Raw genomic sequence first — 72,089 nt, forward strand, 5'->3', positions numbered from 1 at the left:
TCTAACCCAAATAAGCACCTCTTGGGTGGGTTAGTTCTTTTGGATGGGTTAGATGCATCTAACCAACTCTAACCCTTCTGTTTAGATATTTTGGATTAGTTCGGTCCAATCTAACCAACTCTAACTCTAACTCATGGATCTAAACAGGGCCAAAATTGTGTTGATTTATTTCCACCCAATCACATAATATATTTTCGCTTCTCTTTTTCTTCTTTTCCGATGAAGCAGCCCCCTCCTCTGTGGGAGGTCGTCCAAGCCTTGGTCTGACATCCGAGCCTACTTGACACACGGGGAAGCCGGTCCAGACCACCTGTTGGCCATGCCAGGACAACCCCTCTAAACATGTGACCAAAATCCATCAAACTAGCCCTAATATGCGAGAGTCTAAATGATGAATGTAAGGTAATAGATATATCTCCTCGAGTAAAATGCAAGCATGGTCCTAATTATTTCCTAAAAAGTGTTGATTGGGTCCTAATTTTTTTCAAAGTACATACCTAAGTTCTAAATCTTTCCAAGTTGTTCATCCGAGGTCCTAATCCCATCTGCCCCTCGCTGACTAGCTTGCGTGCCGCTTTGACGAGGGTCGCGTCGACATGAGGGCCTAGGCGGGATAACGATCAGCCACGAATATTTGCAGAATAACCCTCTAACCCTAATTCCCTTTCATTCGTGGTATGTTCTTCTTCCCCACCCCTCTCTGGCGAAAACATGGGCGATTTTAGAGGAAAGACACAACCCAAGCCCGAGAAGGGCTCGAGCATTGCCCGACTTTGAATTAACAAAGCCATTAACCGACCAGGATTACAATGAACACAAGCATTACAACCAGGAAAGAAAAGAAAGCAGAGGTGCAACCCTGCAGCGGTCGATACAAGGAGGAAAAGGAAAGCACAAACACAACGAACATAGAAGAAAAAGGCTAGCTTGAAGATCAAAGTGCTCGAGGGGAATCGCGCCGCCGGAAGGTATCGACCAACACCGGAAGCCAACACAGGCTTGAGTGCATCTGCATCTTCGACGGAGAGGCAACTTCTCTCCGAGAGCAAGCCCAAATAATGTCAGGCCGGCGGAAGGCATTGGGCAAGACAGCCCCAAGCAACATCGAACACAAGCAGCCGCCCAAAGTTGAAGCATGTCGTTGACGCATGCCATGGAACAAGGGCTTCTGAGGAAGACACGACAATGAATTGAGCAACACATCCACCAGGAGGAACCAGAGCACGCCAATGTCACCATATCAGACCCACCGTCCCATCCTAGTCGTCGAATAGGGAACCACTATCCCCTCTCGCCCAGGCCGTGGGCGTCGATCCTCTGGAAGACAGGACCACACGAGGGAGAGCACGGTGGCCATATGAGGGAACCGGTCGTCCATAGCGAAGAGTCACCCCGGGAAGGAGAAGCCGCCGCCACCAGGGCACCCGAAGCACGCAACAACCTACCCACCTCCCCACAGACCCAAAACGACGCCTTCAGGAAGGTAATGACGCCGCCATGGTGTCGCCGCCGTCGAACAAAAGTTGAGGGCTTTCACCCGGGTGCAGGGGAAGGGGGAGGAGGGGGAGGTGGACCCCAACGCCACCTACAAGAAGGAGAGCGACGCCCGAAGCATCGTTGATAAGGTGGCCGTCGCCGGAGGGCAAGGGCTTACCCCGATCCAGAGCACCCCACTCCACATCCACGCAGCAAACAACCAGATCGGGCCGGTTGACGTGGAGGAGGCAGTTGCAGTCAACGAGGGGCCATCTTCGGATCTAGCGCAAAGGGTTGCGGGGAGCCCCTCGCACGACGCCCAGGTCCACCGCCGCCTCGCCACCAACGCAGCCAAGGGGAGGCGGCCCGAACTCCAGCGAACGCCGCCCGTCGTCGGGGAGATGCCGCCCACACCACCACGCCACCGCCTAGAACCCTAGGCCCGCTCCCAGGGAGGAAGCGCAACCGAAGACCCCGCCGCCACCCTCATCGGCGTCCGCACGGGGGAGCCGGTGGCTGCCTTCAACAGCGGCAAGATGCGATGCATGGGGGGAGGGTGGCGCCGATCGAGATCTGGGTCACCCCCGGGACGCCCCTGGGGGCGACGCTAAACATGAGTGATCAACGGCGGCAGCGCTGCTCCGATGAGAAAAGGGGGTCATTGTCGGTTGTTGCGGGACGACGACGATGCTAGGATGGCGCCACATCTTCCGTGACTCGAAGATCCACCTCCGCGAGATGGTAAGTGCTTGTAACCCTAACCCTAATCCTATTGTTTCGTTCCCCTTCTTCTCATTTAGGTTGAATCAATGACCAAATCCCTTGCAATCTAGGACCACAAGAGGAGCTTTTTAGTGTGGAAATAAACTATTTTTTTGCGGGTTTTGACAGTCCAAGTCATGTTGATGGCAAAGATGTTGTGTTCGATGGATGTGAAGTAGATACATGGTCTCCTCTCTGACTCGTTGATTTGATGCAACAATTTGGATATAGTGACCAATCGAACTTCACTTTGTATTGATTTCTCCCTAGAAAGAATCTAATTGATGGCCTCCGGATTGTGGATTGCGACACTGACACATTACACATGACAATTGTTATCTCAAATTTTCAGTATTTTCAGTTGTTTGTCGACCACAAAGATATGACATTAAGGACAGTAAAACAGAAACTAATCCGAGTCCTCTCACACCATTAACAGTTTTGGCCGTTGGATCTCCTGTTCTCGCCATTTTCGACCATCTGATCGCTGCCTCACCCCGCTATCAATTGCTAAGTGGGGTAGCTGTCCTCAGGCTGGCTACTCCGGTGAAAAAATCGATGCATTGTGGTTAACTGGGCTTGCTCCCGCACAAAGTCCATCGATCCGTAGACGCACCCTGTCCTCAGGCTGGCTACTCCGGTGAAAAAATTCGGTGCATTGTGGTTAACTGGGCTTGCTCCCGCACAAAGCCCATCGATCCGTAGACGCACCGATTAGGTCTGCATCCCTTTCATATTATCGCTTCTCTCGTGACCGCTCCTGTCATGTTTCACGACCTGGATGAACCTAGGCGTGCATAGGCGATGAGGGTGGCACGTCCTTCCCCGTCGCGGGAGACCATGCCGAGTTCGTTTGAGCCATCCGGCCCGCATGCCGATGCAGGTAGAGATGAAGCGGCGTTCGACTGTTCGATGGCGGATTGACAGAAACTGACTCGATGGGGTTAAATAAGTCAATCAGTTACCTGTTCCTGGGAGCGTTGACTAATTAAGGTGTGCGTTTCTTTTCCCCAACCTGTAGCTGCTTCCATTCATGTATATACATATAGCTTCATCTTCTGGCAAGCTGCATGCCTATAACGTGAGAGTGGGGATTGATTGCCCGGTGGCCACACCCTAGATCGTCAAGCCGACCAGCCTGTAAAAGTGGCGGCAGCAAAGCTACGGGCGGCTTCGACAACGGTGGCGAATCTACTCCAAGGAGCTCCTCGTCAATCCCCGAATTTTTGTTCAAAAGGACCCCCTCGCGAACGTGAATGCCAGAATAGACGCTGGCATTCACGTTCGCGAGGGGGTCCTTTTGAACAAAAATTCCAATCCCCCGGGCTCGCTCCGTTTATGGATAGTTGATGGGGATTCCTCGACGCCATCAATCTGCAGGCGACCGCCGCCTTGGGCGACCACCACATACACTGACGCGCGCCCCCTACGACACCGCATCCCCGGCTCCCTCCTTACCCTATAACCATCTGACCCGTTGTCGTCCTCCCAAGCCTGGGGTTATTTCCCCTCTATGTGACGTAAGCACTCAGTAACATACTGCACAACCGAGCATCCCACTCCCCTTCCTCCATCTGTAGTTCGTAGCAAGGTGAGCAATTGAACACCCCAATCCCTTTTTGCGTTCTGCATTTTTTTTGTTCAGATCTTGCTATTGATGGAACGAAGTGTTTATGTATGTCTGTAAATGGAACTCTTGATTAGATTTGTGTCTTAAATTATGTCTTAGCCATGTTGCAATTCTGATTGACTGCTATGGACAAGTTCTTGCTTTACAGCAGCCAATCTACTCCCTCCGTTTCATAATATAAGTCTTTTTAGAGATTCCACTAGTGAACTACATACGGATGTATATAGACATACTTTAAAGTGTAGATTCACTCATTTTGTTCCGTATGTAGTCCACTAGTGAAATCGCTTAAAAGACTTATATTTAGGAACAGAGGGAGTATAAAATAAGCTTTTCCCACATGCATTGTTTAATCGTCTCCACCGTGCGGTGCTAGGGAATCGTGTTTCAGTGTTTCCACTAGATCACTAGGACTATTTTTCCATTTGATCATTAAATTTTTTTATCCAGTAAACAATCCTGTCATTTATAGGAAAAAATTCTTGACATTCTGTTTCTAATATAATTGCTTATTTAATATATCATCAGGATAGGCAAGTTAAAATGTGTAATTTTGATTTTTTTTTGATTTTACATGTCAAGGCATCAAGGATACTAATTAGTACTCCCTCTGTAAACTAATATAAGAGTGTATAGATAACTAAAATAGTAATCTAAATGTTCTTATATTAGTTTACGAAGGAAGTACATGTGTTTCTTATAAAAGAATAAGTACATGAATTTGAGTGGCGTCACATGGAAGAGCGGCATCGTTACTACCTCTACTCGTATAGCCCGCTGCCACAGCCACAACCACGACCCCTTGGTAACTATATTACCTAATCATATGCGAATGTGAGATTTTATTACCTTATTTTCGTCCAATTTGAGGTTGCTTGTTTTGTTAGTTTGTGAGAATATCTGGGGTCAGATAAGGCATGATGGTAAAATGGCGATTAAGAATCTTTGTTCAGGAATCTTGAGCCGGTTGCCTAGTTTTTGATGCTTTTAAACTATAAATATGAACAATTACGAACGATGGTCAGATCTCGATTAAATTCTATAAACAAGTCAGTATCTATTGATTAGTATGAATGCCACAACATTAGGTATTGTTTGGTGCTTAAGGCCACCCAGATTCTGGTGAGAGGGGATCCTACAAATTAGAAGCCAATATTTTTTATCCAAATGTTCTCAAATTTTTGTAAGTGGCTGGCTTAAGATCTTACTCATTCTTTACATCAATTAGGCATCTCTCAGTTATATAATTGGGTACGGCTCTTTCAAAAGAGTGAAACAACATGATATGTTAGTGGTCATTTATCTATCTTAATATTTTGTTGTGTCTTAAAACAAGTGGCTAAAGTTTGCTCCACCATTAGAATGTGGAAAGTATTATAATTATTATGGGTACATATACACGCATGCATGTAACAATTATTAAATTTAGGGAATTCCCATTTGGTAAACATGATCTAGATTTTATTTTCCTAGTTTCAAAGACACATTCTTGGTGTTGTTGTTTGCCACCATGTTATTTCTTAACAGGGAGCAATTATAACTGCTTGGGTTGGGACATTACTCATGTAGTTATTTCATCGATTGATCTGCCTTACTAAGAATCATTTTTCTGTACGTCAATGTATGAATTTGTAAGTTTTTTGGGATGTAACACAACTTGAGTGACTAACATTTTATTTGATACCGAGTTTAAGGAAACTTTTCCTATTGACCATATAGTATTCCTCAACATCAAATCTGAGAAAGCACATGTTCTGTCATCTATGCTGAAGCAATGGAATTGAAAAGGCGCACTAGAAGCCAGCAAGACATGGTAAATGAAATGATATAGTTATGGATAGGACTGTGATTATATGTTGAAGGACGTTTGGTGAGTCTCAGGGTTCTGGTTTTGCCTATTTATGTGTATAGATTTATTTTCTATGGTGTGTAAATAAATGACACGTTGTATATGCACACTTGTTTGATTATGAAATAAAGTATAGATTGATTGTACCAGTTATCGATTACTTGCCATGGCCTATTTCTGATGATATTATTTGATACGGTCGTCTATGTATAGCTGCAACTTACACTGATGATGTACTTGCAAATTACTTGGTTAACTTTTATTTGAAACAACTCATTGTGTACCTACAACTTTGAACAATTATATGACTAACTCATGAGCCATTTTTTACTTTTCTCAGATACTTGTTTCGTTATTTTCCCAGAATGGATGGGCAACTTACCGCTCTAATTATATAACTGGCATATTATTCTTCTAAGAACAAATGTTTGTTTTCTTAATCTAAAATTTTAATTTTGTATTGTCCTTGAGTTTCAAACTGCCTGGTTCATTTTAACCACTATATTTAATGCAACAATATACATTGGAATATTCCTACCATTTTCTTGAAAAAATATACGGGTGCAGCAACGCGCGCCAGCATGATCTAGTTTGACAATGCAATTGATGACATTCATGTTAGTGGTACACCTGGTCTGCCTCTTGTACTAAGCCCTAGATTTAAGAAAGGCAATCTCAACCAGTGCCATGCAGGCAACATCAATGTAGGCAATAGCAGTGTTCCACCGATGGCACAAAGTGTTGGCCGTGAGCTCAGAAGAAGCATGTAACGACCAAGATGCGGTCCTTTCCGATCTGGGGTCGAGGCCCCCGAATAGGAAAGAAGCGCATCTAAGTGTTTTTGCAAGCAAGTAAACATAGCACATAACAGTAAATAAAGTAGACAATCTGGGTTCAACTGTCTTCTTATTAATGAAACAGAGTACAACGCAGATACAATCAATGTAGTTCCGGTACGGACTACAAAACAAGGAAAATGCTATGCTACCCGCTGCAGGCCCACGATCACGACCACGGCTCAGTCCTCTGGATAGTTCACGTAGAGGCGATCTGTCTCCTCGTCGTACTGCCACGCCAGCTGGGTGCCGTCGGGATCATCTGCCTCTGGGGTACCTGTACCTGCTGGGAGTTTCGGAGGGATCCGTGAGTCACGGGGACTCAGCAATCTAAGACCTTGGTGCCAGAACTAAGCATGTTATTGGGTAAGGAAGGGGTGAAGTGTATCAGGCTGCTGCATCCTAAGGTTGAATAAATGGCTAGCTCACGCAAAGGAGAAGTGACAGAGATCCATACTAACGATCGTGAATGCTTGATCAGAAAGTGATCCTGAACACCTACCTACGGCATACATAACCCCACCGTGTTCCCGATCGAAGAGAGATCTTCGAAGGGACAGTCACGGTTACGCACACAGTTGGCATATTTTATTAGTTGATATATAAGTTTTCTAATACCGGATGTTAACAAAATATTCCAAGTTGCCACATAACCGCGGGCACGGCTTTCCGAAAGATTAAACCCTGCAGGGGTGCTCCAACTAGTCCATCACAAACGAACACAGGCCGCAAAGGCATCCTCTATCACGAATCTCGTGATCTCGTCGGATTCCTTAGAGGAAAAACCTCAACTATGGGGAAAACCAAAGCTTCACCGGGATTCCTATACGCAAGATATACCGCTAAGGCAAGACAAGGCTAGCAGGACCTCCCGACGTGTCGACGACCCTGATAAGAGCCGCGTATCTCAGTCTCAGGACACGCCGGATGAGCATAGCGTACGGTGGCCTGATAGACATCTCCCGAGTTGCCCCGGGTTGGCCCCGCACACGACTCAAGTTTGGACCAACGCTCATGAGGAGCACTGGCCCGGGGTGTTGATTAGATTCCTCGGGGTAGCTATTCCCTATGCAGTTTATTATTAAGTGATTAGCAGATTAATACCAAAGTTGGGTCCTGCCGGACAAGCCTTAACGCTACGCGATTTATCAAGGGGGTCCCCATAACAACCCCGAACGTGTTAGGAGCGATCATTATGGAATCAAACACCGGTAACCGGTAACTAAGGCGGCAATAACGGGACAAAACACCTGGCAAAAGGCTAGGCCTCCCGTCATTTACCAAGTATATAGATTCATTAAATTAATAACAGAAATTAAGACAATGATATCAAGCTCATGACAACTCATGAATTATAAGCACCTGCAACGAACAATGCTAACGTTAGTAGCTGAGCAAGCCTACCTAGCCATGCAAATTTGCTAGGAAAGGGTAAGGTGTTTAGGCTCAAGGCATATGAAGAGGCAATATATTTTCAGTGGTAGGCAGCGAGCAATATGACGTGGAATCGAAACTAACATAACAAGTCTAGATATGGAATCAAGGTCATGTCATCTTGCCTGTGATATCCTCAGCTTGGAATGGTTCTGGATCGTCCTGCACGTACTCTCCTGACTCCACGTAATCGGTCTCCGCTCCCGGTGCTACCCAACACAAGAATGACAGCCAATGAACAGCAGCACCACAAAATGCAACAATCACATGATGCATGAGATGATAGTTGAGCATGCACCACTATTTCTAACACTAGCACAAGCAAGTTAAACTACAACGAGTTCCTGGACAGAACTTAGCACTAAACTATTTGGACATGCATGGAAATGATATGAACATATGCATCTCGTAAAAACGGTGCAAAACCATATAAAGAACTTTGCAAACGGAGCTACGGATCAACGGGAATCAACGAAACACGATATGAAGCCCTACGTGAAAGATTCATCACCACACACACAATTGGCACAAATCTGGTGTTCCCAGGTTGCCAAGACATATATTAACCCAACATGAATGAAATGGAGCAAGGTAGAACACCCCAACAACAACTGAACACCAACTTTGAACAAAAAGTCAAAACTACGCAATCTGCCAGTTTCTGCATCTTAGCTGTTTGTGAGCAACATGCAACATAGCTACAGGTCTTCAAATATGACAAATAATATATGTGGCTGTTGCCAACCAAGAACACTACAAGCTCCAGCAAGAATCACAGCAAAAAGGAATTAAACTCTAGAAGATACAAGGCCACAAACTTTCCCAAAACCATCAGTTCTCAGGGACTTAGTGAAAATTCCTGCACCTGAGATTCTGTTTCTGTTCTGAAGCCTTTTGACAGCAATCAAAACACAGGCTACTGGACTCCAAATGACTTGAAAATTGACAGGAAGCTTCACAAACATACCAGGTTCAAAACACTAGCACTGAACTAAGTCCAGTTCCCACCATAATGACCAGCACAACCTTATCTCCAGGGGAAGAAAATGTTTTCAGCATTCCAGACTTAGTGAAATTTTCAGAGTTTCAAATCTGGAATTTTTCTGCCACATGCCCACTTTGTCTAGGCATAGTTTGCACACACAAGTTCCCAAGAGGTGTTTGACACCACTATTGTATTGAGCACAAACCCCTACAACTAGCACACCAAGACCCATGCCTTTGGGCTCCATCTATGTCATGGAAACAAGCCCAAACTTTCAACAATAACGAAAATGCAAATCCACAAGGTATGCTTTTAAGATGACAATTACCTAGGAGAGTTTCATGTGCACAATGACAAAGTGACATGGGGGTTTGATCCCCATGTTTGTGACATGCACATCGACAACTCCAACACACACAATTTCTCTCAAGCACTAGCATCAAGCTCACACAAAAGACACTTTAAACTAACAAGAGAGTATGCACACCCCCCACATATGGGCATGTGATGGTGCACACTCTCACAAGCATCACTAGGATCTTCCTAGTAATCATGTCATCAACAAATATGCAAACCACCACAACAATCCACACCCTCACATGCTAACATAGATAGCTATCTAGAACATCACTTCACACCAAAACATGCTCTAGATCAACACGCAAATCTACACATACTAAACATAGCTTGCACCACATGGCAACATACACACACCATAGGATCTAGCAACTCTATACATTCATGCACTCAACAACAATGCACTTCTAAGCAGGATAAGGCTACAAGATCTCCTACACATGATTTTTAGCTGCATATGCACCCCTAGTGCAAACACACACACACTCTTATGCACATAAACACCCCTTGTGGGTGTGCCACCATGCACACACACCACACTCACATCTCTTGCCTACAGCACTACAACCTCTGGACGGGAAAAGGAAAACAAGATGCACTCCTTTATGCCTATTTTTTTTAGGCACAAGGTGTAACAGCAAATAGCAAAGGAAAATAAAAGAAAGAAAGGGAAAAAAAATGGCAAAAGGGGGCTGGAAGGGATTCGAACCCTGCACCACCTAGTGCACAACATTGTATTCTACCACTCCACTGCTAGCATGGTTTTGTCAAAGAGAGAGGGACAGATCAAGTTAACCCCTCCCTGCTGCTGCTACTGCTAACAACCAAAGAAAAGAAAACCCAAAAGGAAGGAGGTGCACCACTTGGGATTCGATCCCTGCACCTCTCGGTGAGTCGTGGGGCTCTCTACCACTGCGCTACGAAGTGTTATCTGACAGAGGGGGAGACTCGAACAGGAAAAGCTAACTGAAGTCGCCCTCTGCCTACTGAGAAAGACAGCAACAGCGAACTGACGAGAACCATGTCCGGCGTAGCTACGCTGCACTGCCGGCGCTGCGCTCGTGCATACGACGATGAGAGCCGACGAAGAGAAGGACCCGCACCTGCTGGGCACCCATCTACGCGGGGAGGAGCCCCTGCTGCAAACCGCAAGCACTACGCTGCTGCTCTGCGTCTACCGCGACCGAGGTGAAAGGAAGCCGCAGCTGCCGGCGACGAGGTGGGTTCCTCTGCCACGGCGCTGCTGCAGAGAGGGGGGAGGAAGCCCTCCTCTGCGCGGCACCCCCACAACTCTACACTACTCAGCACCATCCGAAACTACTGCACGTACACACAAACGTAACCTCCTGACAACGGCGGCAGAGAAGAACGACGAACTCCGCCGTGAATCTGGACCAGACCGAGGAGGAGAAAGCACTGGGCGGCGGTCCTCACCTTGGGGAGAAGAGGGGGCGCCGGACAGGAAGGAGGAACGCCGGAGGCGAAGAAGAAAGCTGATGCAGTTCGCCCGGTTCGCCCCGTTGACGAAGACGAGCTCGACGGGGAGGGCCGCTCCTCGGGGTCCTAGCGCCGGGAATGGGACGCGGGGAGCCGCCCCGAGCCCCCGGACATGACGACGACGGCGAACGGAGGCGGGGCGCGACGCCACCGGCGACGTCTACTGCTCTCTGTCCTGCTTCTCTCTGCTTTCTTACCTGACAGCGAAGAAGGAAGAGAGATGGGAACGAGATGGGTTTGGGAGAGGTGGCGGCGGCGGCTGAGGGGAGAAGAGGAACCCTAGGCTTCGGGCACGGACGCCAACGCAACTTATAGGGGCCCTCGACGTGCTGCTCACGGCGCCGTCATCTCTCTCTCTCTCACATGTGCTGACGGAAAGCAGACAGCGAGGGGAGGAGGAGGACGCCGTGAAGAAAGAAAGGAGAGGAGAGGCCTCGCGTGGGCTCTCTCTGGAGGGATCAGCTGGGCCAGGAGGGAGGAAAGAGGCCCATGCTGCCCAGGAAGAAGGAAAAAAATTGGGGAGAGAATTCATATTTAGTTTTAAACACACTCAAGGAAATAACCCACAAAATAATCTACTGTGGCAAAAAAATCAAAAGGAAAAATTCTGCTGGACTTAAGGAATTTTGGCCCAATAGGGAAAAATAGAAATGCAATATTTGGAGATGTTTGATATAAATGCAAAACAGTAATTAAGCTACTGTTTTGAGTTTATTTGCACCACTTAAATCAAAGAATCAAATCATAAAAATTGCACCCCCTCATAAGCACTTTTTTTCCCAACCACTAGACATTTTAGAATCATCTTTGGGAAGAAGGAATTTTGACAAGAATAAAAATAGGAGGGAAAAGGAGTTTAAAAGGCAAGAGCTTAAAAAGACTAGCACTCACTCCTACATCACCCACACCATTATCACATGCATCACAAGGTAGTGCAAACCACCACTTAACCCTAGCAAGAACACATGCACTCTCCACACCACACACTACTCCTAGTATCTTCAAATGCAACATGATCATGGCATGCAATCATAAGGTATGGCAAGGCATGATATGCTATGCAAGCATGCCAGGGAAGTAAGCACTAAGGAACACACATGAAATTATGGCACAAAAAAATGATATCATCAAGATCTCTGACAAGGTGGCCCCACTTGGAAGGTTACAAGAAGGGAAAGTTCTACACTTGGGGCATTACAAACTCTCCCACACTACAAAGAAGATCTCGACCCCGAGATCTAAGACTGAAAGAAATCGGGAAATTCGGAACGGAGGTGATCCTCGCGTTCCCACGTAGCCTCTTTATCGGAATGGTGTGACCACTGCACTTTGAGAAACTTGACAGACTTGTTACGGGTCTTGCGCTCAGTCGCCTCGAGAACCGCAACTGGATGCTCGCGATAAGAGAGGTCAGGCTGAAGATCGATATCTTGAAGATGCACGGTGCGCTCGGGGTTCTTGAAACACCTCCGGAGCTGAGAAACATGGAACACATCATGGACATTTGCAAAGGTTGATGGAAGCTCGAGCTGGTACGCGAGGTCACCCCTCTTGCCAACCACTCTGAACGGACCAACAAAACGAGGCGCAAGCTTGCCTTTGATGCCAAAACGCTGCATACCCTTCATAGGCGACACCTTGAGGTAGACAAAATCATCAAGCTCATACGACATGTCACGGTGCTTGCTATCGTAATAGCTCTTCTGCCGGGACTGCGCTGCTCTGAGGTTGTCGCGAATGATCCGACACATCTCCTCAGCTTCTTCTATCATATCATTGCCAAGGATCTGACGCTCGCCTGTCTGGGACCAGTTGAGCGGAGTACGGCACTTCCTGCCATAGAGAATCTCAAACGGAGCCTTGCCAGAGCTAGCTTGATAACTATTGTTATACGAGAACTCCGCGAAAGGCAGACAATCCTCCCACTTCATGCCAAACGAGATAACACAGGCTCTCAGCATGTCCTCAAGAACTTGATTCACTCTCTCCACTTGACCACTAGTCTGAGGATGGAACGCTGTGCTGAAGCGGATCTTCGTGCCCATAGCAGACTGAAACGAGTCCCAGAACTTGGAAGTGAAGATACTCCCGCGATCTGATGAGATCATCATAGGTACACCGTGCAACGAGACAACCCTCGAGGTGTACAACTCTGCCAGCTGAGCTGCTGAAATGGACTCCTTGACTGGAAGGAAATGCGCCACTTTACTCAATTTGTCGACGACGACGAAGATAGCGTCATTGCCCTTCTTGGACTTCGGAAACCCTGTGACGAAGTCCATCTCAATGTGATCGAACTTCCACTCGGGAATCGGCAAAGGCTGTAAGAGGCCCGCTGGTCTTTGATGTTCTGCTTTCACCCTTCGACATACATCACACTCATTAACGAATTGAGCAATTTCGCGCTTCATACGGGTCCACCAGAACGACTGCTTCAAGTCATGGTACATCTTAGAACTTCCCGGATGAATAGAAAGCAGAGAATTATGAGCTTCTTCCATGATCACCTTCCTGAGATCACCTTTCGGGACGACAAGACGGTCCTCGAAAAACAACGTGTCCCTGGCATCCACAGTGAAACACTTATACTTGGGAAGGCTCTTTCCCACACCAATCTTGACCTTCTTCACCATAGTATCAAGTAACTGAGCTGCTCTGACCTGATCTTCCAAGGTAGGAGAGATCTGAAGGTTCGCAAGAAAACCCTGAGGAACCAGCTGAAGATTGAGCTTCCTGAAAGACTCAGAAAGACCCGGCTGGAGAGGTTGCAGAATCAGACTGTTGCAATATGCTTTCCTGCTCAATGCATCTGCCACAACATTTGCCTTGCCTGGCGTGTACTCAACACTCGGATTAAAATCCTGGAGCATTTCCACCCAACGTGTTTGTCGAAGATTCAAGTTAGGCTGAGTGAAGATATACTTGAGGCTCTTGTGATCGGTGAAAACTTCAACCTTACGTTCCAACAAGAGATGTCTCCAAGTCATCAAGGCGTGCACAACAGCTGCTAGCTCGAGATCGTGCACAGGATAGTTCTTCTCCGCAGGCTTCAGTTGCCTGGAGGTATAAGCAACCACCTTCCTATCTTGCATCAAGACTGCACCAAAACCCTGAAGAGAAGCATCGCAAAAGACCTGGTACGGCTTGGAATCATCCGGAGGAGCCAATACCGGAGTGGAGGTAAGCTTCTCTTTGAGTGTATCAAAAGCCAGTTGACACTCTGGAGACCACACATACTTGACACCCTTCTGAAGAAGACTAGAGAGCGGCTTGGCGATTTTGGAGAAGTTCTCAACGAATCTTCTGCAATACCCGGCAAGACCGAGAAAGCTTCGAAGCTGCTTCACATTCTGCGGAGGTTCCCATTCAACAATGGCCTGAACCTTGGACGGATCAACCTTAATGCCCTCGGCAGAGATAATATGCCCAAGATACACCACTTCTTTCAGCCAGAACTCGCACTTGGAAAACTTGGCATAAAGCTTGTATTCTCTCAGTTTATCAAGCACCAACCTGAGATGTTTCTCATGTTCTTCCTCATCCTCAGAAAAGACCAGAATGTCATCGAGATAAAGCAAGACAAACTCATTCTTGAATGGCGAGAAAATATAGTTCATCAATCGGCAAAAAGTTGGAGGAGCATTAGCCAGACCAAAAGACATGACCGTATACTCATATGAGCCAAAACTGGTCCTGAAAGCCGTCTTTGGAATGTCTTCCTCACGAATGCGAATCTGATGATAGCCCATTCTGAGATCAAGCTTGGAGAATACTTTAGCACCTTTCAGCTGCTCGAACAACTCATTTATGTTCGGAAGCGGATATTTGTTCTTGATTGTCTTCTTATTCAATGGGCGGTAATCGACACACAGTCGTTCCGTACCATCCTTCTTCTTGACAAACAGAACACCACATCCCCATGGAGACGAGCTTGGTCTGATCAAACCCAAACGCTCCTGCTCATCGAGTTGTCTCTTGAGTTCCTTCAACTCCTCTGGACCCAGCTTGTACGACCGCTTGCACACTGGCTCTGTGCCTGGCTCAAGCTCAATGACGAACTCCACTTCACGGTGCGGAGGCATCCCTGGCAGCTCTTCAGGAAACACGTCCTGATATTCGCAGACTACTCGAACTTGCTCAATGGGATTGATCTCACCCTTTTCATTCAAGGAGAACAAGCGGACTGTGTCATCGCGCGCCGCGAATATGATCACATCCTCCGAAGAGTGGGTCAGCTTCACTTCTTTAGCTGCGCAATCAATTGATGCCTTATTCATGGCCAACCAGTCCATACCAAGGATCAAATCAATGTCGGACTTGCCCAAGACAATAGGAGACGCCAGAAAAGCATAATTGTCCATCTTGATAGAAACCTCCGGAACCCGACAATTGGAATTCATCAATCTACCCGGAGACACTATGGACATAGGCTTAACCAAATCTTGACAAACAAACTCATGCTTAGCAAAGAAAGGACGGGACATGAAGCAGTGTGATGCACCAGAATCAAACAAGACTTTAGCAGGAAAATCATTGACTAAGAGATTACCCATGATCACATCCGATGAATTTTCTGCCTCAGCCGCATTCACCATGTTGACTCGAGCTGATCTGGGGTTGAACTTCACAAGAGCGTTGCTAGGAGGTTTGCCTGGAGGAGGAGGCGGCAGACGGAGCTGAGAAGTGCATTTGTTGGCATAGTGACCCTTCTGCCCACATTTGTGACAAGTGACATCTGCTGGCTGCCGGAACTGAATCTGAGGAGGCCCTTGCTTCTGCTGCTGATATCTCTGCTGGAATCCGGGGTTGGGTGGGCGGGAAGAACCACGTCCACCTGAGTGCTTCGGCTGCTGAGAGTGCCGAGGAGGAGGAGGAGGAGAAACCCAAAACCTCTGTTGCTTCTGAACCACCTGCGTCGAGGAAGAGCTGGAATCTCTGAAACGTTTCTTGGAGTTCTCCACCCTGAGCAAGGCTGCCTCTGCTCTGAGAGCTAAGTTATAGAATTTGTCAAACTCCTCAGGATCGTGCAAAGCGAGTGCTAACTGCAAATCCTCCTTCAAGCCACCCATGAACTGGTATATCTTGCTCTTCTGATCCGGAACATCCTGCAATGCGTAACGGGCCAGCTCGTGGAACTCAACATTGTACTTGTACACAGAATTGCTGCCCTGCTTCAAGCGCCTGAACTTCTCACGCATCTCCTCAACAAAACTGGAAGGAATGTAGTGGGACCTGAAGTCACGACAGAACTCGTCCCAAGACATCACCCTGCCACCTCTGGAGTCCTTAAGCTGCTGCCACCAAATAGAAGCCTGCCCCTTCAACTGAAATGTTGCAAACTTGACACAATCCTCTGGACGCACATTGCTACACTCAAAATGCTTGTTCATATCACGGATCCAATCTTCCGCGTCAAACGGCTGGTCGCAAGAAGTGAACGTCCTAGGCTGGTTTGACAGGAACTGACTCAGACTGGCGAAGTGATTGCCACCCTGCTGGAAATTGCCTTGCTGATGATTGGCTCTCTCCTGGATCAACTGCAACAGCATCTGAGTATTTGCATTGGTAGCTGCCATCATCGCCTGCCAGGCCTCTGCAGGAGGAGGCGGCGGCGGTGGCGGAGGAGGAGGTGGAGGCGGCATATCCTCACGCGCTGGGGTCTGACGAGTTGGTGGAGCCATCCTAAAGACGGACAGCATATTAGTCCACAGAATATTTGAAGATAAGCTGAATCAAAAGACAGAATATCTGAATAGAACTTAGCATTGCACTCGAACAACATAGCCAGAGTGCATTCTCAAAGTAACAGACGACAAAATTCCGATAAGGGGCCACAGCAAACAAATGTGAACTAGAACTGCTCGGAACAAACATATGATCGAGATTTCCCAAACCTCAATCAGCGTCTGTAGGAAGATAGTCCTATAAGATACTACCAGATATACCACCTATGAATTCCCGAAATAACTGGTCCTGCAATCAGGCACACGGATACAAGGAGTATTTCACACAATTCCTAATCTAAATCGTCACCTGTATCACATCCTTCAACACACAACCAGCATCTCGGACCTTCGTCTACAACAGATCCTCGTGATCACAACGATACAAAGTGTGGTAGTACCCCCGAACAATCTACACCAGTACTGAGGACGTCGGGGTTATCTCACCACTACCCGTATTGAAGCAATAACGAACACCCTCCGTTCTTAGGTACTCAGAAATCTGAATGATGACGATGTGCGCGATAATCCCTGGAGCTCAACTCCCCTGATACTTAGAGCAGATAGGAGGCACCAGGCCACGATTCCGTCACATCGAAATCATATAGATTTCGCAAACACCCGCGTGATCCTAAAAAAAATTTGAGCGGGAAAAGGAGTAGAGTTAAAGATTTCCTAAGACGGAAGCCTCACCAGAGCAAAGAAGAGGAGAAAAATGAAACCTACTCTCCGATATAACTAAGACTCAAAACATCTACTAGACTCGACTCGGCCAAATACGATCACACAAAGGCTCCTATGGTCGTAAGGCTCTGATTACCAACTTGTAACGACCAAGATGCGGTCCTTTCCGATCTGGGGTCGAGGCCCCCGAATAGGAAAGAAGCGCATCTAAGTGTTTTTGCAAGCAAGTAAACATAGCACATAACAGTAAATAAAGTAGACAATCTGGGTTCAACTGTCTTCTTATTAATGAAACAGAGTACAACGCAGATACAATCAATGTAGTTCCGGTACGGACTACAAAACAAGGAAAATGCTATGCTACCCGCTGCAGGCCCACGATCACGACCACGGCTCAGTCCTCTGGATAGTTCACGTAGAGGCGATCTGTCTCCTCGTCGTACTGCCACGCCAGCTGGGTGCCGTCGGGATCATCTGCCTCTGGGGTACCTGTACCTGCTGGGAGTTTCGGAGGGATCCGTGAGTCACGGGGACTCAGCAATCTAAGACCTTGGTGCCAGAACTAAGCATGTTATTGGGTAAGGAAGGGGTGAAGTGTATCAGGCTGCTGCATCCTAAGGTTGAATAAATGGCTAGCTCACGCAAAGGAGAAGTGACAGAGATCCATACTAACGATCGTGAATGCTTGATCAGAAAGTGATCCTGAACACCTACCTACGGCATACATAACCCCACCGTGTTCCCGATCGAAGAGAGATCTTCGAAGGGACAGTCACGGTTACGCACACAGTTGGCATATTTTATTAGTTGATATATAAGTTTTCTAATACCGGATGTTAACAAAATATTCCAAGTTGCCACATAACCGCGGGCACGGCTTTCCGAAAGATTAAACCCTGCAGGGGTGCTCCAACTAGTCCATCACAAACGAACACAGGCCGCAAAGGCATCCTCTATCACGAATCTCGTGATCTCGTCGGATTCCTTAGAGGAAAAACCTCAACTATGGGGAAAACCAAAGCTTCACCGGGATTCCTATACGCAAGATATACCGCTAAGGCAAGACAAGGCTAGCAGGACCTCCCGACGTGTCGACGACCCTGATAAGAGCCGCGTATCTCAGTCTCAGGACACGCCGGATGAGCACAGCGTACGGTGGCCTGATAGACATCTCCCGAGTTGCCCCGGGTTGGCCCCGCACACGACTCAAGTTTGGACCAACGCTCATGAGGAGCACTGGCCCGGGGTGTTGATTAGATTCCTCGGGGTAGCTATTCCCTATGCAGTTTATTATTAAGTGATTAGCAGATTAATACCAAAGTTGGGTCCTGCCGGACAAGCCTTAACGCTACGCGATTTATCAAGGGGGTCCCCATAACAACCCCGAACGTGTTAGGAGCGATCATTATGGAATCAAACACCGGTAACCGGTAACTAAGGCGGCAATAACGGGACAAAACACCTGGCAAAAGGCTAGGCCTCCCGTCATTTACCAAGTATATAGATTCATTAAATTAATAACAGAAATTAAGACAATGATATCAAGCTCATGACAACTCATGAATTATAAGCACCTGCAACGAACAATGCTAACGTTAGTAGCTGAGCAAGCCTACCTAGCCATGCAAATTTGCTAGGAAAGGGTAAGGTGTTTAGGCTCAAGGCATATGAAGAGGCAATATATTTTCAGTGGTAGGCAGCGAGCAATATGACGTGGAATCGAAACTAACATAACAAGTCTAGATATGGAATCAAGGTCATGTCATCTTGCCTGTGATATCCTCAGCTTGGAATGGTTCTGGATCGTCCTGCACGTACTCTCCTGACTCCACGTAATCGGTCTCCGCTCCCGGTGCTACCCAACACAAGAATGACAGCCAATGAACAGCAGCACCACAAAATGCAACAATCACATGATGCATGAGATGATAGTTGAGCATGCACCACTATTTCTAACACTAGCACAAGCAAGTTAAACTACAACGAGTTCCTGGACAGAACTTAGCACTAAACTATTTGGACATGCATGGAAATGATATGAACATATGCATCTCGTAAAAACGGTGCAAAACCATATAAAGAACTTTGCAAACGGAGCTACGGATCAACGGGAATCAACGAAACACGATATGAAGCCCTACGTGAAAGATTCATCACCACACACACAATTGGCACAAATCTGGTGTTCCCAGGTTGCCAAGACATATATTAACCCAACATGAATGAAATGGAGCAAGGTAGAACACCCCAACAACAACTGAACACCAACTTTGAACAAAAAGTCAAAACTACGCAATCTGCCAGTTTCTGCATCTTAGCTGTTTGTGAGCAACATGCAACATAGCTACAGGTCTTCAAATATGACAAATAATATATGTGGCTGTTGCCAACCAAGAACACTACAAGCTCCAGCAAGAATCACAGCAAAAAGGAATTAAACTCTAGAAGATACAAGGCCACAAACTTTCCCAAAACCATCAGTTCTCAGGGACTTAGTGAAAATTCCTGCACCTGAGATTCTGTTTCTGTTCTGAAGCCTTTTGACAGCAATCAAAACACAGGCTACTGGACTCCAAATGACTTGAAAATTGACAGGAAGCTTCACAAACATACCAGGTTCAAAACACTAGCACTGAACTAAGTCCAGTTCCCACCATAATGACCAGCACAACCTTATCTCCAGGGGAAGAAAATGTTTTCAGCATTCCAGACTTAGTGAAATTTTCAGAGTTTCAAATCTGGAATTTTTCTGCCACATGCCCACTTTGTCTAGGCATAGTTTGCACACACAAGTTCCCAAGAGGTGTTTGACACCACTATTGTATTGAGCACAAACCCCTACAACTAGCACACCAAGACCCATGCCTTTGGGCTCCATCTATGTCATGGAAACAAGCCCAAACTTTCAACAATAACGAAAATGCAAATCCACAAGGTATGCTTTTAAGATGACAATTACCTAGGAGAGTTTCATGTGCACAATGACAAAGTGACATGGGGGTTTGATCCCCATGTTTGTGACATGCACATCGACAACTCCAACACACACAATTTCTCTCAAGCACTAGCATCAAGCTCACACAAAAGACACTTTAAACTAACAAGAGAGTATGCACACCCCCCACATATGGGCATGTGATGGTGCACACTCTCACAAGCATCACTAGGATCTTCCTAGTAATCATGTCATCAACAAATATGCAAACCACCACAACAATCCACACCCTCACATGCTAACATAGATAGCTATCTAGAACATCACTTCACACCAAAACATGCTCTAGATCAACACGCAAATCTACACATACTAAACATAGCTTGCACCACATGGCAACATACACACACCATAGGATCTAGCAACTCTATACATTCATGCACTCAACAACAATGCACTTCTAAGCAGGATAAGGCTACAAGATCTCCTACACATGATTTTTAGCTGCATATGCACCCCTAGTGCAAACACACACACACTCTTATGCACATAAACACCCCTTGTGGGTGTGCCACCATGCACACACACCACACTCACATCTCTTGCCTACAGCACTACAACCTCTGGACGGGAAAAGGAAAACAAGATGCACTCCTTTATGCCTATTTTTTTTAGGCACAAGGTGTAACAGCAAATAGCAAAGGAAAATAAAAGAAAGAAAGGGAAAAAAAATGGCAAAAGGGGGCTGGAAGGGATTCGAACCCTGCACCACCTAGTGCACAACATTGTATTCTACCACTCCACTGCTAGCATGGTTTTGTCAAAGAGAGAGGGACAGATCAAGTTAACCCCTCCCTGCTGCTGCTACTGCTAACAACCAAAGAAAAGAAAACCCAAAAGGAAGGAGGTGCACCACTTGGGATTCAATCCCTGCACCTCTCGGTGAGTCGTGGGGCTCTCTACCACTGCGCTACGAAGTGTTATCTGACAGAGGGGGAGACTCGAACAGGAAAAGCTAACTGAAGTCGCCCTCTGCCTACTGAGAAAGACAGCAACAGCGAACTGACGAGAACCATGTCCGGCGTAGCTACGCTGCACTGCCGGCGCTGCGCTCGTGCATACGACGATGAGAGCCGACGAAGAGAAGGACCCGCACCTGCTGGGCACCCATCTACGCGGGGAGGAGCCCCTGCTGCAAACCGCAAGCACTACGCTGCTGCTCTGCGTCTACCGCGACCGAGGTGAAAGGAAGCCGCAGCTGCCGGCGACGAGGTGGGTTCCTCTGCCACGGCGCTGCTGCAGAGAGGGGGGAGGAAGCCCTCCTCTGCGCGGCACCCCCACAACTCTACACTACTCAGCACCATCCGAAACTACTGCACGTACACACAAACGTAACCTCCTGACAACGGCGGCAGAGAAGAACGACGAACTCCGCCGTGAATCTGGACCAGACCGAGGAGGAGAAAGCACTGGGCGGCGGTCCTCACCTTGGGGAGAAGAGGGGGCGCCGGACAGGAAGGAGGAACGCCGGAGGCGAAGAAGAAAGCTGATGCAGTTCGCCCGGTTCGCCCCGTTGACGAAGACGAGCTCGACGGGGAGGGCCGCTCCTCGGGGTCCTAGCGCCGGGAATGGGACGCGGGGAGCCGCCCCGAGCCCCCGGACATGACGACGACGGCGAACGGAGGCGGGGCGCGACGCCACCGGCGACGTCTACTGCTCTCTGTCCTGCTTCTCTCTGCTTTCTTACCTGACAGCGAAGAAGGAAGAGAGATGGGAACGAGATGGGTTTGGGAGAGGTGGCGGCGGCGGCTGAGGGGAGAAGAGGAACCCTAGGCTTCGGGCACGGACGCCAACGCAACTTATAGGGGCCCTCGACGTGCTGCTCACGGCGCCGTCATCTCTCTCTCTCTCACATGTGCTGACGGAAAGCAGACAGCGAGGGGAGGAGGAGGACGCCGTGAAGAAAGAAAGGAGAGGAGAGGCCTCGCGTGGGCTCTCTCTGGAGGGATCAGCTGGGCCAGGAGGGAGGAAAGAGGCCCATGCTGCCCAGGAAGAAGGAAAAAAATTGGGGAGAGAATTCATATTTAGTTTTAAACACACTCAAGGAAATAACCCACAAAATAATCTACTGTGGCAAAAAAATCAAAAGGAAAAATTCTGCTGGACTTAAGGAATTTTGGCCCAATAGGGAAAAATAGAAATGCAATATTTGGAGATGTTTGATATAAATGCAAAACAGTAATTAAGCTACTGTTTTGAGTTTATTTGCACCACTTAAATCAAAGAATCAAATCATAAAAATTGCACCCCCTCATAAGCACTTTTTTTCCCAACCACTAGACATTTTAGAATCATCTTTGGGAAGAAGGAATTTTGACAAGAATAAAAATAGGAGGGAAAAGGAGTTTAAAAGGCAAGAGCTTAAAAAGACTAGCACTCACTCCTACATCACCCACACCATTATCACATGCATCACAAGGTAGTGCAAACCACCACTTAACCCTAGCAAGAACACATGCACTCTCCACACCACACACTACTCCTAGTATCTTCAAATGCAACATGATCATGGCATGCAATCATAAGGTATGGCAAGGCATGATATGCTATGCAAGCATGCCAGGGAAGTAAGCACTAAGGAACACACATGAAATTATGGCACAAAAAAATGATATCATCAAGATCTCTGACAAGGTGGCCCCACTTGGAAGGTTACAAGAAGGGAAAGTTCTACACTTGGGGCATTACAAAGCAGGAGAAACTTGTGGTAGAAGAAGAAATTCCCAATGAAAAAGACAGTGACAGTGATGACAACGAGTGGGATTCAGACTGGTTTGACTCTGACAATGAAGTAGGTCAAGATGATGATGGTCTTTATGAAGAATCGGTGGATGACAAATTTGAGCAGAAGAAAAATAAGAAATCCAAATGGGAGCACGACAGTGACTATGAATCTGATGAGTTGCAATATTCAGAGCTTGAATAGAGTGATTCGGCAGAGGAAGTAGAAGCAGTTGATGCTCAAGGAAGGGAAAAAGAAAGTGAAGCTCAAAAAGGTGGAGGCCAGAGAACATGAAATAAGTGAAATTTCACATAGGCATGGTGTTCTTTACTCTGAACCGAAGGAAGCAATTCAGGAGTATATTGTGAAACAAAGAGTGCAAATACAATACATAAAAATGATAAACAAAGGGTAGGGGCAGGTTGTGTTGGTGATTGTCCCTAGTTCTTGTTTGCTTCACCTCATAGCAGAACAAAATCTTGGGTTGTGAAGAAGTATGTGGGACAACATACATGTGAAAGAGAGTGGGCACTAAAGCAATTCACAACAAGATATCTAGCTAGCACGTATGTGGAGACATTCAGAGCAGATGATAAGATGTCCTTGCAGAACTTTGACAGGCTTGTTTAGTTGGACAAAAATATGCTTCCTACTAGAAGCAAGCTAGAAAGAGCAAGAAGAATTACACTGAAGAAAATAAATGGATATGAACTGGAACAGTACAATTTGCCTTGGGACTTTGCGGCTGAAGTTAGAAGGTCAAATCCTGGAAGTACAATGTTTGTGAATGCAAAGGATGGAGGTTTTTTAGAACTGTTAAATGTCATTGGATGCATGCAAGAGAGGTTTCTTACTTGCTTGGAGGCCAATCATATGCATTGATGGGTGCCACATTAAGAACAAGTATGGTGGAGTGATGTTGGCAGTTGTTGAAGTTGATCCCAATGATTGTATCTTTCCCATTGTAATTGCATAGTTGAAGTGGAAGATACCAGTACATCGAAGTGGTTTCTAAACACACCTAATAAGGATCCAAACATACAAAACACAACACCATGAACACTGGCAAGTGATAGGCAGAAGGTAGCAAGAAACCTACATTGTTTCCTATGTTTCATTTGTTTTCATGCTGTAGCATTTCATATGTCAGACCGTAGCATTCCATCTGTTCTCATACTGTAGCATTTAAGTGAACACCAAATTTCTTAAGATCTACCGAAAGATCGAGAACTGAGATTCACACAACCAACTCAGGTTTGATCTTACCGAACATCATTGGCAACTCTATGGGGTAAGATAGATTCGCAATTTTATTGACATGTATTTGCGTGTGATTAGAACAATTTGGTGTCGCAATAATTACTCGAATCCAAACATTTGTTGTAACCAAGACGGCCGTGGTATCCCGAAATGCTTTCCGGACCATTTATATCCATACGATCGATTGGTATTGTGATTCCAATCAGATTTCTTTGTTAATTCTACATCTTATGCAGGTACACGGAATTTATGGTGCCGCGGGCCCCTAACCCGGAACAGATCTCGTAAACGCGTCCCGTAAAGCATTTACGCCACGTGTTTTACAAGGTCTATATCGTCGGAGAGTACACGATACGTAAAAGAGACGGTGTTGGTCCCTGGAAACGGTGATGCTTAGGGCGGGCCCACCCGGCAGAGGGCCCGCCGAGCGCACGACGGGTGGCCACGGCGGGCGGTGCAGGAGGGCCGAGCCGCCCGAAGGGAATATCTCTGGCGCGCGGGGCCCGGTCGGTGCCCGCCACCGAAAGAGAGAAAATGGCGCGAGGAGAAAAGGCAAAGAAAAAGAAAAGAAAATATGCCGCGAACCGCGCGTCCATCCCACGCGACTCCCTCGCACAAATACCACCACCACGCCGCCCCCCCTCCTCCCACCACCCAACCCCCCCCCCCCCCCCACCCCCACCCCCTCCCCCAGCAGCCGCCGCCGCAACAGAGAGCAGAACAGGAAGCCAGGAGGAGCTCTAGAGGCAGGGAAGGCATCGAATCCGTCTCTTCCTCCTTCGAGCGGTCGCCTCCGACATGGTGAACATCTCTCTCTCTCTCTGTCCCTTTCCCCTCCCTGTTCTTGGTCAATCTTGCTTCTGCCGTCGCGCGCAGCATAGCACCCATCCGCCTGCTCACGGCCCGCCGTAGGTTCTTCCCCTCCCCGGAGAGAATGCGCGGTAGTTTTCCGCTGCGGAACCCGTCGCCGGCGGGCGCTCACTTTCTTCCCGACCGAATTCCCTGAAGCTCGAGCTCCTAGTAGCTTTCCACGGCCCGTCCCCGCCGCTCCGGTCATCCAGGACCAACAAGTAGCGGCAGTACCTTACCAGTCACGCGCCGGCGATCCTCGGATTTTCGCCCTGCCATGCAAGATCCCTTCCATAATGCGCGTGATTCGGTGTCGATTTGGTTTGGGGTCCTGGCGATGAACAGGACCTCTGGCAGTCCTTCAGCTTTGGCATCGTGAGTTCATGACCAAGAACTTACACTGTATATAGTTTTAGAGTGTTATTAGTTGTGTTGTGAATCTACGGACGGGCCTAGGCTTTAGATGGATGGAGACACGCGCCTTGATTAGTTGTTTCGGCACCTCAATTGTTAATGGTGGCGCTTTAATTTCTATTGCTCGGTTGTCGGTGAGACGTCGTCAGGATTAGGGAACCAGATGGCCAACCTGCAGGTTTTGTTATTCGTGTAGTCATGTAGTTTAGTGGTTCCATCTGTGGAGTGTTATCTCCAATGATGAGATATGGAAAGTTTGCAACTGGGATCTCTTAATAGATTTCTGATCTGCGAATAGCCTGTCGACAACTCCATGATGCACATTAGTGCCCGTTGTTGCTTCCCTAAAAGGAACGGCAACCTTCCTTTTTGAAAAAGAAAACATTGAAACGAGATTACTTCAGGCGAACCTCGGGCATGGTTGTTTTACACTTACTATTACCAGTAACCATATCATTGTTGGATGTGGACCTGCAAATCTCTTTATTAGCTTGTGTTATGTCGACGTTCGGCCAGCTGAGGTTCAGATACACTGAACAGTCCCATTTCATGTAATTCCGTTTGTTCGAAAGCCACTATCCTGACAGGCGTTCGCAATGAATTTATTCGGTTCAGACGATTGCTACAGGCAACCAACCGCAGCTAATCTCACTCTTTAGAAAGGTGCAGCTAATTGCGGTTGCCATGTTGCAGCATCACCACCTGTTAATCAGTTGTCCTCATCAACATTTGTTCCAGTTGTACTACTCTTTTACAAGTGCAGAAAGAATGTATTCCTTAATATCATGACTAACTGTCCTGCACTTCTTTACTCTAGGCAAACGCTGCGTCAGGCATGGCTGTGGACGACGAATGCAAGCTCAAGTTCCTGGAGCTGAAGGCGAAGCGAACCCACCGCTTCATCATCTACAAGATAGATGACAAGAAGAAGATGGTTGTGGTGGAGAAGGTCGGCGAGCCTGCCCTGAACTATGAGGACTTCGCCGCCAGCCTCCCCACCAATGAATGCAGATACGCGATATTCGACTATGACTTTGTCACTGAGGAGAACTGCCAGAAGAGCAAGATATTCTTCGTCGCATGGTCAGTGATGCCCCCCGTGTGTTCTTTGATTCACCGCTCGCTCTTCACCGTGCGCAACTGTGTAGTAACAACCGATTCACTCTGAATGTCCATGCAGGTCTCCTGACACCGCACGCGTGAGGAGCAAGATGATCTACGCGAGCTCCAAGGAGAGGTTCAAGAGGGAGCTCGATGGCATCCAAGTAGAGCTGCAGGCGACAGACCCGACCGAGGTCGGCTTTGATGTCATCCAAGGCCGCGCCAACTGAGCGGCATGGCTGTGCTGCTGCTTACCTTAAGTATGAGACTCCGATGAGGATTTAGCGCTCTCGCCGAGGCTGGTCATGAGCTGTTTACCATGAGGCAATTGTGATTTGAGTTGCCAGTAATGTACCACCTAAGGAAGATGTAAGCTATGACTGGCGCGACGACAAATGTATCCTTTCTGGTTGTTGATCTGTGGATCCTGCTAAGATCAGTTGCATCTTAATGGTAGAATTTTGGTAGATTCTGTGTTGTGAGCTTTCACACTAGGATCACTGGTTCTTGAAACTAATGATGCAACGATGTCCACTGAGGCTTATTATGCAACACATTTTGGTGATAAAATACAATTTCAGAAATTTCTTTTAGCATGCCTCATCCTCTGCTTCAAGTATCTAACTGACTTTGTAAAAGAAGTGTCTCACTGACATGAGTGAATTTCAAAATGTTAAATGACAGTAACCAAGGTAAAACATCAGATGCAAAGTAAAAGAATTATCTCACAGGAGTGAATTTCAAACTGGCAAATGACAGTAACCTAGGTTAAATATCAGATGCTAAGTTTCATGGGGATGATTTGCAACTTTTTGTTGTAAATATCCATCAGAATGCAATGAACATCCATCTGAATATGGGTTGGGCAGCGGGAATAACAGTGTTCTGATAAGTTCTTATTTTGAACACTGCCTGGAGCAGATCAGTTGAACAACCAGTATTAGCAGAAACATAACTACCATGGAGAACTGGCCAAGACCAGCGCTCTTTTAGATAAGGCAGCAACTACAGAGTAATAGATTGATGATAGTTTTGTCTAGCATAACTTTCAAAGTTACATACAAAAACCAGTCCAAAATTCACGGCGATTGCTACGAAATAACGCTAGGGCAGAAGTTCTCTAGCACATCACGTGCAACGGGAGATACATGGTGATAACAACACACATGATTTATTTATGTACAGCCATCCTATTTACATAACAGAGATGATGCTACTGCAGAGTCTGGAGTCTCCCGCGGGCGTTTCAGGAGGCCTCGGCGGTGGAGAAATGCATCTTAGCAACCGTCTCGAGCAGGAAGCTGCTTCCGCATTTGGCCTCTTGGCTGCTGATCCCATAGTCCAACATCTCAGTCTCAAGCTTGCCGGGGTCGGCTGGGGCCTCGCTACCAATAGAGGTGCCAAGGTCTTCCAGCCTGGCAAGTGCAAGGTGAAGAAATCAACAAATTTGGTTTGCGGATTCACGCGGAATGTTAACAGCAATGAAGTTGTAGCGATCTTACCCCGGAGTCTGGAGCACAGCTGGGTTCTGGGAAGCGTTGTTAGTTTTCTTCTTGTTCCTGGCCTTCCGCTTCTCTTTCTGTTTGCTCTTGTCCTTTTTACGAGGCTTGGGACGTCGCTGGTAGCTGTTGTTCACAGAATGGGAAACGGATGAAACAGGGGGGTCATACACATCGGCCGCCCATTTGATGTGGCGATCCTCTGCTGGTAAAGGAATCCCATTCTTTTGGCGGCTTCCTTTGATAGCAGGGATGAGCTTCACAGCTGACTGCAGAGACAAGAAAAGGAAGATATTTGTTAGTTTCCTCATAACCCAATATTAATAGCCACAAAATTATTGCTCACACGCCGACAAATAACTCTGCACGGAGAACATGTAATTTGTCAACATGGGGTGGATAATTAGCGAGTTGGTTCACGTGAACGACTATTAATTCTGGTTGTACACACTTGCAAATCAATGGCCAGAACCGACAACAGTAAAGCATACCCCCAGTTGTGTAGCGATACCACAACGGCAGAAACGAACACAGCGATTTATGCAGGTCAACATTGTATTATTGTCTTGCTGGTGTCATACTTGCTGTTACTTCCTTGTAACGGAAGGAACAGACCAACCTATTGCATCACATGCAGCTTGTGAGATTATGCACAACAAGCAGCATGTTATATATACATTTGCACACTAAATATCAACACATGGTTTATAATGCTCAAACAACGAGTAGCAATAAACTGATCAACATTCTTATAAACCCCATTGCCCCAGTTGGAAATATGTACTTGCATCGAGGCTCTAGCCTCCAAAGGATAACCCCGTGACTTGTGATCACAGGTCAGAAAACTGGATAGTTGTTTCAGTAGTTTAGCATATCATTACCCTAAGCTTGAAACCTGTACATACTAATGCCAAGTTGGGAATTAGTTTGCTACTAGATTTTAAAATCATGGTCCTAACGACAACAGAAACAGACTAGAAGCTCATTTCTAGCATTAATACACAAGTAAGAAATGGACCCCAAAGCACAATACTACTTGCCGATCTACTAGTAAACGAGTTACTCACAGGCAATGACACGGAGCGGTGGTAAGTGTGCGCATCCTTCGACGCATCATCACCGGCGTGACAGCACGGATCCTCCTGTTCGGCCTCGACGGCAGATGGCGGAAACGTCGCGCACTTCTGGAGGTCTTTCTTCGGCCCCGAGCCGGCCGGCCTGGAGGAACCCGCGCACGTTCCAGCCTCCAACGAACAACCGGCAGCCTCCCCCTGCCTCAGAGGTCGATCCAGGGCAGACTGCTTCCCTGGAGGAATGCCCGTGCCACCAGTGACCATTGAAGAGTCACCATGAGGTGCCACCGCTGGCACCCCCCCGAGATCGGATGAATGACCATCCATCAAGAACTCAGATTCCTGGAACAGTAACCAGAATCTACACGCACACACCTGCGTCCATCAAACGACACAAGCTGGGTGATTAAGGATCGATCCGTTAAACTAGCAGCTAGCTCTATTGCTCGGATAAAGAGTGTCGGATCCTGAATGAAGGCTAGACAACAATATGCTGATTACAAAGATGTATTGTATTACTATTGGAAATGATGTAGGGTTGTTACAGGTTCAGCAAGATTGTATTAATGGAGGGGGTCGGTCAGCGGGCGTACCCCGGTCCGAGCGCCGGCGATCGGATCGCGCAAGCTGCAGAGGCACGGCGGTGACGAGAAGGAGAGAAGTCTAGTAACGGGAGGAGGAGGGAGGGGTGGGGAAGGGGAGGGGAGGGGGGGGCGCGCTAGGAGGAGTGGATGTTGGGGTGCCAAGACCAGGGCTTGAGGCGGTGGGAGCAGCAGCAGCGGGCGGAGGGGGCGTTGAGGGCGTCGGCGTCGGCGTCGGCGCGGAGCAGCCGCGCCGCCCGAGGCATCGCGGGCCCAACGCCGCCGGCGAGGGCAGATCTGGGAGGTTGAGGTGGAGGGGGAGGGGGCAGTGGTGGGTGGTGGGATTGGGGATTTTTATTTCCTTCTTGCTCCGTTGCTTGTGCCGTCGCGGGTGCGGATGGAAGTCAAGTCTCGTCGAGGGAGGAGTATATACGGGAGTGGGAGTGGGGGTGGGGGAGTGAGGGAGAGCGGTGTGGATAAGGGGGGGACACGTGTGCTGGCGCGTCGGCTTCTGCGTGCGGCCCGGGGAATGAATCTGCGGGGGGATCGGGCCGGGACGGGCCGGGCCGGGTTGGATTCGGCCCCGCTGTTCTCGGTTGCGTTGCAGCCAGCAACTTTGCCGTCTTGTCTTCATCGTTTTGTTGGGACCTCTTAGTCGGCGTCTTTTTAACGCCCTTGGCATTAAATAGTCGGGCAAACGTACAGGAACGCCACAAACTGAGCCGCCTCATCTCCCTCTACATGCAGTTCCGGTTTCTGCTTTATTTTTTTTCCTTTATCCTGTTTCGTTTTCCTGCTTTATTTTCTATGGTTATTTTTCGAACCAAAGCTCATGTTTTAAGATTTTATAAATATGTTCTACATTTCGAATATTTAACATTTTTCAAAAACATTCCTAGCTTCAAAAAATGTTCAGGATTTTATAAAAGTGTCCGAAATTTTCAAAAGATGTTCGCCATGTTTTAAACATGTTATTATTTCCTTTTTAATTTTTTCCTTCACTTTTGTTCCTTTGTTCCTTTTTTATATTTTTCTATTTGACATTTTATAAGAAAATGAATTTCAAAAAATGTTTTCGTATTCACAGTTTACATTTAAATGTTCGTGCTTTAAAAAATGTTTCTGTTTCTAAAATGTGTTCATCTTTTGAAAAATGTTTGTGTTTCAAAAATTGTTATCATATTCAAAAAACTGCATGAATTTTCAAAAAATGGTTCTCTCTTTCAATTTTTTTGGGGGTTTTCGAAATTGTTCACCTTTTCAAAATTTTATTCTCAAGATTCAAGAAATGTTCGTGTATCTAAAAATTGTTCGCGCTTCACAATTTGTTCACTTTTTAATTTTTTCTTGCTTTCAAAATTTATTCTCAAAATACAAAAATTGTTCGTGCTTTCAAGTTTGTTCACTTTTTTTTGAATTTTTCTTTCTTTCAAAATTTATTCTCAAAATACAAAAAATGTTCATGCTTTCAAGTTTGTTCACTTTTTAAAAAAAAACTTGCTTTCAAAATTTATTCTCAAAACAAAAAAATGTTCGCGCTTTCAAATTTGTTCGGCTTTTTAAAAATTGTTCTCCTTTTCAAATTTTTGTTCTCAAGTTTCAAAAAATGTCCGTGCTTTAAAAATTTGTCCGCGCTTCCATATTTGTTTAGTTTAAAAAAAACTGTACTCAGTTTCAAAATTGGTTCTCAAAATTCCAAAAATTCATGCTTTAAAAATTTGTTCGGGGGTTCTCAAAATTGTTCTCCTTTTACAAAAAAATTTCTCAAGATTCAAAATTGTTCTTGTTTTAAAATTTATTCTCAAAATTCAGAAAATGTTCGTGCTTGAAAAAATTGTTCAGGGTTTTCAAAATTGTTCTCGTTTTCAAATATTTTTTCTCAAAATTTAAAAAATGGTCTTGCTTTAAAAAATTCACGCTTCCAAATTTATTCATGATTTTTCAAAATTATTATTCCAATTCAAAAAATGTTCTTTCTTCACATAAACAAATAAAAGAAAAAAGAACAAAAAAACAGAGAAGGAAAAAATAACAGAAAAAGAAATTGGGCCCGCCCAGTCGGGGAGCCCCCGTGTGCGGCGTGGGGCTGCGTGCCACAGTAAACGGCAGGTAGGAGCTCCCCTGAATTCTGGCGAAATCACTAGTTAGGGAGTACACCTCGCAACGGTTAGGAGGGGTGTTCCCTCCGCGCGACAAGTGACGCGTTCTGAGCGTGTTGGAGGCCTTTCAACAGCGCTCCGCGCGTGACACTTGTCACGCAGGGAAGAGTCTCGTTATTTCTGGTTTTCACTTTTCTGGTTTTTCCCATTTATGCAATTAAGCCCCTGTACAATTTAGGTTCTCTAGTAATCCACCGATCTATTTGTTCAGATTTGCTTCGTCCGTCTCGCGGCCGTCGTTCGTTCCGCTTTGGTCGTCCTGCCGGCGTCCGTCCCGCTGTGGTCATGTTGCCGTCGTGCGTCCCGCTGTGCTTGTCGTGCCGTCGTCTATCCCAGTGTCGTCGACCTTCTGTCGTGGCCGCGTTGTCGTCGCGTCGATGTGGTTGTCCTTGGTAAATCGCCCTGTTGTTTCCTGTTTTCCTGTTTTCGTTTTTTCCATTATATTCCCGGGAAATTGAGATTTCACGGGAAATTACGGGTGGGGGCTTCCAACACGATCAAATGTCAACTTTCAATTCTGATGTGGAATTAGTTCTTATTGGTCACCGTTAATCTGCAGGTAAATGGCTTGCCCATTTTGTCGAGCTCCAGGTGGCCCTTGTTCTTCCTTTGATTCCGGTGCGTCTGTATTCATTGTTGTGCTGGATTGTCGATGTTCAAGGCGTGTTGTAAGATTCTATATCTTGTTTATCTGATTGTGGCATTTTGTTGATGTTGTTTTGGTTGGAATGTTTTCCAATGCCTTTGTTTATATGATTATGATGTTTGCTTCCATTCTTGTTGTAGTATGTTCCGAGCAGTGTTAGATCACATCTTGCTCGGTACATTGAGGAGTGCACAGCTTTAGCTATTCGCAGGGGTGACACAGATATTGATCTCGTTGTTCACAACACTGAGGGTAACTTATACCATGTTCTGTTTAGACATGCTCGGATGAGCAGTAAATTCCATGGTTCTTCGTGGGAGGAACTTGTGAATGATTATGGTCTCTGTCATAGTGACATGATGACTGTTAGGCTTGAGCACTTGATACGTCCATTTTGCATCATGCTTTCATGTTGATATTTATCGCTTTATGGACTGTTGTTATACTTTGTGGTACCATACTTATGCCTTTTCTCTCTTATTTTGCAAGGTTTATTTGAAGAGGGAGAATACCGGCAGCTGGAATTCTGGACTGGAAAAGGAGCAAGTCTAAGTCCTCTATTCTGCGCAACTCCAAATGCCCTGAAAATCAACGTGGAATTTTTTAGGAATATATAAAAATATTGGGCGAAAGAAGTGCCAGAGGGGAGCTGCCAGGGGCCCACAAGCCTGGTGGCCGTGGCCTGCCCCCCTGGCCGCGGCAACAGGGCTTGTGGGCACCCTGGTGGCCCACTAGCCCCCCTCTTCTGCTATATGAAGGGTTTCATCTGGAAAAAAATCAGGGCGGAGCTTTTTCGAGGAGGCGCCACCGCCACGAGGCGGAACTTGAGCATAACCAATCTAGAGCTCCGGCAGGACGATTCTGCCGGGGAAACTTCCCTCCCGGAGGGGGAAATTATCGCCATCGTCATCACCAACACTCCTCTCATCGGAGGGGACTCGTCACCATCAACATCTTCATCAGCATCATCTCATCTCCAAACCCTAGTTCATCACTTGTAACCAATCTCCGTCTCGCGACTCGGATTGGTACTTGTAAGGTTGCTAGTAGTGTTGATTACTCTTTGTAGTTGATGCTAGTTGGATTACTTGGTGGAAGAGTTTATGTTCAGATCCTTGATGCTACTCATTACACCTCTTATCATGATTATGATTATGCTTTGTGAGTAGTTACTTTTGTTTCTGAGGACATGGGATAAGTCATGCTAATAATAGTCATGTGAATTTGGTATTCGTTCGGTATTTTGATATGTTGTATGTTGTTTTTCCTCTAGTGGTGTTATGTGAACGTCGACTACATAACACTTCACCATTATTTGGGCCTAGAGGAAGGCATTGGGGAGTAGTAAGTAGATGATGGGTTGCTAGAGTGACAGAAGCTTAAACCCCAGTCTATGCGTTGCTTCGTAAGGGGCTGATTTCGATCCACTAGTTTAATGCTATGGTTAGACGTTGTCTTAATTCTTCTTTCGTAGTTGCGGATGCTTGCGAGAGGGGTTAATCATAAGTGGGATGCTTGTCCAAGTAAGGGCAGTACCCAAGCGCCGGTCCACCCACATGTTAAACTATCAAAGTAACGAACGAGAATCATATGAACATGATGAAACTAGCATGACAGAAATTCCCGTGTGTCCTCGGGAGCGTTTTTCCTCCTATAAGACTTTGTTCGGGCTTGTCCCTTGCTACAAAAGGGATTGGGCCACTTTGCTGCACCGTTGCTACTACTTGTTACTTGTTACTTTTCACCTGCTACGTTTCACCTCACTACACCATCACTTGTTACCGCTACTTTCAGTGCTTGCAGTTATTACCTTGCTGAAAACCGTTTATCAGAGCCTTCTGCTCCTCGTTGGGTTCGACACTCTTACTTATCGAAAGGACTACATTGATTCCCTATACTTGTGGGTCATCAAGACTCTTTTCCGGCACCGTTGCCAGGGAGTGAAGCGCCTTTGGTAAGTGGAATTTGGTAAGGAAACATTTATATACTGTGCTGAAATTTATTGTCACTTGTCACTATGGAAACTGTTCCTTTGAGGAATTTGTTCGGGGTATATTCACCACGAACGGAAGCGCGAGGAGTTGCTCCTCAACCTAAGGTACCTACTGAAAATATCTTTTATGAAATTGCTTCGGGTATGCTTGAGAAACTGCTGGCTAATCCTTTTACACGAGATGGATCTTCACATCCAGACTTGCATCTAATCTATGTAGATGAAGTTTTGGTTTATTTAAGCTTGCGGGTTTGCCCGAGGATGAGGTAAAGAAGAAAGTCTTTCCTTTATCTTTGAAGGATAAGGCGTTGACATGGTATAGGCTTTGTGATGATACTGGATCATGGGACTAGAATCGGTTGAAATTGGAATTTCATCAAAAGTTTTATCCTATGCATTTAGTACATCGTGATCGGAATTATATTTATAACTTTTGGCCTCATGATAGGGAAAGCATAGCTCAAGCTTGGGGGAGGCTTAAATCAATGTTATATTCATGCCCCAATCATGAGCTCTCGAGAGAAATTATCACTCAAAACTTTTATGCTCGGCTTTTTCATGAAGATCGTACCATGCTTGACACTTCTTGTACCTGTTCTTTTATGAAGAAGGATATTGACCACAAGTGGAATTTATTGGAAAGAATCAAACGTAACTCTGAAGATTGGGAGCTTGAAGAAGGTAAGGAGTCAGGTATGAATTTCCAGTTTGATTGCGTTAAATCTTTTGTTGAAACAAACACTTCTAGAGATTTTAGCGCTAAGTATGGACTTGACTCTGAGATAGCAGCTTCTCTATGTGAATCTTTTGGTTCCCATATTGAACTTCCCAAAGAGAAGTGGTTTAAGTATCATTCTCCTGTAGAAGTCAACATAATTAAACCCAGTCTAGTTGAAGAGAAAGTCATTGCCTATAATGATCCTATTGTTCCTTGTGCCTACACTGAGAAACCACCTTACCCTGCTAGGAAAAAGGATTATTCTAAAGCTCCAACTGTGATACGTAGGGGTTACATTAGACCACTTGCACCCCCTGAGGAAATTAGAGTTGAACCTAGTGTTGCTATTATCAAAGATCTCTTAGCCGAAGACATAGACGGGCATGTTATCAAATTCTGTGAGGACTCCACTATAATTGCTAAACCTCACGCAAAAGACAAATACGGACCTGTAGTTGGCCTGCCCGTTGTTTCTGTCAAGATAGGAGATCACTGTTATCATGGTTTATGTGATATGGGTGCTAGTGTTAGTGCAATACCCCTGTCCCTATATGATGAAATCAAATATGAGATTGCACCTGCTGAGTTAGAACCCATTGATGTCACTATTACGCTAGCTAATAGAGACACTATCTGCCCTGTGGGAATTGTGAGAGACGTAGAAGTCCTGTGTGGTAAGACGAAGTATCCTACTGATTTCCTCGTCCTTGCTACTGCACAAGATAGCTTTTGTCCCATCATATTTGGTAGACCCTTTCTCAACGCTGTCAATGCTCATATTGATTGCGTTAAACAGATTGTCACTGTTAGTTTCGAGGGTGTGTCTCATGAATTTAACTTCTCCAAGTTTGGAAGACAACCCCATGAAAAAGAGTCGTCTGGTAGGGATGAAATCATTGCTCTTGCCTCTATTGTCGTGCCTCCTATGGATCCTTTAGAGCAATATCTGCTTGAGCATGAAAATGATATGCATATGGATGAAAGAGATGAGATAGATAAAATTGTTTTCGAACAATATCCTATTCTTAAGAATAATCTGCATGTTGAATTGCTTGGGGATCCCCCACCAAAGGGCGATCCTGTGTTCGAGCTAAAACAGTTACCAGATACACCTAAGTATGCCTATCTTGATGAGAAGGAGATATATCCTGTTATTATTAGTGCTCACCTCTCGAATCACGAAGATAAGAAGTTATTAAAAACTTTGAGGAAGCACCGTGCTGCTATTGGATATACTCTTGATGATCTTAAGGGTATTAGTCCCACTCTATGTCAGCACAAGATTAAAACCGATCCTGATTCTAAGACAGTTGCTGATCATCAACGGAGATTAAATCCTAGGATGAAAGAGGTCGTGAGAAAAGAAATATTAAAGCTTCTGGAAGCAGGAATCATTTATCATGTTGCTCATAGTGATTGGGTAAGTCCGGTACATTGCGTACCCAAGAAGGGAGGTATCACCGTCATTCCTAATGATAAGAATGAACTAATCCCACAGAGGATTATTACTGGCTATAGGATGGTGATAGACTTCCGGAAACTGAACAAGGCAACCAGGAAAGACCATTATCCTTTGCCATTTATCGACCAAATGCTAGAAAGGCTATCTAAACACACACACTTCTGCTTTCTAGACAGTTATTAAGGTTTCTCGCAAATACCTGTTGCACAATATGATCAGGAGAAAACCACTTTCACCTGCCCCTTCGGTACCTTTGCTTATAGACGTATGCCTTGTGGCTTGTGCAATGCACCTGCCACCTTTCAAAGATGTATGATGGCTATATTCTTTGACTTTTGTGAAAAGATTGTTGAGGTTTTCATGGATGATTTCTCCGTTTACGGTTCTTCCTTTGACGATTGCCTCAGCAACCTTGATCGAGTATTACAGAGATGCAAAGATGCCAACCTCCTCTTGAACTGGGAGAAATGCCACTTCATGGTTAATGAAGGCATCGTCTTAGGACACAAAATCTCTAAGAAAGGCATTGAAGTTGATAAGGCTAAGGTTGATGCAATTGAGAAAATGCCTTGCCCCACAGATATCAAAGGTATACTAAGTTTCCTCGGTCATGCAGGTTTCTATAGAAGGTTCATTAAAGACTTCTCTGACATTTCTAGGCCTCTTACCAACCTATTGTACAAGGATGTTCCTTTTGTTTTTGATGAGGATTGTGAGGAAGCTTTCGAAATACTTAAGAAGGCCTTGATAACCGCACCTATCGTTCAACCACCTGATTGGAACTTGCCCTTTGAAATCATGTGCGATGCTAGTGATTATGCTGTTGGTGTTGTTCTAGGACAAAGAGTTGACAAGAAGTTGAATGTCATTCACTACGCTAGCAAAACTCTAGACAGTGCCCAAAGAAACTATGCTACTACGGAGAAGGAATTTTTAGCAGTCGTGTTTGCATGTGAAAAGTTCAGATCTTATATAGTTGACTCCAAAGTCATTATTCACTCTGATCATGCTGCTATTAAGTACCTGATGTCAGCTGTGCTTCCCCGGCAGCGGTGCCAGAAAAATGCTGACTCCGTAAGAGCAGACCTTCCCTTGCAACGGCACCAGAAGAATGTTGTTGACGGCCCACCAGCGCGTGGGATCGTAGCAGTTTTCGAGGGTAGAGTATTCGACCCAAATTTGTTGATCGCCAAACAGGAGGTGAGAGAATACTCTCGAGTATTAGCAGCTGAATTTGTCAGATTCAACCACACCTAAAAGATTAGTATCTGCAAGCAAAGTAGTAACAACAAAGTAGCGAGTAACGACAGTGGCAAGGAACAGCAGTAGTGACAGCAGTAGCAAGTAGCAACAGTAGCAAGCGACAGTAGTAGCAACAGTAGCAGCAGAGCAAGACAAGTAGCAATGGTAGTAATAGCAGCAGAGCAAGACAAGTAACAACAGTAGCAACAGTAGTAACAGCAGCCGAGCAAGACAAGTAACAGCAGCAGCAACAGCAGTAGCAGCAGCAGAGCAAGACAAGTAACAGCAGCAGTAGGACAAACTCGTAGGCAATGGGTCGGTGATTTGTTTGGATGATATTCATCATGCAACAGTTATAACACGGAGAGATATGTGGCTAGCTCCCGTTCGTCAATGTGATGTAGGCATGCATTCCGTGTGTCGTCATACGTGCTTAGGGAAAAGAACTTGCATGACTTCTATTGTCCATCCCTCCCGTGGTAGCGGGGTCCAAAAGGAAACTACGGGATATTAAGGTTCTCATTTTAATAAAGAACCGGACCAACGCATTAGCACTTGGTGAACACATGAACTCCTCAAACTATGGTCATCACCGGGAGTGGTTCCGGTTATTGTCACTCCGGGGTTGCCGGATCATAACACATAGTAGGTAACTACAACTTGCAAGATCGGATCTAAAACACACATATATTGGTGACAACATAATAATTTCAGATCTGAAATCATGGCACTCGGGCCCTAGTGACAAGCATTAAGCATGGCAAAGTAGTAGCAACATCAATCTCAGAACATAGTGGATACTAGGGATCAATCCCCATCAAAACTAACTCGATTACATGATAGATCTCATCCTACTCATCACCGCCCAACGAGCCTACGAATAGATTACTCACGAACGAGGAAGAGCTTCATGGAATTGGAGAGGGAAGAAGGTTGACGATGACGATGGAGACGATTTCCCCTCTCCGGAGCCCAAGACGGACTCCAGATCTGCCCTCCAGATGAAGAACACGTGGTGGCGGCGCCTCCGTATCGCAAACGCGACGAAAACTTCTCTTTTTATTTTTTCTGGGACGAAAGTGAACTTATAGAGCTGGAATTGGGTGCGGCAGAGCCGTGTGGGCCCCACAAGCCTGCCCACCGCCACCGGGGGGGGTGGCGGAGCCAGGGCTTGTGGCCCACTGGCCCACCCCCTTAGGTGGAACTTGGCGGAGATATTTTTCATTTTTTCCAAAATTTCTCGTCGTAAATTTTCAGGACGTTTGGAGAACTTTGATTTCTGCACAAAAATAACACCAAGGCAATTCTGCTGAAAACAACGTCAGTCCAGGTTAGTTCCATTCAAATCATGCAAATTAGAGTCCAAAACAAGGGCAAAAGAGTTTGGGAAAGTAGATACGATGGAGACGTATCAGTACCTTATGGAGAAGAAGGACGCTAAGCCTAGGCTAATCAGATGGGTTCTCCTGCTACAGGAATTTGATTTGCACGTTGTTGACCGAAAGGGTGCTGATAACCATGTAGTAGATAATTTGTCCAGGCTAGAGAATGTCCTTGATGACCCATGCCTATTGATGACAGCTTTCCCGATGAGCAACTGAATATCATCCGTACTTCACGTAGTGCACCGTGGTATGCTGATTACGCAAACTATATCGTAGCCAAATACATACCACCCAGTTTCACCTGTCAGCAAAAGAAGAAATTCTTCTTTGATTTGAGACACTACTTTTGGGATGATCCTCACCTTTATAAGGAAGGAATAGATGGTGTCATTAGACGTTGTGTGCCTGAACATGAACATGGACAGATCCTGTAGAAGTGTCATTCCGAAGCCTACGGAGGACACCATGTTGGAGATAGAACTGCTCATAAGGTATTGCAATCAGGTTTCTATTGGCCCACTCTCTTCAAGGATGCCCGTAAGTTTGTCTTGTCTTGTGACGAATGCCAAAGAATAGGGAACACCAGTAAACGTCACGAAATGCCTATGAACTATTCACTTGTCATTGAACCATTTGATGTCTGGGGCTTTGATTATATGGGACCCTTCCCGAGTTCCAATGGTATACTCACATCTTAGTTGTTGTTGATTACGTCACTAAGTGGGTACAAGCTATCCCCACTAGAAATTATGATCACCACACCTCTATTAAGATGCTTAAAGAAGTCATTTTCCCAAGATTTGGAGTCCCTAGATATCTGATGACTGATGGCGGTTCACACTTCATTCATGGTGTTTTCCGCAAGATGCTCGCTAAGTATGATGTCAACCATAGAGTTGCATCTCCTTATCATCCTCAGTCTAGTGGTCAAGTCGAGTTGAGTAATAGGGAGATCAAATTGATCTTACAAAAGACTGTCAATAGATCTCGAAAGAATTGGTCTAGCAAACTTGACGATGCACTATGGGCTTATAGGACTGCTTATAAGAATCCCATGGGCATTTCGCCGTATAAAATGGTTTACGGTAAGGCCTGTCATTTACCTCTTGAGCTAGAACACAAAGCTTATTGGGCAATCAAAGAGCTCAACTTCGATTTCAAACTTGTCGGTGAGAAGCGGTTGTTTGATATCAGCTCATTAGATGAATGGAGGGCCCAGGCATATGAGAATGCCAAGTTGTTCAAGGAAAAGGTTAAGAGATGGCATGATAAAAGAATACAAAAATGAGAGTTCAATGTAGGTGATTATGTCCTGCTATACAATTCTCGCTTAAGATTCTTTACAGGCAAGCTTCTCTCTAAATGGGAAGGTCCCTACGTTGTCGAGGAAGTATATCGTTCCGGTGCCATCAAAATCAATAACTCAGAAGGTAATTTTCCTAGAGTGGTAAATGGGCAAAGAATCAAGCACTATATCTCTGGTACTCCCATAAATGTTGAGACCAATATTATCAATATCATAACTCCAGAGGAGTACATAAGGGATGTTTATTAGCCTGTTTCAGACTCTGAAAACGAAGAGGTATGTGTTTCGGTAAGTAATTGGACTCCAAAACTTTTCCAGTAGGAAATTTTCTCTGTTTTGGAATTTTTGGAAAATTAGAAAAATAAAAAGCAGTCCGGAGAGCGCACGAGGCGGCCACAAGCTTGGTAGCCGCGACCTCCCCCCTGGCCGCGGCTACAGGGCTTGTGGGCACCTCGTGTGCCTCCCGGACTCCGTTTTCTTGCGGAGCACTCCTTCTGGTCCAGAAAAAATCATTATATATACGCCCGAGGGTTTTGATCTCCGTATCATGCAGTTTTCCTCTGTTTTTCGTTTCGAGCCTGTTTCTGTTGTAGATCTAGATCGTCATGACTTCCCCAAAAACTCCTAGGACAAGAGCTTTGAGAGGGTCGTCAATCCCTACCTCACGGAAGTGCTGCAACACCCTCAATCTATTGAGATGCGTGAGGGGATGTTGCACATCTGTGATGTTGAGGGGCCTAAGAAGACCGGAAGCGTGGAGACGAGGCTCGAAGCAATGGAGCAACAAGTCTTCAAGTGCCAAGGGATGGTGGAGCGTGGACTCAACGCCAACCACATGATGATCACATAGTTCACCAACAAGCACAAGATGGATGCCAATGACATTGGGAAGCACCTCTCCAGGCTCTATGACAGGGTTGATCAACTCCAGGGCCAGATCTATGACCTGCAGAACCAAAACTGTGAGTATGAGTATAGATTTAAATCAATACGGTTGGGTGCAGATTTGAGGATTCCGGCGACTCGTTCATCCTGCCATGATGGAGCACCTATGCCTTGGAAGACGGAGGATCAAACTCATGTTGCAACTCCACCACCATCACCACCAAAGGAAGACAACTAAGCATTGGTATGGGCAACTCCCTTGGCTTGTGCCAAGCTTGGGGGAGTTGCCCTGGTATCGTATCACCTTTATATCTTTTGCTTTTAACTTTGTTTTAGTTCTTTACTTTTCAGTTTTTATTTCTTCTCTTAGTGGAATAAGTCTTTAGTGTTTAGTTTGAGTCTTTTGCCTTGTGTCTCCCCTGATGTATTCGAGCTTGCGAGCTATATAATAAAGAGTATCTTAGTCAAGGGCTTTCTTTTGTGCCGTGATCAAAAGTATGAAAAGAACGATAGCATGAAAGATCATGAGATGATCTTATGGAAAGTGATAGCTTCACATATAATAAGTATGATGATTGAAACTTGTTGAGAATAGACCAACATAGACCCCAGTCATTGTTGCAATCAATAAGAAGTAATAAGGAAAGAGAGGTTCACATATAAATATATCATCTTAGACACTTTTTACAATTGTGAGCACTCACCAAACTATTACATGCTTAGAAGTAGATGTTGGACAAGGAAATCAACATAATGAATTGTGTTTTCTTGATTCCAAACAATGTTATATGATTAGAGATCCCTTAGCATGTGACGATTACTTCCACCTCATATTAGCCAAAACTCCCGCACCAAGTAGAGATACTACTTGTGCATCCATAAACCGTCAACCCAGTTTTGCCATGAGTGTCCACCATACCTACCTATGGATTGAATAAGATCCCTCAAGTAAGTTGTCATCGGTGCAAGCAATAAAAATTGCTCTCTATTATGTATGATCTATTAGTGTGTGGAAAATAAGCTTTATACGAACCTGTGATGAGGAAGACATAAAAGCGACAAACTGCATAATAAAGTTCTTTATCACATGAGGCAATATAAAGTGACGTTCCTCCGCACTAAGTGGACACACATCCAAACCTCAAAAGCGCATGATAACCTTTGCTTCCCTCTGCGAAGGGCCTATCTTGTACCTTTACCTTTTGTCCTTGTGAAAGTCATGGTGATCAACACCAACTCCCTATTCCGTCTTCATCTTGGTGAACGTCATATGCTAGGGACAGATCTATATTCATATATCAACTTGGAGATGAGTATTTATGCTTTATTATTATTGACTTTACCCTTGAGGTAAATGGTTGGGAGGCAAAAATATAAGCCCCTATCTTTCTCTGTGTCCAACTGAAACTTTGATACCATGAGTACCACGTGAGTTGTAACAATTGTGGAAAACAAAAGAGATGATTGAGTATGTGGATTTGCTTTACAAGCTCTTATTTGACTCTTTCTGATGTTATGATAAATCGCAATTGCTTCAATGACTTTGGACTGTTGTTGGCTACTTCTCGGTAAGATTTTTGATTCATACTTTGCTTTGTGAAGGAACTGTTACTTTCCCATAAGAATCTTTATGATGTATTGTTGTTCTATGTGTGATCATGATGCCCTCATGTCCGTATTATGTTTTATCGACACCTTCATCCCTAAACATGTGGACATGTTTATGGATCTTGATTTTCGCTTGAGGACAAGCAAGGTCTAAGCTTGGGGGAGTTGATACGTCCATTTTGCATCATGCTTTCATGTTGATATTTATCGCTTTATGGACAGTTATTATACTTTGTGGTACCATAGTTATGCCTTTTCTCTCTTATTTTGCAAGGTTTATTTGAAGAGGGAGAATAGCGGCAGCTGGAATTATGGACTGGAAAAGGAGCAAGTCTGAGTCCTCTATTCTGCGCAACTCCAAATGCCCTGAAAATCAACGTGGAATTTTTTGGGAATATATAAAAAATACTGGGCGAAAGAAGTGCCAGAGGGGAGCTGCCAGGGGCCCACAAGCCCGGTGGCTGCGGCCTGCCCCCCTGGCCACGGCAACAGGGATTTTGGGCACCCTGGTGGCCCACTGGCCCCCCTCTTCTGCTATATGAAGGGTTTCGTCCGGAAAAAAATCAGGGCGGAGCTTTTTCGAGGAGGCGCCGCCGCCACGAGGCGGAACTTGAGCAGAACCAATCTAGAGCTCCGGCAGGACGATTCTGCCGGGGAAACTTCCCTCCCGGAGGGGGAAATCATCGCCATCGTCATCACCAACACTCCTCTCATCGGAGGGTACTCGTCACCATCAACATCTTCATCAGCATCATCTCATCTCCAAACCCTAGTTCATCACTTGTAACCAATCTCCGTCTCGCGACTCCGATTGGTACTTGTAAGGTTGCTAGTAGTGTTGATTACTCTTTGTAGTTGATGCTAGTTGGATTACTTGGTGGAAGAGTTTATGTTCAGATCCTTGATGCTACTCATTACACCTCTGGTCATGATTATGATTATGCTTTGTGAGTAGTTACTTTTGTTCCTGAGGACATGGGATAAGTCATGCTAATAATAGTCATGTGAATTTGGTATTCGTTCGGTATTTTGATATGTTGTATGTTGTTTTTCCTCTAGTGGTGTTATGTGAACGTCGACTACATAACACTTCACCATTATTTGGGCCTAGAGGAAGGCATTGGGGAGTAGTAAGTAGATGATGGGTTGCTAGAGTGACACAAGCTTAAACCCCAGTCTATGCGTTTCTTCGTAAGGGGCTGATTTGGATCCACTAGTTTAATGCTATGGTTAGACGTTGTCTTAATTCTTCTTTCGTAGTTGCGGATGCTTGCGAGAGGGGTTAATCATAAGTGGGATGCTTGTCCAAGTAAGGGCAGTACCCAAGCGCCGGTCCACCCACATGTCAAACTATCAAAGTAACGAACGAGAATCATATGAACATGATGAAACTAGCATGACAGAAATTCCCGTGTGTCCTCGGGAGCGTTTTTCCTCCTATAAGACTTTGTTCGGGCTTGTCCCTTGCTACAAAAGGGATTGGGCCACTTTGCTGCACCGTTGCTACTACTTGTTACTTGTTACTTTTCACCTGCTACGTTTCACCTCACTACACCATCACTTGTTACCGCTACTTTCAGTGCTTGCAGTTATTACCTTGCTGAAAACCGTTTATCAGAGCCTTTTGCTCCTCGTTGGGTTCGACACTCTTACTTATTGAAAGGACTACGATTGATCCCCTATACTTGTGGGTCATCAGCACTATAGAACTATGATTGGTGTCGATTTTCATCGGGATGGTGTTATGTTGTTCCCTTTACTGTGTGTTGGTAAGTTATTTGTTGGACTGATTTTTAGTTTTGTTTCAGCGTATACATTTTGTTGTTTTGCTCAATTTGCTCAATTATTTTTTTGTAGCTCTTGAGGATCTGAGTGAAACTCGGAGGGAACTTGTTGACAATTGTTTTTATAGTTGTGGTGTCACTCTGAATTATCATCAAATGTATGTCATGTCGCGACAGCTCTTTGATGGCAACTACATATTATGTTCTCCTTTTGTTCACAAGATTACCTCCATGAATGTCAATGGTCAACATACGGTGAACTTGTGTTTGGTTACTGTTTATTTATTTGTTATTTATGTATGTTGAGCTTTGGAGTTTATTTTTTAAAATTTGCAAGGTGAACATCATATAACTTGATGTTTTTTGTCAGATTATTCCGAGCTTGGTTGTCGTTAGTTTGAAGGATTTTTTGTCAATTCCTAGGACTGGTTCCTTAACTCTTGAAATTGGTTTGGATTCTGAAGATGATGATATATGTGTGAGCATTCCTTGTTCCTACTTTATTGGCTTGGGTGGTAGAATGGTGTTCAAGAAGGAAGGTTTCAGTAATTTTCTTCGAGCATCGTCTATTCAAGTAAACAATTTGGTGCTCATAACCTTCAAAGAGCGTGATCAGGAGCTTGCTGTTATTTTCAACCTTCTGCCGCAGTGATCCTACTTATAGAGTGCGAAGTAAAACATTTATGTAGCGTGTATTTGTATGCAAATGTTTTTAATAAAATATTTGATACAAAATATTGTTTTTTGCAATTATAGATATTAAGATTTGTTGTACACGTGGATTGTGCTTCTTGTCTCTTAGTGATTCGTGCGCCTCTCACATTGCACATGTGTGCACCTTCATAATATAAAATCGTGCTTTAGTTTTACATCGCATACCTTGTTTTCTTGTCCCACTATCATGCGTGCCTGTGATACATAAATCGGAATGGATGTTCCTAATATAAATCAGTGCCTGTGGTGGCTTCACTCCCGTGCTTGTAGGGTCTTCAATACAGTGGCTGTGAGGTTTATGCTTCATTGCGGTGTCTCTAGGGGCCTCCACACCTGTGTCTATAGGGGCTGCATAGCCGTGCGTGTAGGTGGCTTCAATTCCGTGTGTCTATGGGGCTGCACACCCGTGGTCGTAGAGGCTTCTATACCGTGGCTATATTGGGTTGTACACTGCTACTGCAACAAAAGACCTTCCAATGGCGCCAGAAATAGGTGTGTCGACGGCACCAGGAATTCCTCTGCTACGGCTACGCCTTAAGGGACTTCCTCGGCAAATATGCAAAGGATTCCCCCCGTGGCCTTGGAGCCTTGCGTTGGTGTTCCCTCGAAGCGGAAAGGGTGATGTAGCGTAGCGGTGGTAAGTATTTCCCTCAGTTTGAGAACCAAGGTATCAATCCAGTGGAGGAGTATCACAAGAGCCTGCACAAACACAAAAAGCTTGCTCCCAACGCTATAAAGGGGTTGTCAATCCCTTATAGATTGTTTGCCAAGTGAGAACTGAAAGCAACAAAGTAACAAAGCAAAGTAAAAGCAGAGGTGTAAACGATGGATGTGAATAGACCCCGGGGGGGGGGCGTAGTGTTTACTAGTGGCTTCTCTCATGAAAGCAAGTAGACGGTGGGTGAACAAATTACTGTCGAGCAATTGATAGAACCGCGCAAAGTTTTAACGATATCTATGGCAATGATTATATCTATAGGCATCATGTCCAAAACAAGTAGACCGATACTTTCTGCATCTACTACTATTACTCCACACGTCGACCGCTATCCAGCATGCATCTAGTGTATTAAGTCCATAAGAACAGAATAACGCCTTAAGCAAGATGACATGATGTAGAGGGATAATCTCAAACCAATGATGAAAACCCCATCTTTTTACCCTTGATGGCAACTACTTAATGTGTGCCTTGCTGCCCCTACTGTCACCGGGAAAGGTCACCACATGGTAGAACCCAAAACCAAGCACTTCTCCCATTGCAAGAATCATAGATCTAGTTGGCCAAACAAAACCCAAGACTCGGAGAGACTTACAAGGATATCAAATCATGCATATAAGAAATCAGCAAAGACTCAAATATATATCATAGATAATCTGATCACAAATCCACAATTCATCGGATCTCGACAAACACACCGCCAAAGAAGATTACATCGGATAGATCTCCATGAAGATGATGGAGAACTTTGTATTGAAGATCCAAGAGAGAGAAGAAGCCATCTAGCTACTAACTACGGACCCGTAGGTCTGAAGTGAACTACTCACGAGTCATTGGAGGGGCGATGATGATGATGAAGAAGCCCTCCAACTCCAAAGCCCCCTCCGGCAGGGCGCCGGGAAGGGTCTCCAGATGAGATCTCGCGGAAACGGAACCTTGCGGCGGCGGAAAAGTATTTTCGAGGCTCGCCTGGTTTTTTGCTGAATTTTTGGGAATATATAGGCCAAGGATCTAGGCCAGGGGGCGTATAGGGAAGCCACAAGCCCTGACACCGCCGCCTCCCCCCTGGTGGCGGAGTGGGAGCTTGTGGGCTCCCTGAAGCCCGCCTGGCTTGGCCCAGAGGCCCCCTGATCTTCTTTCGTTCGGGAAAAAATCATTTCGGGGTTTTTATTCCGTTTGGACTCCGTTCCAAAATCAGATCTGAAAAGAGTCAAAAACACAGAAAAAACAAGAACTGGCACTTGGCACTGAATTAATAAGTTAGTCCCAAAAAAGATATAAAAGGTACATAAAACATCCAAAGATGACAAGATAACAGCATGAAACCATCAAAAATTATAGATACGTTTGAGACGTATCAAGCATCCCCAAGCTTAACTCCTACTCGTCCTCGAGTAGGGAAGTGATAAAGAATGAATTTTTGATGCTTTCATGCTACCTAGCATAGGTGTCCTTTGTAATTCCTCTTATGTGACGTGAATGTTCAGATCCATTAGATTCAAAACAATAGTTTGCTATTGACGTGGAAACAATAATAATTCAAGCAAACTAGCAAGGTAATCATGAACTTTCAAAAGAACAAGGCCAAAAGAAAGTTATCCCTACAAAAGCATATAGTCTGGCTATGCTCTATCATCATTGCACAACGAATTTAAATCATGCACAACCCCGGTATTGTCCAAGTAATTGTTTCACACCTTTACTTTCTAAAACCTTTTCAACTCTTACGCAATACATGAGCGTGAGCCATGGTTATAGCACTATAGATGGTGTGGAATGTGGTGGAGGTTGCAAGACAAAAAAGGAGAAGATAGTCACATTAACTAGGCATATCAATGAGCTGTGGAGATTCTCATCAATAGATATCAATGTGAATGAGTAGGGATTACCATACAAATGATGCACTAGAGCTACGAGTATGTGAAAGCTCTTAAATAAAACTAGTGGGTGTGCATCCAACTTGCTTGCTCACGAAGACCTAAGGCAATTTTGAGGAAGCCTATCATTGGAATATACAAGCCAAGTTATGTAATGAAAATTTCTCACTAGCTATATGGTGGTGACAAAACGAGAGACTCTCAATCATGAAGATCATGGTGCTGAATATGCACAAGTGTGGAAAAAGTGGTAGCATTGTCCCTTCTCTCTTTTTCTCTCATTTTTTTATTTGGTGGGATCTTTGGCCTTTTTTTTTATTTTGGTGGGCTTCTTTGGCCTCTTTTATTTCCTCACATGGGACAATGCTCCATTAATGATGATCATCACACTTTCAACTCAAAACTTAGAGCAACGATGACTCTATATGGAATGCCTTCGGTAGTGTACCGTGGCAATGATCTAGCATGGCATAGACATCAATGGAAACATCATGCTAGTTATCTTACGATCATGCAAAGGAAATGTTGACGTGGTGGCACATGTCATGGTGGTAGTTGCATGGAAATATATCTCGGAATGACTTTGAAAAAGCCATAGTAGGTAGGTATGGTGGCTGTTTTGAGGGAGGCTAATGGTGCATTTTGTGCACCGGCGGAAGTTGCACGGCACTAAGAAGATAGTGATGGTGGTAGGTGAAAGTGCATCTAAACCATGGACTCAACATTAGTCATGAAGAACTCATATACTTGTTGCAAAAGTGTTATTAGTAATCGAAACAAAGCATTCAACGCATACTCCTAGGGGAAGGGTTGGTAGGTATAAACCATCGCGCGATCCCGACCGCCACGCAAAGGATGACAATCAATATACTAATCATGCTCAAATTTCATCACATAGCGGTTCACCATACGTGCATGCTACGGGAATCACTAACTTCAACACAAGTATTTCTAGATCCACAACACCTTACTAGCATGACTTCAATATTACCATAACCACAACTCAAAACTAATTGAGATGAATCAAACTTCTCTAACTATTCAATGCACATGAAGGTGGAAGTTTTCGTATCCCTTTGGATAACTAACCCTTTTGAGACTACTTTCAAAGCATAGATCAACTACCAAGCCACGCACCCCTGCGCTCTAAAAGATATAAGTGAAGCACATAGAGCAAAAGTATCTACCTCAAAAGATATAATTGAAGCACACGTGAGTTGAATTGTCTACCAAAAGATATAAGTGAAGCTCGACAAAATCACGGTGTGTGCATGTCTCTCTCTTTAGGTGTGCAGCAAGGATAATTGTGACACAACAAAAATAAGACTCCTAAGATACAAGACGCTCCAAGCAAAAACACATAACATGTGGTGAATACAAATATAGCCCCAAGTTACGTTACCGATGGATTAAAGACGAGAGAGGGGATGCCTTCCCAGGGCATCCCCAAGCTTAGGCTTTTACGGTATCCTTGAATCTTTTGGGGTGCCTTGGGAATCCCCAAGCTTGAGCTCTTGCCACTCTTTATCTTTTTGTCCATGAGAACTTCACAACACGAAACTTAAACAGAAACTCGTGATAACATTAGTACAAGAAAGCAAACCACCACTTCCTTAGGTACTCTAGCAAACTTAAATTCTACTTGTGCTGATTTTGGGTTACTGTACTTTCAATCTTCCATGGCTAATACCCCCCGATACTATCCATAGTTTCATCAAAATAAGCAACCAACACAACAAAAACAGAATCTGTGAACAGCAGACCAGTCTGTAGAAATCTGTATATTTCATATACCTCTGGTACTTCAAAAATTCTGAACAATTAGTACAGTCTGAAGAATTTGTGTAGAAATCAGCAGCAAAAAGAATCAACTCAAAAGCTCTTACAGAAAAAAAAAATTAAAATTCTTTTCGTGAGCAGAAAGTTTCTGTCTTTTCCAGCATGACCAAACGATCATCCCCAAGACTAATCATAACGGTTTTGCTTGGCACAAACGCAAAAAGAAACACAACATACACAATCATAAAAGAATTATGAAAGTGTGGAAAACACAAAACATAAAGAAAAAGGATAGATTCGTTGGGTTGCCTCCCAACAAGCGCTTTTGTTTAACGCCCTTAGCTCGGCATTGAATGATGCTCTCACAAAAGACAGGAATTGAAGCACAACGAGAGCATCCTAAAGCATGTGAAAATCACATCTAAGTTTAGCATACTTCCTATGCATAGGCATTTTATAGGAAAACAGATTGTCAAGACAACCAATAGCTGCCATATGCAAGGAAGAAGAAAGAGACAAGGGCAATCAACATGACGAGAGGTGATTTGGTAACATGAAAGTTTCTACCAAAATATTTTCCTCTCTCATAGCAATTACATGTGGGATCATATTCAAATTCAACAATGTAACTATCACATAGGATATTCTTTTCATGATCCACATGCATGCAAAGTTGACGCTCTTCAAAAATGGTGGGATTATCATCTAAAGTCATGACTTCTCCAAACCCACTTTCAATATTATTGCAAATATCATATTCATCATGAGGTTTGAACAAATTCTCAAGATCATAAGAAAGATCATCACCCCAATCATGATTATTGCAACAACTAGGGGGCATAGCAAAATTAGCATCCCCAAGCTTAGGGTTTTGCCTAATTTTAGCATGATTGTCACTAATAGAATTTATAGTGAAACCATTGCAATCATGCTTTTCATCCAAGGAGACCTCGTGAATCACTTCATAAATTTCTTCCTCACAATTTTCAGATTCACGCATCTCACGCAAAACTCCATAAAGATAGTCAAGTGCCCTCAACTCACTAGCAATTCGTTCCACATAAGTGGGTCTCTTAAAGAGATTAACAAACGAAGATGCAAGCATATTGAAGGCACATGGCACACAAGCAAACAGAAAGCAAGCGAGAGAAAAAGGGCGAACCAAAAAGGCAAAAGGCAAAAGAAAACGGCAAAGGAGAAAGGAAAATGAAAATGGCAAATGTGAAGTGGGGGAGAGGAAAACGAGATGCAACTGGTAACAACAGTAAATGCAAGAGAAGAGTTTGTGAGACCTACTTGGATAGATCTTGATTTATCCTCCCCGGCAACGGCGCCAGAAATAGGCACGTTGTCGGGAAATTATCTTGACGTGCTCCTCCCCGGCAACGGTGCCAGAAATACTTCTGCTACTGCAACAAAAGACCTTCGAGTGGCGCCAGAAATAGGTGTGTTGACGGCACCAGGAATCCTTTTGCTACGGCTACGCCTTAAGGGACTTCCTAGGCAAATATGCAAAGGATTTCCCTCGTGGCCTTGGAGCCTTGCGTTGGTGTTCCCTCGAAGCAGAAAGGGTGATGTAGCGTAGCGGTGGTAACTATTTCCCTCAGTTTGAGAACCAAGGTATCAATCCAGTGGAGGAGTATCACAAGAGTCTGCACAAACACAAAAAGCTTGCTCCCAACGCTATGAAGGGGTTGTCAATCCCTTATAGATTGTTTGCCAAGTGAGAACTGAAAGCAACAAAGTAATAAAGAAAAGTAAAAGCGGAGGTGTAAACGATGGATGTGAATAGACCCGGGGGCTATAGTGTTTACTAGTGGCTTCTCTCATGAAAGCAAGTAGACGGTGGGTGAACAAATTACTTTCGAGCAATTGATAGAACCGTGTAAAGTCGTAACGATATCTATGGCAATGATTATATGTATAGGCATCACGTCCAAAACAAGTAGACCGATACTTTCTGCATCTACTACTATTACTCCACACGTCGACCGCTATCCAGCATGCATCTAGTGTATTAAGTCCATAAGAACAGAGTAACGCCTTAAGCAAGATGAAATGATGTAGAGGGATAATCTCAAACCAATGATGAAAACCCCATCTTTTTACCCTTGATGGCAACTACTTAATGTGTGCCTTGCTGCCCCTACTATCACCGGGAAAGGTCACCACATGGTAGAACCCAAAACCAAGCACTTCTCCCATTGCAAGAATCATAGATCTAGTTGGCCGAACAAAACCCAAGACTCGGAGAGACTTACAAGGATATCAAATCATGCATAGAAGAAATCAGCAAAGACTCAAATATATATCATAGATAATCTGATCACAAATCCACAATTCATCGGATCTCGACAAACACACCGCCAAAGAAGATTACATCGGATAGATCTCCATGAAGATCATGGAGAACTTTGTATTGAAGATCCAAGAGAGAGAAGAAGCCATCTACTACTAACTACGGACCCGTAGGTCTAAAGTGAACTACTCACGAGTCATTGGAGGGGCGATGATGATGATGAAGAAGCCCTCCAACTCCAAAGTCCCCTCCGGCAGGGCGCCGGGAAGGGTCTCCAGATGAGATCTCGCGGAAACGGAAGCTTGCGGCGGCGGAAAAGTATTTTCGAGGCTCCCCTGGTTTTTTGCTGAATTTTTGGGAATATATAGGCCAAGGATCTAGGTCAGTGGGCGGCCAGGGAGGCCACAAGCCCTGACACCGCCGCCTCCCCCCTGGTGGCGGAGTGGGAGCTTGTGGGCTCCCTGGAGCCCAACTGGCTTGGCCCAGAGGCCGCCTGATCTTCTTCCGTTCGGGAAAAAATCATTTCGGGGTTTTTATTCCGTTTGGACTCCGTTCCAAAATCAGATCTGAAAAGAGTCAAAGACATAGAAAAAATAAGAACTGCACTTGGCACTGAATTAATAAGTTAGTTCCAAAAAATATATAAAAGGTACATAAAACATCCAAAGATGACAAGATAACAACATGAAACCATCAAAAATTATAGATACATTTGAGACGTATCATACACCCGTGCTTGTATTGTTGGAATTATGCCCTAGAGGCAATAATAAATATAGTTATTATTATAATTCATGTATCAAGACAATCGTTTATTGTCCATGCTATAATTGTATTCAATGAAGACTTATATACATGTGTGGATACATAGACAAAACACTGTCCCTAGCAAGCCTCTAGTTGGCTAGCCAGTTGATCAAAGATAGTCAGGGTCTTCTGATTATATACAAGGTGTTGTTGTTTGATAACTGGATCACGTCATTAGGAGAATCACATGATGGACTAGACCCAAACTAATAGACGTAGCATGTTGATCGTGTCATTTTGTTGCTACTGTTTTCTGCGTGTCAAGTATTTGTTCCTATGACCATGAGATCATATAACTCACTGACACCGGAGGAATGCTTTGTGTGTATCAAACGTCGCAACGTAACTGGGTGACTATAAAGATGCTCTACAGGTATATCCGAAGGTGTTCGTTGAGTTAGTATGGATCGAGACTGGGATTTGTCACTCCGTGTGACGGAGAGGTATCTCAGGGCCCACTCGGTAATACAACATCACACACAAGCCTTGCAAGCAAAGTGACTTAGTGTAAGTTGCGGGATCTTGTATTACGGAACGAGTAAAGAGACTTGCCGGTAAACGAGATTGAAATAGGTATGCGGATACTGACGATCGAATCTCGGGCAAGTAACATACCGAAGGACAAAGGGAATGACATACGGGATTATATGAATCCTTGGCACTTAGGTTCAAACGATAAGATCTTCGTAGAATATGTGGGATCCAATATGGCCATCCAGGTCCCGCTATTGGATATTGACCGAGGAGTCACTCGGGTCATGTCTGCATAGTACTCGAACCCGCAGGGTCTGCACACTTAAGGTTCGACGTTGTTTTATGCGTATTTGAGTTATATGGTTGGTTACCGAATGTTGTTCAGAGTCCCGGATGAGATCACAGACGTCACGAGGGTTTCCGGAATGGTCCGAAAACGAAGATTGATATATAGGATGACCTCATTTGATTACCGGAAGGTTTTCGGAGTTACCGGGAATGTACCGGGAATGACGAATGGGTTCCGGGTGTTCACGGGGGGGGGGGGGGAACCCACCCCGGGTAGCCCATAGGCCTTGGGGGTGGCGCACCAGCCCTTAGTGGGCTGGTGGGACAGCCCAAGAAGGCCCTATGCGCCAAAGGATAAGAAATCAAAGAGAAAAAAAGGGGGAGGTGGGAAAGGAGAGAAGGACTTCACCTTCCAAACCTAGTTGGATTCGGTTTGGAAGGGGAGGACTTCCCCCCTTGGCTCGGCCGACCCCCTTGAGGCTCCTTGAGCCTCAAGGCAAGGCCCCCCCTCTCCCACCTATATATACGGAGGTTTTAGGGCTGATTTGAGACAACTTTGCCACGGCAGCCCGACCACATACCTCCACGGTTTTTCCTCTAGATCGCGTTTCAGCGGAGCTCGGGCAGAGCCCTGCCGAGATCATATCACCACCAATCTCCGGAGCGCCGTCACGCTGCCGGAGAACTCATCTACCTATCCGTCTCTCTTGCTGGATCAAGAAGGCCGAGATCATCGTCGAGCTGTACGTGTGCTGAACGCGGAGGTGCCGTCCGTTCGGCACTAGATCGTGGGACGGATCGCGGGACGGTTCGCGGGGCAGATCGAGGGACGTGAGGACGTTCCACTACATCAACCGCGTTCACTAACGCTTCTGCTGTGCGATCTACAAGGGTACATAGATCGGAAATCCCCTCTCGCAGATGGACATCACCATGATAGGTCTTCGTGCGCGTAGGAAAATTTTTGTTTCCCATGCGACGTTCCCCAACAGTGGCATCATGAGCTAAGTTCATGCGTAGATGTCTTCTCGAGTAGAACACAAAAGTTTTGTGGGCGGTGATGTGCGTTTTGCTGCCCTCCTTAGTCTTTTCTTGATTCCGCGGTATTGTTGGATTGAAGCGGCTTGGACCGACATTACTCGTACGCTTACGAGAGACTGGTTTCATCGCTACGAGTAACCCCGTTGCTCAAAGATGACTGGCAAGTGTCGGTTTCTCCAACTTTAGTTGAATCGGATTTGACCAAGGAGGTCCTTGTATAAGGTTAAATAGCAATTCATATATCTCCATTGTGGTGTTTGCGTAAGTAAGATGCGATCCTACTAGATACCCATGGTCACCACGTAAAACATGCAACAACAAAATTAGAGGACGTCTAACTTGTTTTTGCAGGGTATGCTTGTGATGTGATATGGCCAACGATGTGATGTGATATATTGGATGTATGAGATGATCATGTTGTAATAGATAATATCGACTTGCACGTCGATGGTACGGCAACCGGCAGGAGCCATAGGGTTGTCTTTAAACTAACGTTTGTGCTTGCAGATGCGTTTACTATTTTGCTAGGATGTAGCTTTAGTAGTAATAGCATGAGTAGCACGACAACCCCGATGGCGACACGTTGATGGAGATCATGGTGTGGTGCCGGTGACAAGAAGATCGTGCCGGTGCTTTGGTGATGGAGATCAAGGAGCACGTGATGATGGCCATATCATGTCAGTTATGAATTGCATGTGATGTTAATCCTTTTATGCACCTTATTTTGCTTAGAACGACGGTAGCATTATGAGGTGATCTCTCACTAAAATTTCAAGACGAAATTGTGTTCTCCCCGACTGTGCACCGTTGCTACAGTTCGTCGTTTCGAGACACCACGTGATGATCGGGTGTGATAGACTCAACGTTCACATACAACGGGTGCAAAACAGTTGCACACGCGGAACACTCGGGTTAAGCTTGACGAGCCTAGCATGTGCAGATATGGCCTCGGAACACATGAGACCGAAAGGTCGATCATGAATCATATAGATGATATGATTAGCATAGGGATGCTTACCACTGAAACTATACTCAACTCACATGATGATCGGACTTGAGCTAGTGTAAGTGGGTCATGAACCACTCAAATGACTAGAGAGATGTACTTTTTGAGTGGGAGTTTAGCAAGTAATTTGATGAAGTTAAACTCTAATTATCTTGAACATAGTCTAAGTCCACTTTGAATATATTTGTGTTGTAGATCATGGCTCACGCGACAGTCACCCTGGATTTTAATACGTTCCTAGAGAAAGCTAAGTTGAAAGATGATGGAAGCAACTTTGTAGACTGGGCTCGTAATCTTAAGTTAATCTTACAAGCTGGGAAGAAGGATTATGTCCTTAATGCTGCGCTAGGAGATGAACCACCCACTACGGCTGACCAGGGTGTTAAGAACGCTTGGTTAACACGTAAGGAGGACTACTCAGTAGTTCAATGTGCAGTCTTGTATGGCTTAGAACCGGGACTTCAACGTCGCTTTGAGCGTCATGGAGCATATGAGATGTTCCAGCAGTTGAAGTTCATCTTTCAGAAGAACGCCCGGATCGAGAGGTATGAGACCTCCGATAAATTCTATGCTTGAAAGATGGAGGAGAACTCGTCTGTCAGTGAACATGTGCTCAAAATGTCTGGGTACTCAAACCGTCTGGCTGAGCTGGGGATTGAACTCCCGCAAGAAGCTATCACTGACAGAATCCTTCAATCACTGCCGCCCAGCTATAAAGGCTTTGTGTTGAACTACAACATGCAAGGGATGAACAAGTCTCCCGGCGAGTTGTTTGCGATGCTGAAAGTCGCAGAGTCTGAACTCCGTAAAGAGCATCAAGTGTTGATGGTGAATAAGACCACTAGTTTCAAGAGAAATGGCAAAGGCAAGAAGGGTAATTCAAAGAAGAGCGGCAAGCCTGTTGCGAATCCGACGAAGAAACCCAAACTGGACCTAAGCCTGAAACAGAGTGTTACTATTGCAAGGGTATGGGTCACTGGAAGCGCAATTGCCCCAAGTATCTGGCTGATAAGAAGGCGGCCAAAGAAAAATCAGGTATATTTGATATACATGTTATTGATGTGTACTTAACTGGCTCTCGTAGTAGTGCCTGGGTATTCGATACCGGTTCTGTTGCTCATATTTGCAACTCGAAACAGGAACTGCGGAATAGACGAAGGCTGGCGAAAGATGAAGTGACGATGCGCGTAGGAAATGGTTCCAAGGTTGATGCAATCGCCGTCGGCACAGTTTCACTCCAATTACCATCAGGATTAGTTATGAACTTGAATAATTGTTATTTAGTGCCTGCGTTGAGCATGAACATTATATCTGGATCTTGTTTATTGCGAGACGGTTACTCTTTTAAGTCAGAGAATAATGGTTGTTCTATTTCTATGAGTAACATCTTTTATGGTCATGCACCCAATGTGAGAGGATTGTTCATATTGAATCTTGATAGTGACACACAAATACATAACATTGAGACCAAAAGAGTTAGAGTTAACAATGATAGCACCATATTTTTGTGGCACTGCCGCTTAGGTCGTATTGGTGTAAAGCGCATGAAGAAACTCCATGCCGATGGACTTTTGGAGTCACTTGACTTTGATTCACTTGACACGTGCAAACCATGCCTCATGGGCAAGATGACTAAAACTCCGTTCTCCGGAACAATGGAGCGTGCCAGTGACTTGTTGGAAATCATACATACCGATGTGTGCGGTCCGATGAGCGTAGAGGCACGCGGCGGATATCGTTATTTGCTCACCTTCACTGACGATTTGAGTAGATATGGTTATGTCTACTTAATGAAGCACAAGTCTGAAACATTTGAAAAGTTCAAGCAATTTCAAAGTGAAGTTGAAAATCATCGTAACAAGAAGATCAAGTTCCTACGGTCTGATCGTGGGGGTGAATATCTGAGTTTCGAGTTTGGTGCTCACTTAAGATAATGTGGAATTGTTTCACAGTTGACACCGCCTGGAACACCACAGCGTAATGGTGTGTCCGAACGTCGTAATCGTACTTTATTAGAGATGGTGCGATCTATGATGTCTCTTACCGATTTGCCGTTATCGTTTTGGGGTTATGCATTAGACACAGCTGCATTCACTTTAAATAGGGCACCATCAAAATCCGTTGAGACGACATCATATGAACTGTGGTATGGCAAAAGGCCAAAGTTGTCGTTTCTTAAAGTTTGGGGATGTGATGTTATGTCAAAAAGCTTAAGCCTGAAAAGCTGGAACCCAAAGCGGAAAAGTGCATCTTCATAGGTTACCCAAAAGAGACAGTTGGGTACACCTTCTATCTCAAATCCGAGGGCAAAGTGTTTGTTGCTAAAGACGGAGCTTTTCTCGAGAAGGAGTTTCTCTCGAGAGAATTGAGTGGGAGGAAGATAGAACTTGATGAGGTTGTCGAACCTCTCATCCCTCTAGATGGTGGCGCAGGGCAAGGGGAAAACCCTGTCGATGCAACGCCGGTTGAGGAGGAAGTTAATGATGACGATCATGAAACTCCGGTTCAAGTTCCTGTCGAACCACGCAGGTCGACGAGACCACGTGCTGCTCCAGAGTGGTACGGTAATCCCGTTTTGTCAATCATGTTGTTAGACAACAATGAACCTGCAAATTATGAAGAAGCAATGGTGGGCCCAGATTCCAACAAATGGCTAGAGGCCATGAAGTCCGAGATAGGATCCATGTATGAAAACAAAGTGTGGACTTTGGAAGTACTACCTGAGGGCCGCAAGGCTATTCAGAACAAATGGATCTTTAAGAAGAAGATGGACGCTGACGGCAATGTGACCGTTTATAAAGCTCGACTTGTGGTAAAGGGTTTTTCACAAGTTCAAGGAGTTGACTACGATGAGACATTCTCACCCGTAGCGATGCTTAAGTCCGTCAGAATCATGTTAGCAATAGCTGCATTTTTCGATTATGAAATCTGGCAGATGGATGTCAAAACGGCGTTCCATAACGGTTTCCTTAAGGAAGAGTTGTATATGATGCAACCCGAAGGTTTTGTCGATCCTAAGAATGCTAACAAGGTGTGCAAGCTCCAGCGATCCATTTATGGACTGGTGCAAGCATCTCAGAGTTGGAACAAACGCTTTGATGAGGTGATCAAAGCATTTGGGTTTATACAAGTGGTTGGAGAATCTTGTATTTACAAGAAAGTGAGTGGGAGCTCTGTGGCGTTTCTAATATTATATGTGGATGACATATTGCTGATTGGAAACAACGTAGAGTTTTTGGAGAGCATAAAGGATTACTTGAATAAAAGTTTCTCTATGAAGGACCTAGGAGAAGCTGCTTACATTCTAGGCATTAAGATCTACAGGGATAGATCAAAACGCCTGATAGGACTTTCAGAAAGCACATACCTTGATAAAGTTTTGAAGAGGTTCAAAATGGAACAGTCCAAGAAAGGGTTCTTGCCAGTTTTACAAGGTACGAGATTGAGTAAGACTCAGTGCCCAGCAACTGATAAGGATAGAGAGCATATGAGCACCGTCCCCTATGCTTCAGCCATAGGTTCTATCATGTATGCAATGCTGTGAACTAGACCGGACGTTAGCCTGCCATATGTATGGCAGGCAAGTTCCAGAGTAATCCAGGAGTGGATCACTGGACGGCGGTCAAGAATATCCTGAAATACCTGAAAAGGACTAAGGAGATGTTTCTCGTGTATGGAGGTGACGAAGAGCTCGCCATAAAGGGTTACGTCGATGCAAGCTTTGACACAGATCCGGACGACTCTAAGTCGCAGACCGGATACGTATTTATTCTTAATGGGGGTGCGGTAAGCTAGTGCAGTTCCAAGCAAAGCTTCGTAGCAGATTCTACATGTGAAGCGGAGTACATGGCTGCCTCGGAGGCGGCTAAGGAGGGTGTCTGGATGAAGCAGTTCATGACGGATCTTGGAGTGGTGCCAAGCGCACTGAATCCAATAACCTTGTTCTATGACAACACGGGTGCCATTGCCTTAGCAAAGGAACCACGGTTTCACAAGAAGAACAGACACATCAAGCGACGCTTCAACCTCATCCGCGACTACGTCGAAGGGGAGGACGTAAATATATGCAAAGTGCACACGGATCTGAATGTAGCAGACCCGCTGACTAAACCTCTTCCATGGCCAAAGCATGATCAACACCAGAACTGTATGGGTGTTAGATTTATTACAATGTAATTTGCATGATGATGTGAGGGCTAGATTATTGACTCTAGTGCAAGTGGGAGACTCTTGGAATTATGCCCTAGAGGCAATAATAAATATAGTTATTATTATAATTCCTGTATCAAGATAATCGTTTATTGTCCATGCTATAATTGTATTGAATGAAGAGTTATATACATGTGTGGATACATAGACAAAACCATTGTGCCTAGCAAGCCTCTAGTTGGATAGCCAGTTGATCAAAGATAGTCAAGGTCTTCTGATTATATACAAGGTGTTGTTGTTTGATAACTGGATCACGTCATTAGGAGAATCACGTGATGGACTAGACCCAAACTAATAGACGTAGCATGTTGATTGTGTCATTTTGTTGCTACTGTTTTCTGCGTGTCAAGTATTTGTTCCTATGACCATGAGATCATATAACTCACTGACACCGGAGGAATGCTTTGTGTGTATCAAACGTCGCAACGTAACTGGGTGACTATAAAGATGCTCTACAGGTATATCCGAAGGTGTTCGTTGAGTTAGTATGGATCGAGACTGGGATTTGTCACTCCGTGTGACGGAGAGGTATCTCAGGGCCCACTCGGTAATACAACATCACACATAAGCCTTGCAAGCAAAGTGACTTAGTGTAAGTTGCGGGATCTTGTATTACGGAACGAGTAAAGAGAGTTGCCGGTAAACGAGATTGAAATAGGTATGCGGATACTGACGATCGAATATCGGGCAAGTAACATACCGAAGGAGAAAGGGAATGACATACGGGATTATATGAATCCTTGGCACTGAGGTTCAAACGATAATATCTTCGTAGAATATGTGGATCCAATATGGGCATCCAGGTCCCTCTAGTCGATATTGACAGAGGAGTCACTCGGGTCATGTCTGCATAGTTCTCGAACCCGCAAGGTCTGCACACTTAAGGTTCGACGTTGTTTTATGCGTATTTGAGTTATATGGTTGGTTACCGAATGTTGTTCGGAGTCCCGGATGAGATCAAGGACGTCACGAGGGTTTCCGGAATGGTCCGGAAACGAAGATTGATATATAGGATGACCTCATTTGATTACCGGAAGGTTTTCGGAGTTACCGGGAATGAACCGGGAATGACGAATGGGTTCCGGGTGTTCACCGGGGGGGGGGGGGGGGGCAACCCACCCCGGGGAAGCCCATAGGCCTTGGGGGTGGCGCACCAACCCTTCGTGGGCTGGTGGGACAGCCCAAGAAGGCCCTATGCGCCAAAGGATAAGAAATCAAAGAGAAAAAAAGGGGGAGGTGGGAAAGGAGAGAAGGACTCCACCTTCCAAACCTAGTTGGATTCGGTTTGGAAGGGGAGGACTTCCCCCCCCCCCCTTGGCTCGGCCGATCCCCTTGAGGCTCCTTGAGCCTCAAGGCAAGGCCCCCCCTCTCCCACCTATATATACGGAGGTCTTAGGGCTGATTTGAGACAACTTTGCCACGACAGCCCGACCACATACCTCCACGGTTTTTCCTCTAGATCGCGTTTCTGCGGAGCTCGGGCGGAGCCCTGCCGAGATCAGATCACCACCAACCTCCGGAGCGCCGTCACGCTGCCGGAGAACTCATCTACCTCTCCGTCTCTCTTGCTGGATCAAGAAGGCCGAGATCATCGTCGAGCTGTACGTGTGCTGAACGCAGAGGTGCCGTCCGTTCGGCACTAGATCGTGGGACGGATCGCGGGGCGGATCGAGGGATGTGATGACGTTCTACTACATCAACCGCGTTCACTAACGCTTCTGCTATGCGATCTACAAGGGTACTGTTGGGGAACGTCGCATGGGAAACAAAAAATTTCCTACACGCACGAAGACCTATCATGGTGATGTCCATCTACGAGAGGGGATGAGTGATCTACGTACCCTTGTAGACCGTACAACAGAAGCGTTAGAGAACGCGGTTGATGTAGTGGAAGGTCCTCACGTCCCTCGATCCGCCCCACGAACAATCCCGCGATCAGTCCCACGATCTAGTACCAAACGGACGACACCTCCGTGTTCAGCACACGTACAGCTCGACGATGATCTCGGCCTTCTTGATCCAGCAAGAGAGACAGAGAGGTAGAAGAGTTCTCCGGCAGCGTGACGACGCTCCGGAGGTTGGTGATGACCTTGTCTCAGCAGGGCTCCGCCCGAGCTCCGCAGAAACGCGATCTAGAGGAAAAACCATGGAGGTATGTGGTCGGGCTGCCGTGGAAAAGTCGTCTCAAATCAGCCCTAAAACCTCCGTATATATAGGTGGGAGGGAGGGGGCCTTGCCTTGGGGCTCAAGGAGCCCCAAGGGGGTCGGCCGAGTCCAAGGGGGAGGACTCTCCCCCCCCCAAACCGAGTTGGACTAGGTTTGGTGGGAGGGAGTCCCCCTTCCTTCCCACCTCCTCCTTTTTTTTCTCTCTTGATTTTCTTCTCCTTGGCGCATAGGGCACTTGTGGGCTGTCCCACCAGCCCACTAAGGGCTGGTGTGTCTCCCCAAAGGCCTATGGGCTTCCCCGGGGTGGGTTGCCCCCCCCCCCCCCCCCGGTGAACTCCCGGAACCCATTCGTCATTCCCGGTACATTCCCGGTAACTCCGAAAACCTTCCGGTAATCAAATGAGGTCATCCTATATATCAATCTTCGTTTCCGGACCATTCCGTAAACCCTCGTGACATCCGTGATCTCATCCGGGACTCCGAACAACATTCGGTAACCAACCATATAACTCAAATGCGCATAAAACAACGTCGAACCTTAAGTGTGCAGACCCTGCGGATTCGAGAACTATGTAGACATGACCCGAGAGACTCCTCGGTCAATATCCAATAACGGGACCTGGATGCCCATATTGGATCCTACAACTCACCGGGAGACTTGTTCATCCCTTGCATGTTGTAGTTCAACACAAAGCCTTTATAGCTTGGCGGCAGTGATTGAAGGATTCTGTCAGTGATAGCTTCTTGCGGGAGTTCAATCCCCAGCTCAGCTAGACGGTTTGAGTACCCAGACATTTTGAGCACATGTTCACTGACAGACGAGTTTTCCTCCATCTTGCAAGCATAGAATTTATCGGAGGTCTCATACCTCTCGATCCGGGCGTTCTTCTGAAAGATAAACTCCAACTCCTGGAACATCTCAAATGCTCCATGACGCTCAAAGCGACGTTGAAGTCCCGGTTCTAAGCCAGACAAGACTGCACATTGAACTATTGAGTAGTCCTCCTTACTTGCTAACCAAGCGTTCTTAACATCCTGATCAGCCGTAGCGGGTGGTTCATCTCCTAGCGCAGCATTAAGGACATAATCCTTCTTCCCAGCTTGTAAGATTAGCTTAAGATTACGAGCCCAGTCTACAAAGTTGCTTCCATCATCTTTCAACTTAGCTTTCTCTAGGAACGTATTAAAATTCAGGATGACTGTCGCGTGAGCCATGATCTACAACACAAATATATTCAAAGTGGACTTAGACTATGTTCAAGATAATTAGAGTTCAACTTAATCAAATTATATGCTAAACTCCCACTCAAAAAGTACATCTCTCTAGTCATTTGAGTGGTTCATGATCCACCTACACTATCCCAAGTCCGATCATCACGTGAGTTGAGTATAGTTTCAGTGGTAAGCATCCCTATGCTAATCATATCAACTATATGATTCATGATCGACCTTTCGGTCTCATGTGTTCCGAGGCCATGTCTGCACATGCTAGGCTCGTCAAGCTTAACCCGAGTGTTCCGCGTGCACAACTGTTTTGCACCCGTTGTATGTGAACGTTGAGTCTATCACACCCGATCATCACGTGGTGTCTCGAAACGACGAACTGTAGCAACGGTGCACAGTCGGGTAGAACACAATTTCGTCTTGAAATTTTAGTGAGAGATCACCTCATAATGCTACCGTCGTTCTAAGCAAAATAAGGTGCATAAAAGGATTTACATCACATGCAATTCATAAATGACATGATATGGCCATCATCACGTGCTTCTTGATCTCCATCACCAAAGCACCGGCACGATCTTCTTGTCACCGGCGCCACACCATGATCATCCATCAATGTGTTGCCATCGGGGTTGTCGTGCTACTCATGCTATTACTACCAAAGCTACATCCTAGCAAAATAGTAAACGCATCTGCAAGCACAAACGTTAGTATAAAGACAACCCTATGGCTCCTGCCGGTTGCCGTACCATCGACGTGCAAGTCGATATTTCTATTACAACATGATCATCTCATACATCCAATATATCACATCACATCGTTGGCCATATCACAAGCATACCCTACAAAAACAAGTTAGACGTCCTCTAATTTTGTTGTTGCATGTTTTACGTGGTGACCAAGGGCATCTAGTAGGATCGCATCTTACTTACGCAAACACCACAACGGAGATATATGAGTTGCTATTTAACCTCATCCAAGGACCTCCTCGGTCAAATCCGATTCAACTAAAGTTGGAGAAACCGTCACTTGCCAGTCATCTTTGAGCAAAGGGGGTTACTCTTAACGATGAAACCAGTCTCTCGTAAGCGTACGAGTAATGTCGGTCCAAGCCGCTTCAATCCAACAATACCGCAGAATCAAGAAAAGACTAAGGAGGGCAGCAAAACGCACATCACCGCCCACAAAAACTTTTGTGTTCTACTCGAGAAGACATCTACGCATGAACCTAGCTCATGATGCCACTATTGGGGAACGTCGCATGGGAAACAAAAAATTTCCTACGCGCACGAAGACCTATCATGGTGATGTCCATCTACGAGAGGGGATGAGTGATCTACGTACCCTTGTAGACCGTACAGCAGAAGCGTTAGAGAACGCGGTTGATGTAGTGGAACGTCCTCACGTCCCTCGATCCGCCCCGCGAAGAATCCCGCGATCAGTCCCACGATCTAGTACCGAATGGACGGCACCTCCGCGTTCAACACACGTACAGCTCGACGATGATCTCGGCCTTCTTGATCCAGCAAGAGAGAAGGAGAGGTAGAAGAGTTCTCCGGCAGCATGACGGCGCTCCGAAGGTTGGTGATGACCTTGTCTCAGCAGGGCTCCGCCCGAGCTCCGCAGAAACGCGATCTAGAGGAAAAACCGTGGAGGTATGTGGTCGGGCTGCCGTGGAAAAGTCGTCTCAAATCAGCCCTAAAACCTCCGTATATATAGGTGGGAGGGAGGGGGCCTTGCCTTGGGGCTCAAGGAGCCCCAAGGGGGTCGGCCGAGTCCAAGGGGGAGGACTCTCCCCCCCCCCAAACCGAGTTGGACTAGGTTTGGTGGGAGGGAGTCCCCCTTCCTTCCCACCTCCTCCTTTTTTTTCTCTCTTGATTTTCTTCTCCTTGGCGCATAGGGCACTTGTGGGCTGTCCCACCAGCCCACTAAGGGCTGGTGTGTCTCCCCAAAGGCCTATGGGCTTCCCCGGGGTGGGTTGCCCCCCCCCCCCCCGGTGAACTCCCGGAACCCATTCGTCATTCCCGGTACATTCCCGGTAACTCCGAAAACCTTCCGGTAATCAAATGAGGTCATCCTATATATCAATCTTCGTTTCCAGACCATTCCGGAAACCCTCGTGACGTCCGTGATCTCATCTGGGACTCCGAACAACATTCGGTAACCAACCATATAACTCAAATATGCATAAAACAACGTCGAACCTTAAGTGTGCAGACCCTGCGGGTTCGAGAACTATGTAGACATGACCCGAGAGACTCCTCGGTCAATATCCAATAGCGGGACCTAGATGCCCATATTGGATCCTACATATTCTACGAAGATCTTATCGTTTGAATTTCAGTGCCAAGGATTCGTATAATCCCGTATGTCATTCCCTTTGTCCTTCGGTATGTTACTTGCCCGAGATTCATCGTCAGTATCCGCATACCTATTTCAATCTCGTTTACCGGCAAGTCTCTTTACTCGTTCCGTAATACAAGATCCCGTAACTTACACTAAGTTACATTGCTTGCAAGGCTTGTGTGTGATGTTGTATTACCGAGTGGGCCCCGAGATACCTCTCCGTCACACGGAGTGACAAATCCCAGTCTTGATCCATACTAACTCAACTAACACCTTCGGAGATACCTGTAGAGCATCTTTATAGTCACCCAGTTACGTTGCGACGTTTGATACACAAAAAGCATTCCTCCGGTGCCAGTGAGTTATATGATCTCATGGTCATAGGAATAAATACTTGACACGCAGAAAACAGTAGCAACAAAATGACACGATCAACATGTGACGTCTATTAGTTTGGGTCTAGTCCATCACGTGATTCTCCCAATGACGTGATCCAGTTATCAAGCAACAACACCTTGTTCATAATCAGAAGACACTGACTATCATCGATCAACTGGCTAGCCAACTAGAGGCATGCTAGGGACGGTGTTTTGTCTATGTATCCACACATGTAAATGAGTCTTATTCAATACAATTATAGCATGAATAATAAACTATTATCTTGATACAGGAATTATAATAATAACTATATTTATTATTGCCTCTAGGGCATAATTCCAACAGGTACGTAGATCGATATCCCCTCTCGCAGATGGACATCACCATGATAGGTCTTCGTGCGCGTAGGAAAATTTTTGTTTCCCATGCGACGTTCCCCAACATGTATATGCATCACTGTCGTGCCTGTGGTGGCTTCAATTCGGTGATTATATGGGGTGCACACCCATGCCCGTAGAGGCTTCAATACCGTGGCTATAGGGGTGTACACTCGTGCCCGTTGAGGCTTCCATACCGTGGCTATAAGGGATGCACAGCCGTGCACGTAGAGGCTTCAATACCGTGGCTATAGGGGCTGCACAGTGATACGTCTCCAACGTATCTATAATTTTTTATGGTTCCATGCTATTATCTTGTCAAACTTTGGATGTTTTGTATGCCTTTTATATCTTTTTTGGGACTAACTTATTAACTCGGTGCCAAGTGCCAGTTCCTGTTTTTTCCGTGTTTTTGACCCTGTCGTGGGTATAAGTGTGATAGTAGATGAGTAGGGTACGAAAGGATGGGCAGAGCCTTAGCTACGGCGAGGTTGTATGAGTTCAGGCCCCTCTACGGTGAAGGTAAAAGCCCTACGTCTCAGTGCTCTTGGGAGCTTGTTGTCGAGTGAAGTATGGATTATAGTGAATTGCTAACCCCTGCACCAGTGGGGAAGGGCGGCTTATATAGAGTGCGCTGCCCTTCACAACGGTTCGGTGCACAGGGGTGGAGTAGTGGCGAATAAATGCCTATGTTACAGGTAACGTATGTCTTAAATGATAATAAAGGTACATGGAAACGTATGACCATTGCCCTCTAGGGGGGTTACAATGTACAGATTGGAATCCAGTCGGTAAGTTTGATACGCTCCGAATGCTCATCTCCGACTGGATGATGGAGGAATCGTCACCGACTGGATGATGGAAAGTCCTTAATTCAGTCGGAACTGACTAAGGGCCTTATCCTTTATGAAGGGTAGTCCTTGGGTAGGACCCATAGGGCAGGCCTATGACCGTACCCTAGGACTATAACCCCATCATTAGTCCCCGAATGGATTGGGTTTGGAACGACGAAGCGATGCTTGGAGTACGGATCCGACTGGTATGGATTGCGACTTCGGCGTTGTCTGCCTCGATCCATTTTATCTTCTTGACCACTGATCCGAGTGGATGTATCTGTGAAACGAACCGTCAAGGACCGAGTGCTTTCGTGGAATCTTTTGATGTGACTAGTCAACTGACAGCGGAGGATTTTCTAGGATCCTCAAATTTCGGTTGCCGCGCGCTCGGCGGGGATGACGACATCGCAATCGAGTAGTATCTGCCGCCTCGATTTCCGCGCCTTCATCTCCTCCACTAATATCGCAGCAACCGGTCGGGGGATAAGATTTCGGGGCCACCTGCTAGTGACCCAGTCGGAACCTTATTTAAACCTCTACAGCAAGGTTTTTTTGTTGCACTCGCCTGATAGCTCGCACTTGCCTCGCCTCTCTCGCGACCTCCTGTGCATCCCAAGCTCCTTCCTTCCCCTCCTCCCCGCGGATCTACAGCCTCCACCATGACGAAGGGGCAGACGAGCAAGCTCGAGGCGCGGAAGAAGAAGAAGGCGGCGGCTCTTGCTCAGCGGCGGCAGCGAGCACTGCCGGCGGGTTGGATCCAGGGGGATTTACTCCCCTCCACGGTGACGAAGGAGGACATGCTGGAGCTGGTGGAGCAAGGCATGATCGAGCACAAGACGTGGAGGCTGCCGGCGGAGGGCGAGACGGAGCCGGCGCCCCAGGAGGGGGAGCGCGTCCTGCTGCTCAGTCACGTGTACCGAGGCTTTTCTCTGCCTCCTCATCCCTTCTTCAGAGGTATAATGAACCACTTCGGGGCGCAGCTCCACCATTTTCCTCCCAACGCAATAGCTCATCTCTCTGCCTTCGTCGTGCTGTGCGAGTGTTTTATCGGCTGTCCTCCCCATTGGGGGCTCTTCAAGCACATCTTCTCTGCTAGATCTCAAACCATCAAAAGACTTAGCCAGTCGGACGACAAAACTCACCTCCTCCAGCTCTGCGGAGGCTTAGGCTTCCAAAAGAAAAGTAAAAGTAGCTATCCCGCTCTTCAGTTGTCTGAATCCGTTAGGAACTGGCAGTCGACTTGGTTCTACTGCCAGGACGTTGCGTGTCCGAATGCCGCAACTGGACTGCCACCTTTTAGCCTAGACCGTCCGGCTCCGCCTAGGCAGCTTGCGCTCACGAAGATGGAGAAGATCCAGATCCAGCCTCTGGTCGATGCGCTGGTAGAGGTTGTCCGAAAGGGAGTCACTCGCATAGATTTGGTGGAGATTTTTCTGGGTCGGCGTATCCGGCCTTTGCAAGCTCGACACCACGCCATGTGGCACTACGCGGGGCCTGAGGACTCCACTCGGACTAACCCCGAGTGCGTGACCGGCGAGCTTGTGACGTCGTGGGTCCACAACATCACAGGTGTTGGGGAACGTCGCATGGGAAACAAAAATTTTCCTACGCGCACGAAGACCTATCATGGTGATGTCCATCTACGAGAGGGGATGAGTGATCTACGTACCCTTGTAGACCGTACAGCAGAAGCGTAAGAGAACGCGGTTGATGTAGTGGAACGTCCTCACGTCCCTCGATCCGCCCCGCGAACAATCCCGCGATCAGTCCCACGATCTAGTACCGAACGGACGGCACCTCCGCGTTCAGCACACGTACAGCTCGACGATGATCTCGGCCTTCTTGATCCAGCAAGAGAGACGGAGAGGTAGAAGAGTTCTCCGGCAGCGTGACGGCGCTCCGGAGGTTGGTGATGACCTTGTCTCAGCAGGGCTCCGTCCGAGCTCCGCAGAAACGCGATCTAGAGGAAAAACCGTGGAGGTATGTGGTCGGGCTGCCGTGGAAAAATCGTCTCAAATCATCCCTAAAACCTCCGTATATATAGGTGGGAGGGAGGGGGCCTTGCCTTGGGGCTCAAGGAGCCCCAAGGGGGTCGGCCGAGTCCAAGGGGGAGGACTCTCCCCCCCCCCCCAAACCGAGTTGGACTAGGTTTGGTGGGAGGGAGTCCCCCTTCCTTCCCACCTCCTCCTTTTTTTTCTCTTTCTCTCTTGATTTTCTTCTCCTTGGCGCATAGGGCACTTGTAGGCTGTCCCACCAGCCCACTAAGGGCTGGTGTGTCTCCCCCAAGGCCTATGGGCTTCCCTGGGGTGGGTTGCCCCCCCCCCCCCCCGGTGAACTCCCGGAACCCATTCGTCATTCCCGGTACATTCCCGGTAACTCCGAAAACCTTCCGGTAATCAAATGAGGTCATCCTATATATCAATCTTCGTTTCCGGACCATTCCGGAAACCCTCGTGACGTCCGTGATCTCATCCGGGACTCCGAACAACATTCGGTAACCAACCATATAACTCAAATACGCATAAAACAACGTCGAACCTTAAGTGTGCAGACCCTGCGGGTTCGAGAACTATGTAGACATGACCCGAGAGACTCCTCGGTCAATATCGAGTAGCGGGACCTAGATGCCCATATTGGATCCTACATATTCTACGAAGATCTTATCGTTTGAACCTCAGTGCCAAGGATTCGTATAATCCCGTATGTCATTCCCTTTGTCCTTCGGTATGTTACTTGCCCGAGATTCGATCGTCAGTATCCGCATACCTGTTTCAATCTCGTTTACCGGCAAGTCTCTTTACTCGTTCCGTAATACAAGATCCCGCAACTTACACTAAGTTACATTGCTTGCAAGGCTTGTGTGTGATGTTGTATTACCGAGTGGGCCCCGAGATACCTCTCCGTCACACGGAGTGACAAATCCCAGTCTTGATCCATACTAACTCAACCAACACCTTCGGAGTTACCTGTAGAGCATCTTGTTGACACCGATTTCGGCGAAGTAAAACATAGTGCTTAGATACTATGCAAATAAAATCATTTACATAAAATAATCAAATAAGATAGTGAATCACCGAATACACACAAAAAAAGGATACAATGATGAATTTTCGCCGCGCGTCTCAACATAAAATGACAACAACAAAAAAAAACATATTGTCGTACAAACTACATGACATATGACTTTCATATACATACGCCATCATCAGCGGCTAAATTCCAACGTTGACCCAAATGCAAATATCACCAAAATGTTATTTATGAACATTATTCTGTCACCATTAAAAGAAATATTGGTACAATAATGTTCGTATAAAATAATATAGTGTACGATGATGTATGAGGGAAAATATCAAACCGTCATATAATTATCAGTAGAAGAAATGCTTTTCCATGTCACAACAACTAATTTGGCCTAGCTAGCCCACATAAATAAGCATCTACGTACGTGTTGAAAGTATGGGCTAAGTACATGCATATGTTATGCATGGATTAATTATGCGGCAAGATTAAGAGCTAATCGGGTAATTAGCTAGTCCGTGGCCCGAATGCGTAAGGCCTGCATGCATTAACTTATGATAATCAGTTGAAGTTTACCCAACTAAACTCTTGAAGCCCATTAGAAAAATCAAAGGAACGGTCCTTCGGTTCTGCACGATCAGAAGAACGTGGTCAAAACTCCCACGATCCCACGATCACATGACGTGACCGCGCCCAGCCGGAGGCCTCCCGCTAGTGTCCTCGATCCTATATATACCAACCCGGCAGTGTATAGAGGGCTGGTTGGATTGGTCGTCAAGCACTTATCCATACAGCGGTCGGCGCATTCATTCATTCCGTCGTTGTTCATTCATACATCCAGCCACTGCTTCCCATCATTGCTCATTCATACATCCAGCCGCTGCTCCCATACACACCAGTAATCGTCATCGTTGCCGCCGGCCGTCCACTCGTCGTCGTGGTCGCCGGCCGTTCGTCTCGTCGTCGGCGACGTCACCGCCAGCCGCTCGTCCGACTCTACCGTCAAGGTGAGAAACGAGGCAAATTGAACTCATACTGCACTTGCACTACTCCATACGTAAAAAAAAGACCTGAAGAAGATGGGATTATAATTCTTTTCTTGCTCTTTGGTTGGTTATATTGACACAACCATGGAGCTTCCTCTTCCTATTCTCTAGTTTGGTTATATTGACACAAACTAGGAAATATTTCTCCATATTGGCTACATGATTTTTACTTCTTGGTTGGTTATATTGACACAACCATGGAGTTTTATTTCATAATTCTCGAGTTTGGTTACATTGACACAAACTAGGGAATCTTTCTTCATATTTGCCAGATGTGTTTTTTTACTTCTTGGTTGGTTATATTGACACAACCATGGAGTTTTCTCCTCATAACTCTTGGTTTGGTTATATTGACACAAACCAAATTGTTATAAAAAAATGGACATCTGGATAAAATATTGGCCCTTGGTTTGGTTATATTGACACAAACCAAGTGGCACTAAGAAACATGTTCATGAGGGTATTATCTAAATATCTCTAAATTCACATATCATTAAATTAGGCCTCTTGGTTTGGTCACATTGACATGAACCAAGTTGCACTAAAACTATTTAACTTGATAAAATCATGT

The 72,089-nt window shown here is 45.7% G+C and overlaps 2 protein-coding genes across 2 annotated transcripts; one reads left to right on the plus strand and one right to left on the minus strand.

Annotated features, from left to right (window-relative positions):
- Window positions 1–24,870: 24,870 nt before the first annotated feature.
- On the plus strand, window positions 24,871–27,167 carry LOC123447706 (actin-depolymerizing factor 7). The gene is made up of 3 exons (XM_045124381.1): window positions 24,871–25,011; window positions 26,291–26,556; window positions 26,654–27,167. The coding sequence occupies exons 1-3, from the start codon at window positions 25,009–25,011 to the stop codon at window positions 26,802–26,804; spliced, it is 420 nt and encodes a 139-aa protein (XP_044980316.1). The 5' UTR covers window positions 24,871–25,008; the 3' UTR covers window positions 26,805–27,167.
- Window positions 27,168–27,568: 401 nt separating this feature from the next.
- LOC123447615 lies at window positions 27,569–30,123 on the minus strand. Its single transcript, XM_045124261.1, has 4 exons — window positions 29,740–30,123; window positions 29,141–29,521; window positions 28,077–28,342; window positions 27,569–27,989 (listed from the first exon to the last, which is right to left on the minus strand). The coding sequence occupies exons 2-4, from the start codon at window positions 29,471–29,473 to the stop codon at window positions 27,821–27,823; spliced, it is 768 nt and encodes a 255-aa protein (XP_044980196.1). The 5' UTR covers window positions 29,474–29,521; window positions 29,740–30,123; the 3' UTR covers window positions 27,569–27,820.
- Window positions 30,124–72,089: the final 41,966 nt, after the last annotated feature.

This window comes from Hordeum vulgare, chromosome 1H (genome assembly GCF_904849725.1).
Source record: "Hordeum vulgare subsp. vulgare chromosome 1H, MorexV3_pseudomolecules_assembly, whole genome shotgun sequence".
In the NCBI taxonomy this organism is placed as follows: domain Eukaryota; kingdom Viridiplantae; phylum Streptophyta; class Magnoliopsida; order Poales; family Poaceae; genus Hordeum; species Hordeum vulgare.

Bases quoted from the DNA above. Each gene is read 5' to 3' on its own strand.
- LOC123447706 (XM_045124381.1), top strand. The intron at 26,557-26,653 runs GTCAGTGATGCC...ATGTCCATGCAG, and splicing joins AAGATATTCTTCGTCGCATG to GTCTCCTGACACCGCACGCG.
- LOC123447615 (XM_045124261.1), bottom strand. From the start codon at position 29,473: ATGGATGGTCATTCATCCGATCTCGGGGGGGTGCCAGCGGTGGCACCT. The intron at 28,343-29,140 runs GTGAGTAACTCG...TTGTCTCTGCAG, and splicing joins ACCGCTCCGTGTCATTGCCT to TCAGCTGTGAAGCTCATCCC. The intron at 27,990-28,076 runs GTAAGATCGCTA...TGCACTTGCCAG, and splicing joins GCTGTGCTCCAGACTCCGGG to GCTGGAAGACCTTGGCACCT.